This window comes from Chelonoidis abingdonii, chromosome 11 (genome assembly GCF_003597395.2).
Source record: "Chelonoidis abingdonii isolate Lonesome George chromosome 11, CheloAbing_2.0, whole genome shotgun sequence".
Lineage (NCBI taxonomy): Eukaryota > Metazoa > Chordata > Testudines > Testudinidae > Chelonoidis > Chelonoidis abingdonii.
The window spans coordinates 6,838,810-6,909,839 of record NC_133779.1 but is presented as its reverse complement, the minus strand read 5'-3'; the positions used below and the strand labels follow the sequence as shown (position 1 = coordinate 6,909,839).

At 49.0% G+C, this 71,030-nt stretch overlaps 2 protein-coding genes across 5 annotated transcripts in view; one reads left to right on the top strand and one right to left on the bottom strand.

Moving 5' to 3' along the window:
- Nucleotides 1-19,619: 19,619 nt before the first annotated feature.
- Nucleotides 19,620-55,936, top strand: LOC116835312 (galectin-4-like). Of its 3 annotated transcripts, none has more exons than XM_032798072.1 (10): nucleotides 19,620-19,714; nucleotides 24,038-24,126; nucleotides 28,144-28,342; nucleotides 31,600-31,719; nucleotides 34,196-34,243; nucleotides 43,907-43,936; nucleotides 45,932-45,961; nucleotides 46,571-46,659; nucleotides 47,213-47,378; nucleotides 55,330-55,936. In XM_032798072.1, the coding sequence occupies exons 1-10, from the start codon at nucleotides 19,685-19,687 to the stop codon at nucleotides 55,471-55,473; spliced, it is 945 nt and encodes a 314-aa protein (XP_032653963.1). In that variant the 5' UTR covers nucleotides 19,620-19,684; the 3' UTR covers nucleotides 55,474-55,936. The 3 variants fall into 3 exon arrangements, with proteins under 3 accessions (XP_032653963.1, XP_032653962.1, XP_032653964.1); XM_032798071.1 differs by having other exon boundaries at nucleotides 43,907-43,951; XM_032798073.1 differs by lacking the exon at nucleotides 43,907-43,936.
- Nucleotides 55,937-69,659: 13,723 nt separating this feature from the next.
- The window catches only part of TRAPPC6A (trafficking protein particle complex subunit 6A), a 6,769-nt gene continuing 5,398 nt past the window's right edge, over nucleotides 69,660-71,030 (bottom strand). For both annotated transcript variants that reach the window (XM_032798083.2, XM_075071452.1), the window contains exon 6: nucleotides 69,660-69,823. In XM_032798083.2, coding sequence (XP_032653974.1) covers nucleotides 69,792-69,823 — 32 coding nt within the window. In that variant the 3' untranslated portion in view covers nucleotides 69,660-69,791. The remainder of the gene's footprint in view (nucleotides 69,824-71,030) is intronic.

Here is a 71,030-nt window from a genome sequence, read left to right as displayed (position 1 = left end):
ATGCAGGCATTGTAATGGGTGCAGAAAAGCGAATATACAACCCCTGGGTGGTAACGGGTGGGGGCAGAGGTGTTCTGCAGGAAAGAGTCCCCCTTAGAGAAGAAAGGTTTGTGGGAAGAGTGGAAAATCCAGCTGAGATATTTGTTTTGTCAGTGTTGGTACTTCTAGTGTCCTCAGGCCTGTGGGCAGTGGGACCAGGCCTCTGCTAGGCCCCAGATTCGACTGTGTGGAAGGAGCATGTCATGCTGGAGACAGCGATAGTGGGACTGTATAAGGCTTGGGGTGCTGGGTGCCAGGCTGGGTCCTCTCTCAGAGGGAGCTCACTGCCTTGGAGAAGTCACAGGGGCTCTCAGAGACGAGAGCGGTCCTCGGGCCCTGGTTTAGCACTGGGTATCAGGGTGATACAAATTGATGATAGCGATAACAGCCAGACTGTTGGCACAGCCGCTGCCCATGACTGGATACTTTTTGAAAAGTAGCAGAGACCTTGATTCCCCAGCTACAAAGATGATCCCTCCCAGCAAGTAGCCACAGAGCCTGCTCCCTGCAGTTCAGACAGATGTGTAGTCACATCTACTGTGTGAACGGTAACAACCTGCTCAGCGCTCAACAGTGTCAGTGTTAAATGTTGAACAAATGAGGAGAGGAGGAGCTGCACATGCCCTGCCGCTGCCTGGAGCAAAACATCTCATCCCAGCTGGGTGAGATTGCAAAACATACATGAGGAAAGGCAACCGGCGCATGCCAAGACACCTCAGCCACTTGTCCACACCAGCTCCCAGCCAAAGGCACTGGCTGTGATGATCACAGCATACAAACCGAAAAGTTAGATTTAAAAAACCCATCCAACACTCTTTCTGGAAGGTTACAGAGTAGAACTACTTTTATTCTTAGACTCCAGAATGACTACACACAGCAACCAAAACCAGAGAGGACAAAAGCAGGCTGCTCCCTCAGGCAGAGAGCCACAACTTACCCGCCTTGTTCGATGCTCGCTCTTCCTAGGCCGACCCTGACTGCACATTTCCCTACAAGTCCCCAGTATGCAAGCAGGACTAAGAAACCCATTCAGATTTAAAGTAACAGGCTGTGATTTTTTTTATGCCGTTGTCTCTACACCACACTAGCCAGTTAGAGTGCCCCATCTGAGTGAAGAGCACAGGTTCATGCAGCTGGATTAGATACACATAGCAGCAAAGTGCTGAGATGGGAACAATGGTAGTGCTGGTGGCGGAATTCCCAGCAGCAGCCTCTGCCCAGGTCACTGGCAGCATATGGAGATATTAGAGACATATAGAATCTACATATATTTTGCTAATATACCAGTATCTGTAATATACTAGTTGTCAAGCTGTCTGGAATGGCTCATGAACATGGATGCCAACCTCAGGGCAGACTGGTACAAACCACGACACAAACTCCAAACTGGTTGGGTGTTCTTATAATTAGATTTCACCAACCAAATATCAAGTGTGAACTACTTAAGCGCTATAACAGCCTTAACTTGGAGCCACAGACAGTCCCCTTGGGCATTCTGATCTATCTTGGTATCCAGGCAAGGGTGATAGATGGTCCCTTACACCAAAAATCACAACAACATTCAGGTCACTCCCAATCCCAAAGGACCAGTCACTTACCCCAGGTCAAGCGTACCTTAGATCTCAGGCCAACGGTTGTCACTAATCCTATATTAAATGAACTAAAGATTTATTAACTAGGAAAAATAAATGAGAGTTATTTACAAGGTTAAAGCGGTGGGTAAACACACACACACATGAGTTACAGGCTGAAGTTCCAAAAGGTGATAGTAGCTGCTATCTATGCAAGCTCTATAGGTCTTTTAGAGCTAATCCAAAGCTTGGGGACTCCTTGCTTTTGCTTAGAAATATTGCCCTCTTTGCATTATAAGCAGCTTAGTGATACAGTTCCTTCTGGTCAGGCATTTATATTCCCTTCAAACTGATGGAGCAAGTGTTGGTGCCTGTCTCCTCTTCGTAGTGAGGTGCGTGTGGGAGGGCAGTCAACAAAGTCTTTGTCCTTTGACGTTTCACAAAGGCTCATTTGGTTTCAGTTGGTCTTCTGCTGTGCAGGATTAGCACTTTACACTAATTAATGCTTCTTTCCTGTTTGGTGAGTTCCACGGTTACAGAGGATTACAATGCAAACCCGCAGTATAACTTTATATCATGGGCTACAGCTGCTATAAGTGAGACCAATACCTGCAGCATCCTACAAGCATTTCCTAAAACCTAAGCACTAAAGACATGTATATAACACTAATATCTATTTTAACAATACTTATACACAGGTGAGCCAGACTGGTTTCCAGCTACTCAGTTGCAAGGGTTGAGCGCAGCCTAGGCACCTTGGCATGATCTGGCACCTTGTCTGCCAGCTTCACATGGTATAATTATTATCCATGTGAGCTATTTGTTATCATTCCCTTCCTCTCTCACTCTCCCATCCCTCCTCCCATTTTCTAGGCCTCTTGGCCTTCAATTAATTTTATTTGCTAAGCTTTTAGCGAGCATTCCCATATTTTTCGTTGTATTTACCATGTTTTAGTTGGTAAAGAGAGTCTTGGAGCATTGGCAAGGGTACTAGGTAGCTTGTAAATTCATTTATCAACACTGCATAACGTGTTGGATAGAAAGCACCAGTAAGGGATGGGTGTGTCTGACTCCAGCAATTAGAAGGTGCACAATGGACTCGATGACCTCTCGAGGTCCCTTCCAGTCCTAGAGTCTATGAGTCTATGAATCTATGAATGGCAAACCCAAGAGGAGCAGGGGGAGGCAGGGCTGGGTGAGCTGATAGGGGCAAGGGTGGACGAAGAGGAGTAGCGGTAGGTGGAGAGAGCTGTGAGGTGTAGGCCAGGTAGGCTCAGAGGGGCTGGGGAAGGCTCGTTGATTGTTTTGGGCAGTTATAGTATTTGAGAAACAGCTTGGAATCATGTTTATAAAGACTGAGGTGTAACGCTGCAGATCCAGAAGGGAGCAGAGTTAAAATTGTGCTTGTACCCACCTCTGCAGAATGTTGGGTGCTTAACCGTGCATCCTTGACATTGCTGGAACAGACTATTTATCATTTAATTTCTTAGACATATTAAAACATTAAAAAAGGAGAGAGGGGACCATAATAAGGAACTTCAGTTTCCAGGACTCAGAGGTCTGAAGGTGTGGCAGAAGGAACATGTGATTTCCAGAGCTGGGAACACCACCCCAATACCAAATCCATTTCAAGGGTCTCATCTTCAAAGCCCTGCCAGGGATTTGCCCATGCTAGTTGGAGTACTGCTTTGCCATGGATGACCATGGTCTCCAATGACAGCTGCATGCCAGTGAAACAATGGGACTGCCATCCTCATGAGTGAGGCTCAGGACAAAGAGTTTGCTCAGCCACTGATCCCAGAATGACTGCAACATTCAGCGCCTACAAAACAACACGCAGAACCCACTCCTACGCTAACAGCACCTGACAACACCAAATAATTCCTGCGTCCACAGCGGCCAAAGAGAAGAACAGATCTGAGTGTGCTCACACAGCACTGAGATAGCGCCACAGTGCCAGCGAAACAGACAGACTGCAAGGTGTGAAACAATTGTGGTCAGATGCACAAAGGAACTTTGCCACTTAACTGTCTCTCTAGGGGCTGGAGCACGCATGGAAAAAAAACAGTGGGTGCTCAGCCCCCAGCGAAAGCCCCCCCATCAGCTCCTCCCTCTCCCCCCCCAGCGCCTCCTGACTGCCACAGATCAGCTGTTCAGTGGTAGGCAGGAGGTGTTGGGATGGGTGGGGGGCAGAACGGGGTAGGAAGAGTCAGAGTGGGGGCAGAGCGGGGACAGAGCAGGAGTCAAGCACCCCCTAGCAACTCAGAAAGATGACACCTCTGCTACTGACAAAACCACTGCTCACTTGCTGCCTAACCCCGAAGGTCCCTGAGTTCTCACTGGTGGGCAGGCACTGAACCTCTCAAGCCCTGACATGGCTGCACTGCCAACAAGCTGCTTGAAGCCCTAGCACAAGCCAAAGCCCCTGTGGGATTGTCAAACAAGCCATTCTCACGCTTATCTTCCTTGGGTCCCAGTCGGGTAGGTGAGCTCTGAGAATGGCTCCTGGACGAGGGACCACACAAAAGACAACCAAGGAGGAGCAGGCCAGGAATTTTTCAGACTTTGGCTTGTGTGTGTGCTTGTCCCTAGAATACCCAATAGCCCAGGGATTAAGGCACTCACCTGGGAGATGACAGTCTGATCACAGATGAGTCCTTTAACCCCCAGGCCCTCGCTCCATCTCGCCTGTGGGAGCTTTGTATAAAGAAATATTCATTGGAATAGAGATTTGACTGTGAGTCTCCCACATCCCAACTGAGTGCCTCAATCACCAGGCTTTTTACGCAGCCCCTCTCCTGCACCCCAAAAGTTCCCGACTCGTGAGACCCAGTCCAGTAGATATGCTCTGACAACATCTCCTGGATCAGGCCCCACTGGAGAGAGATGTGGAACAACGCCTTGTACAAGAACCCTTTGGGGTGTAGGCATGAACTAGGGTGCTGAGGAGCTTGTTAGCTGGGAGGAGACAACAGGACTTAGGCTGCTTTACCTAAGGGAATCTCAGCCATCTGCAGGGTTGGATGGCTGCTGAGTGGTGGTCTTGAGAATGTCAGTGGTAAGCCTAAATGTTGGATTTAGGTGCCCAAATACCTTAGTGGCTCAAGCCGTCGTGCCAAACTCAGAGCTGAAGATTCCACTAGGCAGGAAGACTTGCCTACGTGAAGAATTATTCCAGAATAGCTGTTTCCTGATTAACTCCTCCTCTGTGGACATTCTTGTTTCAGCATAAGTGGAAGTGGATTAAACTAATTTGTAGGAAAGCACTCTTATGTTGGAATAAGAACATCCACATTAAGACTTAATCAGGAATAGACTCATAAACTTTAAGGTCAGAAGGGGCCATTATGATCATCTAGTCTGACCTCCTGCACAATGCAGGCCACAGAATCTCACCCACCCACTCCTGTAACAAACCCCTAACCTATGTCTGAGTTGCTGAAGTCTTCAAATTGTGGTTTAAAGACCTCAAGGTCCAGAGAATCCTTCAGCAAGTGACCTGTGCCTCATGCTGCAGAGGCAGGCGAAAAACCTCCAGGGCCTCTGCCAATCTTCCCTGGAGGAAAATTCCTTCCCAACCCCAAATATGGCGATCAGTTAACCCCTGAGCATGTGGGCAAGACTCACCAGCCAGCACCCAGAAAAGAATTCTCTGTAGTAACTCAGATCTCGCCCCATCTAACATCCCATCACAGACCATTGGGCGTATTTACCTGCTAATAATCAAAGATCAATTAATTGCCAAAATTAGGCTATCCCATCATACCATCCCCTCCATAAACTTATCAAGCTTAGTCTTTAAGCCAGATATGTCTTTTGCCTCCACTAGTCCTTGGAAGGCTGTTCCAGAACTTCACTCGTCTAATTGAAGTCTAAACATCCTAATGTCCAGTTTATATCCATTTGTTCTTGTGTCCACATTGGTACTGAGCTTAAACAATTCCTCTCCCTCCATGATATTTAATCCCTCTGACATATTTATAGAGAGCAATCAACATCCCCCTCAACATTCTTGGGTAGGCTAAACAAGCCAACCTCTTTGAGTCTCCTTTCATAAGACAGATTTTCCATTCCTCAGATCATCCTAGTAGCCTTAGCTATTCCTCTTTAAATTCACATCGTATCTGAATCTGAATTAATTCCCACTAAGACAAGACCTGAATCCCTTTGTGGATCTAGCCTTTAGGGCACAGTGCTTTCTACTGTGAATAGCTCCACTAACTTCACTGGGACTACTCACGTTAGTGAGCACAACAGACAGTAGCGGGCGTTTGCAGGATCAGCTCCTTAGCAGGGGCACAAGCACAGCACAGCCTTTCCAGGGTGCACATTACAAATTTGGCAAAAGCATCTATTCTGCATGCTCTACAAGTGATTTGCATAAGCCAATAATTCAGTCAAATCAAAGCTGATTTCCTCCAGGACAAGGCTGGACACTCCCCCCATTGGCGTTGCCTCTGCTGGGAAAATGAGGTGTTAGAAAACGTGTTAACGAACACCTTGTCATCGTGGGATTGATGGACGGCTACACAAGGAACGCATTGCTCAACTCCACTAAGCACCAGGCATAGACAAAGAAAGCGGCATTTAAAAACATGTGAGCTGGTCTTAGGTCCATTAACACATTTGTACAGATGACTCTTTGTCTACACTAGGTGTGCTAAGTAGTGACAGTGTGTTAATTAAAACTTTTTCTGAGGGCTTGTCTACATGCAATCGAAATAACTTAAATCAATTTGAATTCACATCTTTAGTCATTTCATTGCAGGTCTGGCCTTGTCTTTGCTAGGAAGAAAGAAGTGAAGGGCCAACCCTGGGGTTGATCCCTGCCTGCTAACACTAGTTAAAATACAAGTTGTCATGGTGTGGATTTGGATTGCCTGCATATGCTGCAGGATCTCCTGGCGTGAATTGGACTTCACTGTACACAGGATTTACAGTCTGGTTCAATGGCTCTCAGCACCCCCATTATACAAATTGTTCCAGCACTCCTGACTGCCTGTAATGATTTATGAAAATGATGTGCTGGTCTGGCTATTGCGAGGTTACTGCCTATATGTATCGATAGGTTTCAGAGTGGTAGCCATGTTAGTCTGTATCAGCAAAAACAATGAGTCCTTGTGGCACCTTAAGAGACTAACAAATTTATTTGGGCATAAGTTTTCGTGGGCTACAAGGGGGGCTGTAGGTGACGGCAAGTGGCGTTCTGTTACTTCCTTTGTTGGTCCTGTCTTGTGACTTTTGGGTACCCTTCTGGCTCTGTCAATCTGTTTCTTCACTTCACCCGGTGGGTACAGTAGTTTTAAGAAAGCTTGATAGAGATCCTGTATGTGTTTGTCTCTGCCTGAGGGATTGGAGCAAATGCGGTTGTATCTTAGAGCTTGGCTGTAGACAATGAATCATGTGATGTGGTCTGGATGAAATCTGGAGTCATGTAGATAAGTATAGTAGTCAATAGGTTTCTGGTATGGGATGGTGTTTATGTGACCATTGCTTATTAGCACTGCAGTGTCTAGGAAGTGGATCTCTTATGTGGACTGATCCAGGCTGAGACTGATGGTGGGGTGGAAATTGTTGAAATCCTGGTGGAATACCTCAAAGGCCTCCTTCCCATGGATCCAAATGATGAAGATGTCATCACAAGTAGAGTAGGGCTGTTAGAGGACAAGAGCTGAGGAAGCATTGTTCTAAGTCAGCCATAAAAATATTCGCATACTGTGGGGCCATGCGGGTACCCATAGCAGTGCCACTGACTTGAAGGTATAAATTGTCCCCAAATCTGAAATAGTTGTGGGTGAGGACAAAGTCACAAAGTTCAGCCACCAGTTTTGCCGTGACATTATCAGGGATTCTATTCCTGATGGCTTGTAGTCCATCTTTTTGTGGAACGTTGGTGTAGAGAGCTTGTACATCCATAGTGGCTAGGATGGTGTTTTCTGGAAAATCACTAAAGAAAGTAACAGAATGCCAGTAGCCATCACCTACAACCCCCAACTAAAACCTCTCCAGCACATCATCAATGATCTACAATGTATCCTGCAGGACGATTCCTCACTCTCACAGACCTTGGGAGACAGGCCAGTCCTCAGTTACAGACAGCTCCCCAACCTGAAGCAAATACTCACCAGTAACCACACACCACACAACAAAAACACCAACTCAGGAACCAAAACCTGGTGCCAACTCTGTCTGCATATCTATTCAAGGGACAGTACCATAGGACCTATCCACATCAGCCACACTATCAGGGGCTCATTCGCTTGCACATCTACAAATGTGATATATGCCATTCTGTGACAGCAATGCCCCTCTGCCACGTACATTGGCCAGACTGGACAGTCTCTACACAAAAGAATAAATGGACACAAATCTGACATCATGAATTATAACATTCAAAAACTATGGAACACTTCAATCTCCCTGGACACTCAATTACAGACTTAAAAGTGGAAATTCTTCAACAAAAAAACTTCAAAAACAGGCTCCAATGAGAAACTGCAGAACTAGAATTAATCTGCAAACTGGACACCATCAAATTAGGCCTGAATAAAGACTGGGGCCTGGTCTACACTGGGGGAGTAGAGGTTGATGTAAGATATGCAACTTCAGCTACAGGAACAGCATAGCTGAAGTTGATGTATCTTATTTTGACTTACGTCCCGTCCTCACGGCATGGGATCGACGGCCGCGGCTCCCCTGATGACTCTGCTTCCGCCTCTTGCCCTGGTGGAGTTCCAGAGTGCATTTGGGGATCGATCGCTACCTGCCGATCTGGCGGGTAGTGTGGACATACCCTGGGAGTGGAAGGTCACTACAAAAACTAATTTCACCCTGCTGATACTCACATCTTCTTGTCAACTGTTTGAAATGGGCCATCTTGTTTACATTGGCCTCATTAGCACTGCAAAAGTGATTTCTACCCCTTCTTGTCAGCTGTTGAGAATAGCCCACTTCCACCTTAATTGAATTGCCTTTTGAGCACTGACCCCGCACTTGGTAAGGCAACTCCCATTTTTTCATATGCTGTGTATTTATACCTCCCTACTGTATGCTCCACTCCATGCACCCGTAGGTATTGAGTTTACAGGGATGACTCATGGGGTTATCAGGAATTGCATCCAGGAAGCGGGCAGTGGATCTGATTGTCACTTCAGACAATGCAATGGGGAGAAAATGCAAGAGCCATTTGCTTTGATGCTCTGGGGCACCTCCAGCTAGGCTTGCCAGGCAGGTGTCCCCAGGAATGAATCAGTTGCTGTGAAGTGGGGGTGGAAGAAGAAAACAAAAGGCTCATGGAGGTTTAAAGAGACTCTCCTCTCAAGGAGAGATGTGGGTTTGTGGGGCTGAGAACTCAGAGCCTAACAAATTAGGACCCAAGGGAAATTAGACTTAGGGGGCCCCCATCAGGGCTCTAGGTAAGATAGATGGGTGTGTAGAACTTTTGTTGTTTTAAAACCATTTTTCTCTTATGTTATGCTTTGTCCCTATTGTTAAGATTAAACAGTACTTTGGTTTGAGAAAGCCGTCCGGTCACTGTATGCTCCACTGGTCAGAAGCTCCCAAAGGGAGGATCGCTGGCACTGAACCCACACAGTCCTGCTGGGTAAACATGGTTGACAGGGCACTGTAGCCTGGTCTGAGAGTGGGAGATGCGCATAATTTCTCCCAAGAGGTAATCTGGGGGGTAAGTGCACTGTGAGAGACCAAAGAGAGACAGAGGTTCAACCAGCCCTGGCTAGTGCTACCTGGGTTTTAAAATATCTGAGTTTTAAAACACATCATTTTCCTAGTGAAGATGAGGTCCTAAAGGGGGTGTTTCAGTTGAGTTCAGCTCACTCAGCAGAGTTAACACCACTGAAAAGACCAACATTTTTGCCCAGGTGGACAGGGCCTAGAACATCCTTGATGCTCAAAAGGGAGGACAAGCTTGCCTCCTAAGCATTGTTATCTTTAATGCTCTCTGATTGTTCCTGACAGCTTTGTTTATGTTCTGGATCTGCTCTCAGGAAGTCAGCTTCTCTAGGGCTACACCCAGCTATTTGAGATGACTGGTCCTGCAAGTTCTGAGGAAACAAGCCTCTTAAATGTAATTGTCATTCTCGTGGCTGACTGGAGAGACAGTTCCCTAAACCTGTGAGTGAGCCCTATGATCTTGTTCTCTGGTCTAGTGCATAGCAGACCAACGAGCTCTAACTGCAGAATTTAAAAATTCATAGGCACAGAGGAAACAATTACAGACTTGAAAGCCTGATCCTGTGGTGGCCAAGTGCTCAGTTTTTGACCTGAAAGTCCAGTTGGAAAGGGGACCTGACAGATCTACAGACCAGGCACTCAAAATGTGGTTACTGCAGGCAGGGAAGGCATTGGGTCATCACCTGTTCCAGCCTCTACTCAGCCAGGACTGCCTCCTACCTGCGTCGGGGGGCTGCGGCTCCCAGCAGGCAAGTCCCTCCTGACCCAGGAGTCGAGGTGGAAGGAGAAAAGCCATGAGCGATGGAGGGGGAAAGCGGGTGGAAGGGGGCAAAGCCTCAGGGACAGAGGCAGAGCAGGGACAGGGTATCGGGGGAGTGTCTAGTGTTTCCAGAGTGTCCAGTTTTTAAATAATTACCAAGTTGGCAAACCCAGTCCCGCCCCTTAGAAGTCAATGGGAATTTTGTCACTGGCTTCAGTGGGTGCAGGACCGAGGCTGTAGAGACAAGTGCATTTTAGCATTAAATTCTGCCTAACTGTACAGGAGAGGAGGGCAACGGCAGCATCCAAAGACAGGGACATGAATTACCTCCGCTGTTCTGAAAGCATCAATTTATACTATGTGAGGATGATGCTAAAAACCCTCCCCTTGCGTGTTTCAAAGTGGGGAGCCAGCCTCCCTGTGCTGCGGTGTGTCATGTGCACAGGGACAGGCATGTAAAGATTGAGGAGGACCTGCCCTGTGGCATCTGTAACAGGGAGTCCCTCGAATGAAGAGAGAAGGGAGGGGGGCCCACATGATACTGGATAACGATTTCAAAACTGCTTATGTGACTGAGGAGCGTAAATCCCATTGACTTCCAGTGAGACTTAGGGCCTATCTACACTAAATTTAGTGGCAGACCTATATAATTATAGTGGAACAGTTATGTCAGTACTAGAAGGCTGCACACATTGGTACATCTGTAGGCCAAATGGACTGCACTCACCAGGGCTTGTTGCATTCCACCCTTTCCTCGCCACAAGCTCCATATGTGTCAACCTCCCGTTTGTCTTTCTTCTAGGCAGTGGGGCTGGAACTATTTTTTATAGTGGGGGTTCTGAGCAGGGCCACCCAGAGGATTCAGGGGGCCTGGGGTCTTTTGCGGCAGAGGGCACGCGCTGCCAAATTGCCGCCAAAGACCTGGCACTTTGGCGGTGGGTCCTGGGGCGGAAGGACCCCCCTGCTGCTGAATTGCCACCAGAGATCCACCCCAGGACCCGCCGCCGAAGTGCAGGAAGAACCCCCCGCCATGGATCTTTGGGGCATTCGGCGGCGGGTCCCGGAGCAGAAGGACCCCCCACTGCCAAATTGCCAACGATGACCCAGAGTAGAAGCAGCTCTGGGGACCTGGGCCTTGCAAGAGTTTTCTGGGGCCCCCGAAGTGAGTGAAGGACCCTGCTCCAGGGGCCCCGAAAAACTCTCGTGGGGGCCCCTGCGGGGCCCAGGGCCTGGGGCAAATTGCCCCTCTTGCCCCCCCCCTCCCGGTGGCCTTGGTTCTGAGAGCCATTGAACCAAACTGTAACCCTGGAATATAAGGGAAACCACTTCAAGCCAGGGGGTACTGCACCCCCTACACTCCTAGTTCCAGCACCTCTCATTCTAGGGACTCCCTGAGCCCCCCAGGCCCCACTCTTATGGCAGGAGCTCTGTGTGTCCCCATCCCTCATCCCCATTCCAGGGTCTCCACCTCCCCACCATGCCAGGGGCTCTGTGTGTCCCCATTCCTCATCCCCCATCCTAGGGTCCCCCCTTCTTCCCTTCCCCACCACAGGCTCTATGTGTCCCCCATATCCTCCTATACCATCATCCCCCATTCTCACCCCCTCCATTGGCCCCTCCTTCTCCCTCTCTGGGGACAGGGGCTCCCTGTGTCCCCTCATTCCCCCCCTTACTCTCCATGGCCCCCATTCCTCTTTTTGGTTCCATTCCAGGGGCTCACATGTCCAAACTCCTGCCAGGGGTTCTGTGTGCTGCCCATTCCCCCATACCGGTGTCCCCATTCTCCTCTTGTTATCATTATTTATCAGGTGTATTTTGTTAGCACCTAGGAGTCCGAATCATGGACCAGGACCCCACTCTCCTAGGCTTCTGCAGAGGGACTCAGTGTAACTCCTCTTCCCCTCTCTACCCATGCTGCTAGGGTCCCCCAGTCTCCCTCCTTGCCTCTTTGGAAGTGCACTAGTTATTCCAGAATAAAAACACTTTTATTTCCGACTAGCAGGGTGGCCAACCTGTGGGTCTGGAGCCACATGTGGCTGTTCAGAAGTTAATATGTGGCTCCTCGTATAGGCACTGATTCTGGGGCTAGAGCTACAGGCGCCAACTTTCCAGTGTGCTGGGGAGTGCTCACTGTTCAACCCCTGGCTCTTCCACAGGCCCTGTCCCCACTCCACTTTTCCTGATCCCTTCCCTGAGCCTGCTGTGCCCTCACTCCTCCCCCTCCCTCCCCGAGCCTCCTGCATGCCACGAAACAGCTGATCGGGAAGTGTGGGGATGTTCTGACTGGTGGGGCTGCTGGTGGGTGGGAGACGCTGGGAACGGGTGGTGGGAACTGATGGGGGGCTGCTGACACATTACTGTGGCTCTTTGGCAAAGCACATTGGTAATTCTGGTTCCTTTCTCAGGCTCAGGTTGGCCACTCCTGCTGACTAGTGTCCACATGGGAGCTACTCCAGAAGAGCTTATTCTGAAATACCTGGGCCAGTCAACTTCCCTGCTCTAATCATGCTGGCATGGTTCTGTCGATACATTTTCCCACCTAGACAAGCCTTTAGGCTAAGTCACTTTTGGAAATGGGCCATAGGCTCCTAAATCATTTAGGAGATTTTGAAGATGTTACCCACAGCCTGACAGTGCTCACTTTGATGGCCTGTTCAAGTAACATTAGCAAAACTGACCCCCAAACTGAGTAAACATACAGGAGGAGATGTGGCCTTTCCCATGGCACCCCTGCCCTCCAGCCTCTCCTGAACTAGAAGAATGTTTGACACAAATCTGTAGCTGGTGACGATATAAGTGCTTCAAAGATAATCTGAAAAGCAATCTCCAGTGGGCTGGCATCAGTCCCAAAGAACTTGAGCAAATGGCTCAGAACAGGACTCAATGGCGGCCTCTGACAAGATCAGTATGTGACAAGTTTGAGTGAGATCAACAAAATTATTTCCAGGCTGCATGTGAAAGGCACCACAGAACTGCATCGTCAAACATCCTAGATTCAGATCTCCCATGCCTTCAGTGGGGCCGACTCTGTGTATCAGGATTCAGACTGCGGAGTCGTATGCGTAGCCTTAGATGAGAACTGCAACAATATTGTCATCGTCATCAGCGAGAGAGAGGCTGGGGATGGGTATGTGGACCTGGTAGTGTGGGCCACTTCTGAGGGCCCTAAACACTATGGTGACCCCTTCTTTCTCCACCGTGTAATAACAGAGCTAATTTTGACTCCATTAGGAGTCTTGTTATGTGCTGCAGAGCTGAGATCACTGATTCCTAGGTCTAAGCGCTAGACCTACTTTGGGCAAGTGGTTCTGAGTGTGCCAGCACTGTGGCCCCCCTCCTAACAGCTGAAATTACTGAGAGCGGTGTTAAGTGTTTGTGTGTGCGTGTGGAGGAGCGGGCTGAAGACATATTGGGGAGTGGCCAGCAGGATGGCTGGTGGAGAAGAGCGGCTGGCAGTGAAGACTGCAGCAGAACCCTATGGAGAGGCTTGGCAATCGGCTGCTGACCTGAGCAGTGAAGCAAGTAAGCTGTCCCTCCCATACCTCCCCCCCACTTCCACCCAGGCTGGGAGGTAAACTCTGCAGATGAACTTCTGAACTCCGGGGGCTGCACTGACCAAGGACAGAAGCTGTGGGTGGGGGTGACTGTTGGGTTGCTGGACTTAAGACTCTGAGGGGAAAAGGACATTGCCAAACTTACCTTGGGGTGGGTCTTTTGCTCATGGTTTGTGTTATGAATCCTGTTTGTGGTGTTTCCCCATCATAAGGCCACAATGTTTTCTTCCTTTATTAAAAGGCTTTTGCTACACTCAGACTCTGTGCTTGCGAGAGGGGAAGTTTTGCCCCTTAGAGGTGCTTGGGGGGTGGTAGGTAATTGTCCCAGGTCACTGGGTGGGGGCTTAAGCCGGTTTTGCATTGTGTTATTGACACGGAACCCCTAGATACTGAACCCGGCCCTTGTTGCTGCCAACTCTGATGGGCAGAAGGGTTACACATACCTCCGTTTTTTTCAGCGGGGGGGGAGGTTACCTTTAAGATGGTTTCTGAAGCAAGCACCTAATCACTCCTGGTTTAAGGTGGAATGAAACTGATGCTTGGTGAGGGAATAGGGGGCAGAGGGGTGCACTAGCAATTCCCACCAGTAGTGGATCCAAGCTCTCCCCCCAACTTTCTGCAGCCTGGAGGGGCTGTTCTTCAGGTGGCTGAGTGAAGCTAACTCAGTGCACATCCAGATGCTTCCTGAGGGAGAGTGAGTGAATCTGGAGTGGAAGGGTAATGGTGCTTGCCCTTCCTGCTCTCAGCCGGTGCCCACGGGGTGAGCAGGCTGCCACAGGCCCTGCTAGTGCAGCCACAGAGCAGACGGAGAGCTCATCACAGTCAGAAATGCAAGCTGGATTTCCAGCCAAAAACTGCTGGGCTCAGCCTGAGAGCATTCCCAACCGAGAAGATTCATAAACTGCAAGGCCAGAAGGGATCATTGTGTTCTTCTAGTCTGCCCTATATAGCACAGGCCAGAGAGCTGTCCAAATTAATTCCTAGGGCAGATTTTTTAGAAGAAACATCCAAGCTTGGTTGAAATTGCCTATGATGGAGAATCCATCATAACCCTGGGATTTGTTGCAATGGTTAATTATTCTCACTATTAAATGTTCACACCTTATTTCCAGTCTGAAGTTGTCTTCCTTCAGCTTCCAGCCACTGGATAATTTTATACCTTTCTCTGCTAGACTGAAGAGCCTATTATTAAATATTTGTTCCCCTGGTAGGTACTTACAGACTGTGATCAAGTCACCCCTTACCCATCTCTTTGGTAAACTAAATAGGTTGAGCACCTTGAGTCTATCACCATAAGACAGATTTTCTAATCATTTAATCATTTTTGTTCCTCTTCTCTGAACCCTCTCCTGTTTATCAACATCCCTTGTGAATTGTGGGCACCAGAACTAGACACAGGATCCCAGCAACGGTCGCACCAGTGCCAAATACAGAGGTAAAATCGCCTCTCTGCTCCTATTAGAGAGTCCCCTGTTTATTAAGCCAAGAATCGCATTAGCCCTTTTGGCCACAGCATTGCACTGGGAGCTCACGTTCTCCACCACGACCCCCAAATCTTTTTTCAGAATTGCTGCTTCCCAGGATAGAGTCCCCTATTCTGTACATGTGGCCTGCATTCTTTGCTCCTAGTTCTATACATTTGCTTTTAGCTGTATTAAACTGTACCCCAGACACGGCCCAGGGATCAACACTGCTGTGAATCAGATTCATGATAAGCTGCCCATTCAAACACTGCCACCCACGAGCCACCTAGCGCTCACTGGCACTGGGCCTGAGTATGTTGTTGTTCAGTAGAAGATGGGTGTGGGCGGCTTAGGAGAGGTATGTCACGCTCCCGGAGATGCACATCTGCTGTGTGTAGCTCTTGATCCCTTGCCAACAGGTTCACAGTGCAGAAGGGACACGTGAAGGAGACATGTCTCCTCCAAAGTCTTGTGATGGGGCCTGAGGACAAAGGTTACCCAAGCTACAGGAGGTCATGGGATTGTAGCACACCTCACCCCATACCTCCCTCCTACCACTGATCCCTGCTTGGGTGTGCCAGCACCTGGGAATTCCTGTTACTTAGCTGGAATTCCTGCATCCTTTGCTCTTGTTTAGTTCTAATTAAAGACATGTCTTTGTTACCTCTTCTTTCCGCCCCCTCCCCATCTCTCTCTAATCCAATACTGGGGAGTTCCCTAGGACACTTTCCTCTCATGTCCTGGCCTCCTGCTCGGCCATGCTATGTGCTAGAGGTAACAAGGTGATGGAGGGATGGGAGGGGGGAACTGTCTGGGGAAGAGGTATCCGAAGCATAGAGTAAGATTTGGATACTTTGTCCACTACAGGGCTCCCAGGGGTGACCACTGAAACAGGCTTGCAGTGAAGAGATGCACGGTTGCTAAGCCTTCTGTACCCAGCACTGGGCATGAACCCAGCCAGAAACCACCTGGAACAACAGTTCCCAAACTTCAACAACTCATGAACCCCTTTCACGAAAATATCAAATCTTGCAAAGCCCCTCCTAAAAATGAATATTTCCAGGGATTTTCTCCCTTACCTGCAGGGCCGGCGCTTCCATTTAGGATTTCGGGGGTGGCATTTTGCTGCTCTCGGCGGCAATTCGGCGGCAGGGGGTCCTTCCGCGCTCTGGGTCTTCAGCGGCAATTCTGCGGCGGGTCCTTCACTCGCTCTGGGACCCGCCGCTGAAGTGCCCTGAAGACCAGGAGTGCGGAAGGACCCGCCTGCCGCAGAATTGCCGCCGCCAACCGGGAGCACGGAAGGACCCCCGCCTAGGGTGCCAAAAACCCTGGTGCTGCTCCTGCTTACCTGAGTGTAAATGACAGAAGCGATGATCTTGGAACTAATTTATTTATTTATGACATGATTACACACTATTATTACATTATCAATTTTATTGCATTATAAAAAATGCCAACACTCTTCCAAGCTTTGAAGCTCATATCACTTTGATTAAGCCTCCTACCGTTTCATCAAGGAGTGCCAGACATGAAACAGCAGGAAGATATTCTAGAAGCCAACTCAAATAAAGATTTCCTCCCACAAGGATTTGAGTTGTCCAGGCAAACAATGCATGACTACAACAATGTTTAAACTTCCTAGAATATCAGGGTGGGAAGGGACCTCAGGAGATTATCTAGTCCGACCCCCTGCTTAAAAAGCAGGACTAATCCCCAGTTAAATCATCCAAGAGGATTTTGCTCCATGTCCCTAAATGCCTCCCCTGCTCCAGGATTGAACTCACAACCCTGGGCTTAGCAGGCTAATGCTCAAAACACTCAGCTAACCCCCCTACTAACTTTTTCTGTCAGGAAGTTCTGGTCATGGGGTTGGAGCTCCCAGCCCCTGCACCCCACAGGGCTCAGGCTGCCAGTCCCGGCCCCTGGGGTCCCTAGGGATGACTCTGTCTGCTATTACAGAATTTTTTTCTGAGAACCCGTTGGTACATTTCATGAACCCTCAAGGGTTCATGAACCCCAGTTTGGGAACCACTGCCCTGGAATAGTACTGCTGATATCAGGGCCAGATGGCCCCACTTTCCCCACACAACTCATCTTGGCAACTCCAGTGGCTCAGTCAGCGGAGTGGGGGTGGGGGAGCACCCTGCACATCAGTAGATCCCCAGAGTCATTTTATTCCAGGTCTCACAAGGGAGGGGGACACACTGACCTGACTCCACTATTCCCTCCACCTGAGGTCAAAGCACAGTCCCTACCCTGCTAGGGCGCTTGCTATACCAGCAGCCTGCCACCCAGAGCAGGGCCAGCTCACGTATCCAGCTGGGTCTTGGTAACACAAGAGAGGTTAGGGCATTGCTTGCGATGGATTTATTCACAATAACCAATCTGAGCAACAAGTTTGGGACCCTGCCCCAGGCTTCTGGGAGACGATCTCAAGCAGAACATATAATACCTGGCCCATGTCTGCAGCTGATGGTCAGATGATAGCTCCCTGAGAAACATGAATCACAGATTGACAGCTGTCCAGGGTGCTGCATGGCTGAGCTGGAGGGGTCACAAAGGTGAGGTGCAGTGCTGTACTGTCCTCGGCTACGGGCTGGCGGAAAAATCCTGCAGAGGGAACCTGTGTGGGTTTGGGGAAGAAGTAGGAGGAAAGGGGAGAAAGGAGGATGAAAATCCATAGAGAAGGGGGAGAAGAGACAAGACAGGGAAACTTGCAGGGAGGAGGGACGTGAGAGGAGAGCCGGGGGGAGGGGGGCGACTGTTAGAGGGGAACTTGGTGGGAGTGGGAGTCTGGTGAGGAGAACTCCTAGGGAAGGTGGAGATATTTGGGAGGACAATGTTTAGTTTTTCCAGAAGCCCCAGCTCCTGGAGTCCCATTAACACCTGAGAATCTCAGCTTTCATTCCAAAGAATAAAAGTTTTAGCTCTCCTGTTTGCCGATGTAACTTGAAACCATGATGCCCAAGGCTCAGAAATCAGAACCCTAATGAATTATAGATCGCATCTCCTGATTTTAAGCCCATCTGATGGTCCTTGGGCCTGACTGCCGAAGATCAGATGCTGGGGCTGGCGGTGCTGTTGTGCTGAGAGGTGCTCAGATGGCGATGAGCCATGAGCCCCCTGGCAATGCACTAGTGGAGAATAGGCAGCAGCAAATGACCTGGGGGCAGCCTGGCCCCAAGCAAGCTGCTCAGAGGGGCAGTGTGATCATTTGCACCCACTGCAGACCTCCCCAACAGTCCCAGGTTTCATAAACCTGTCCTCCTGAGACCTCCTGCCCAAACCCATGTCCTGGCTGAAGTAGAACATTCCTGTATTCAGTGGCCCCTGCAGCTGTATGCACATTGCAGCCAGAAGGTACCATTGGCAGGGCAGAGTCGGACAATCTCAGTGCCCTAGGGCATGCTTAGTTGCATTGCTGAGCTCAAGGATATTCTGGAAGAACCCATTCCGTAATGTTCAAGGTCACCAGGGGAACCATACGTTGCACAGGGCTGGCAGGGGCCAGCGTGGGGCACTCGGGTGGGAGGAGTGACACTGCCTCTGGGTGGGCTAGGCTGGAAAGCTGGGGCAGAGTGTGGCATGGACTCAGCGGGTAAGATCCTGGGGCCAGCGGCTGCAGCAGGGATGGCTACACAGAGATTGGCAACTCCACAGGTATCTTCCCAGTTTCCCCTGTGCTGGGGTCAGTGGCCACCCTGCCTAGAAAGCACTTGACTTTTAGTGGGTGACTCCGTTGCATCCTGCATTAGCCACTTGCTTCTAAGGGCACACCTCCCAACATATCATGTGTTCGTTGCTAGCTAGGGGACCATGGGGTCAGCGCACAAGACTTCTCTGCTGCAGAGACGGTCTCAGAAAGTCCTGAAACCCAGCCTGGGGATTATAGCCATGGGTGAGAATCTGTGCACATCCAGAGCCAGGCTGAACCCCAGCATCAGGCTAAAGGAAGAGGCAGGCCAGGCCAAAGGCATTAATCCTTTCCCTCCTTCCAATCTCGTTCCCCAAACAAGCCCTGTCCGGGTGAGCAGGCCCTAAGGTCCCCAGGCTACTGCCAGGGTTGTGTCAAGATACCACAGTCATGTTTCTGCACACTGGAGTCACGCCGTCCAGAGAGCTCACAGCGGTGTCCGTGGGTCAGGGTTAGCTGACTAGGTCTGGATTCCACAGACACAAAAGACACTGGTGTCTTTAAAAGCGGAAAGTCTCTTACCCAGCTCAAAAGCAGCCGAGTAAATGGCTGAGAGCCTGGGGGAAACTAACAACAGCTGCACTTGAAAGGGGAACTGGTGGCAGAGACACGAAGCAGGGAGTGCTCTGCACTCTCACCAATGCTCCTGCACCCTCACCCCATGGCAGGTGCACGTTACTTCCCCTTCCTGGCCAGCTCCTCACATTATCGGCACCAACTGCAGCTCTGGAACGGCAATGCCAGTGTCCCTGCCACAGGGAACCATACCTTAATGGGTTAATCAAAGCAGGCTCGTGGCAGGAAAGAGACAACCCGCCCACATTCTGTGCCTGCAGCTCGGAAACGAAACTTAAAGAGTTATAGGGAGACGGCTAGGGCTACCACAAGCAGTGGCTTTGGGCAAGGTCAGCATGGCTTTCCAGCAGCCTATTCTGAATCCGGTGAGTGAGGCTAAGCGGAAACTGGAGATGCACACTGCCTTCTCTGCAGGAGACATCTGTCAGGGCTAGGGTGACCAGATAGCAAGTGTGAAAAATCGGGATGGATGTGGGAGGGGGAATAGGGTCGGGGGTGGGAAATAGGGCCCTATATAAGACAAAGGCCCTAATATCGGGATGGTCCAGATAATATCTGGACATATTTCTGGACATATTATCTGGACATAATATCAGGATGGTCCAGATAACATTGGGACATATTTCTATCAGGTGGATAGAAAGCTAGCTATATTGTCGGGCTCAGGGGGTAGTGATCAATGACTCAATGTCTAGTTGGCAGCTGGTATCGAGTGGAGTGCCCCAGGGGTCGGTCCTGGGGCCGGTTTTGTTCAATACCTTTATTAATGATCTGGATGATGGGATGGATTGCACCCTCAGCAAGTTCGCAGATGATACTAAGCTGGGGGGAGAGGTAGATACACTGGAGGGCAGGAATAGGGTCCAGAGTGACCTATTGTTTGTTTTGTGAAGCACAGCGACATGTCCTCTGAGGCAGACAAGCATCTGCTCCGGTGGGCTTGCGTGTGTTAGGGGTTCTTTCCCTGGCGGATGCTTTCTTTCCATTCTAATCTGGTGAGGTGCTACCTTTAGTGATGCTCCTCTTGCTTCCCTCTCCCCAGTTTTTCCAAATCCCTTGTTTCGGAGATTCTCTGTAATTTTTGGTGATTGAGGTTCTTGCCTTGGGATGCCTCTGAATTTGGTTTGGAGTAGAAAGCCCTCATGGCAGATGGCGCGTCGTCTTGGTTTGCACTGTTCTAGGCTCCACTTCTGATTCGGTGATTGAGAAAATCTTAGCTTTGACCTTCTTGAATCGACTGCGCTTCTGTCTGTGGCAGCAGCGCTGTAGTGCTGGGTGGATCTAGAAGCCATGCTGTCCTTCTTGCAGCTCCTTGCCGCCCCCGCCCCCCCACCAGTGACTGTCCATCAGCCGCTAGTTGTCTGTAGGATAGAGATCTGACTGTGACCCAGCAAGGAGAGGAGATCAGGAATCTGTGGGAAATGGTTCCCTTAGAGAACAGTTTGGAACCTAGAAGAGGCAGTGGGGTCGGGTGTCTCCTTCTGTTCACTGCAGCAGGGAGCGTTGTATGGGAGAGGATGAGGTCTCAGGGGACATGGGTCCACATCCACATTCACCAGTTCTACCTCTTCCTTTTTGCATGGGGCTGCTGACCCTGGGCCAGCTGGGTCTGGTGCGGTAGCCAAAGGCAGGGCTTTGTGTAGCGGTTTCTATTTGCTGGCCCGCTCTTCTGGAACTGATTTCTTTGACCATCGTTAGTGATGTGTGAAAGATATTTAGTAGAGAATTACAGACATGACGGATTATATATTGAAGATTATTGTTACCTTTGTAGCGAAGGATTGCCTGTGAGATTTGTAACAGTGTTCTGGATGTGAATAAATGAACCTTTCAGAGCCTCTGTCAGCCCTGGCACGCACAGCATGGTCCAGTGACATTTCTTCACCGATGCCCTGTGGTGCTGCTGGGGCTGGGCTGCACCTCGAGACAGGATCCCTCCTTCCAGGGTTCTGTCTGCTGCTGTGGATTAGTCTGAGCATTTTGATTGTCAGTTTGTGATATGGAATATCACGGTCAAAAGAGTGAGGAATCCTTGGTGGCCTGTGTCCAGCTCGCTCCTGAGCTCTGACCATAGGACTCGGCCAGCGGGCATCTCTGCACATGTGCTGTTGCCCGTGCGAAGGTGCTGTCTGTTTGTGCCTGGGCTGTATGGCTGGGGACCGACCCCCGGCCGGCTCTAAAACATTGTGTTGAAGCACCTTATCGGACTTTTAGCAGCTCCTGTCTTAACCATTGATCATGAGCGTCACTGGCGTTCTTTATGCTGAAGAGCCTCATTATAGCCGCGTGATGTGAGGTAACTGGGTATGGTCACCTCACCCTTCCGAGTGAGACGTTGGGCCTGAGGAACTGGCGCCCCCCTCCCGTCTCCCCACCGATAGGCACCTGAGCTGCTGTTAACTTTGAGCGCGAGAGTGCCATGAAAAAGGGGTCACTGACTGTAACTACGTCTACTGTGCCGCTGGGGCTGGCACCCCTCTTCCCCATGCCTATTTCCCTGGGGCGCCGAGACTGAGCCCCTGCAGCAATGAGGGAGCAGGCTTGGGGCTAATGCAAGGCTGCCCAGTGATGCTGGAATCTGCATGACTGAGAAGTGGTTTTACACAGAGTCTCCCAAGTAATGTTAGTCTTTTAGGTCTGCCCCGGATTCATTGTTTTTAAGAACAGCTGGACAATCAGAGATTTTGTAATTGCAGCGTGCGGCCTGTATGAGTTATCAATACGTGATTTTTAATACATGGAATTCCTGGTCGGAAGGGAGAAGGGATCACGTTACTTAGTATCCACGATCATATTGGGATTCTTACACCCATTGGAGATATGGATTCTTCGGATCGCTGAGATGTACGCAGTACGAAGAACTTGAGCCTAAAGGCTTCAGAAACATAGGGAAGTCAAGAACCCAAAAGTATTTTTTCGTTTAAATTACTTTCCATTTCAGTGTGCCACAGCTCATGGAGTGCTGTCTTGTAGGTTACTCTGTCGTGGCTTGATATATACATAGTTATGTTAATCTGTGGTTCAAAATTTGCGCATTATGAGTAGTGGTGTCGTGGTTATATAAGATATATGGGCCTGGGATGTGTGTTGCTGGCTTTATATGTTGTTGTGCTCTCCCACAAAGAAAAAATAAGCGCCTGTTGGACTGCGTCACCCCAAGGGGCTGTGTGTGTGGTGTTATCAGAATGCTGGCCGTGTGTTGCGAGTGGGGGGGTGTGCCGAGGCAGCGGAGGGTGTGTGGGTGCGTGTGGGTGACTGGGTGATGGCCTGCCCGCGGTGGTTTTGTGTGAGGGGATTGGTGGGAGGCCGGCCAGTGTGTTGCACCAGGATGGGAGGCTGTGAAAAGTGGCTGGCCTCTGGACGCGTGAAGGTCAGTGGGGTCAAAGGAGAACGAAGGGTATTGAGAGGAAGGCATTGGGACTCCAGTCAGCCGGCTTAAAGTCAATGTGTTCGCGCAGGATAAACCTTACGATATTGGAAAAAGCCAAAATCCGAAAACGTAAGCATTACTGAATGCCCGTTCTGCGTCCTGGGCGCCGGTTTTGGTTTGTCAATACCCTTTATAGATGATTCTGGATTATGGGATGGAAATTGACCCTCAAGCAAGTGTTCGCAGATAGACTAGCTGGGGAGAGGTAGATTCACTGGGAGGGCCTAGGATAGGTCCAGACTGACCTAACATTGAAGAGATTGGGCCAAAAGAAATGCTTACCTGAGTAAATTCCCACCAAGGACAAGTGCAGTGAAGTCCCATGCAACTGACTATAGGCTGGGGACCCAAGACTGTTAAGCAGCAGTTCGTGCCAGAAAAAGGACCTGGGGACTTACAGTGGATGAGAAGCTGGATATGAGTCACAGTGTAGGTGTGCGCTGGTTGCCAAGAAGGCCGACGGCATATGGCTGTTTAGAAGGGGGGAAAAGCCCCCATTTTGCTAGCTGATTGAGGGAAGTGAGTATTCCCTCTATTTGGCACTGATGAGGCCACATCTGAGTATGGTGTTCCAGTTTTGGTCCCCCTCACTACAGAAGGGATGTGGACAAATTGGAGAGAGCCAGCGGAGGGCAACAAAAATGATTAGGGTCTCCGGCACATGACTGACAGGAGCAGCTGAGGAACTGGGTATTATCTACAGAACCGAAAGCGAGGGAATTGATGTCAGCCTTCACTACCTGAAGTGGGGTTCCAAAAAGGATGGAGCTCGGCTGTTCTCAGAGGTGGCAGATGACAGAACAAGGAGTAATGGTCTCAAATTGCAGTGTGGGAGGTCAAGGTTGGATATTAGGAAACACTATTTCACTAGGAGGGTGGTGAAGCACTAGAATGGGTTACCCAGGGAGGTGGTGGAATCTCCATCCTTACAGATTTTGAAGGCCTAGCTTGACAAAGCCCTGGCTGGGATGATTTAGTTGGTGTTGGTCCTGCTTTGAGCAGGGGGTTGGACTAGATGACCTCCTGAGGTCCCTTCCAACCCTGATATTCTATGATCTCGTCACTCAGTCAAGGCCCCAACAGAGAGACTCCCCAGCCACAATGGCCTGATACTGAGAGACACAGCAGAATGCCTGCCGTAGGGCTCTGTGAAAATTACTACCCCCCCACTGGCCAGTGCAGGGCTTGTGCAGCTGGAGGCATGGGACTAGTGTACGATTCCTCTACTGCCCTTAAAACTGTGGGTGGTCTCTTCCAGAGTGTCCCCTTTTCTGGACCCATCTTTGGAGGCCTGAGTGAAGGGAAGATGGTGTTAATCCAAGGAATAGTCCAAACCTTCGTGAAAAGGTTAGTGCTATTTTCCCCATCCTGGTCCGTGTCTCACCCACTTCCCCCACCAACACTCCATCTGGGCGCAGCTCAACCATGCCCCTGTGCTATCAGCACAAAACAGCTCTCCACCACCCCTCCCTCCTCACTCACCAAATCCCCCTCACCTCCTTCACCGCCCCACTAACTCTGAGCTGTCCTTACTGTCATCCTCCACGAGCACGGCTTCTCCACCAGGCTCCTCCTGGCTGCTGTCATGGCTCATCCCCTCCACTGGCCCTTCTCTCTCCCCGATCTCCTCTCTCTTCCTGGCTCCTTTCCCTCCTGCTTAGCTGCACATGGCATGACTCTATTCCCCATGCTAAACCTCCTCCCCTGAATCACCTGCCTCTCAACAAACTCCTCAGCTCTCACTCTTCCACCATGGTTTCTGCTCCCACTGCCCCAGCTCTCTGCAAAGGACTATGGGTCACTGTGAAATGCAGCTTCCAGAGCAAGGCTGCGGCTGAGAGGGTGAAGGTGTTCCTTGGAGGTATGAACAGGGGAAGAGGAAATAAGGAGGTGCTGTCATCTCTATATGGCAGTGATGAGACCCTCACTGGGGATCAAGACCAGCTTGGTGTCCACACTTCAAACTGGATGACTCAGTTTCAGGACTTTAAGGCCAGACGGGACCATTACATCTAGTCTGAGCTCATGTGTAGTACAGGCCATCGCATTTCACCCAGTTACCCCTGCATTGAGCCCAATCATTTGCATTTGCTAAAGCACCTTCCTGAAAGGCAGCCAGTCATGGTCTGAAGACATCAAGAGATGAGAATCCATCACTTCCCGGAAGTTTGTGCCGACGGTTATTCAGCCATTTGACTGTAATTTCTAATTTTACATTAGTCTGGCTTCAGCTTCCATCCACTGGTTCTTGTTCGGCCTTTCTCCACTAGGTCAAAGAGCCCTCTAGTAGCCAGTATTTTCTTGTTGTGAAGGTGCTTGTGCAACGCCAACAGACCCTGGTTGTTGCCGTGCAGGAGTGAACTGGGGCCCTCTGTAGTTTAATGCATGAGCCTCCATTGCATGAGCCAAAAGCCCACTGGCTGTTAGCTAAGGCTGCAGAGTAAACTCATTAATCGCTCGCTCACTAAGTGGTCTTGGTGCCACTAGATATGACAGACCACCACACCCAGGAGGGGTGTGGGTTACAGCTGTGCACTGTCACCAAGTCATCTTTTGTGATCAGACAGATCGAGCTCCTTAAGTCTTTTCTTGCTAGGCATTTTCTCCAGCCATTAAATCATTTTTGTGCCTCTTTTCTGCATTTTCTCCAATTTACACCTTTCTCTTTACCATGTGGCAACCAGAACAAGGCACTGTTTCTGGTATCCCTCTCACCAGTGCCAAATGTTGACAGAATTGGAAGGTTCAGAAAAGAGTGACAAGAACAATCCAAGGACAAGCTGCCGCACAGGGCAGGACTAAAGGAGCTCAGTTTGCTTTCTCTGAGAGAAACTAAATAAACAGGTGACTTGATCACGGTGCATAGATGGCAAAAGTCTCATTAATTTCACAAAGGCAGAACAAGGTGCAGTGGCTGCAAGGTGAAGTGAGACAAATCCAGGCTAGAAATAAGGAAGTAATTTTTAATAGTTTTAATAGTGATGGGAATTAACCATTGGAACAATTACTATGCGCGCGCGCACACACACACACACACACACAAGCCCTCCTTTGCCCCCCNCCCAGACCCTGATCCCCCTCCTGCAACCCAATCCCCTATGCCAAATCTGAGCCCCCTCTCATCCCCAAACTACCTCCTGGAGCCTGCACCCATTCCTACATCACAACTCTCTGCCCCGAGCCTCCTCCCTCACTCCAAACACTTGGCCCCAGCCCCACCCCCCATTGAGGCAGGGCTGTCCCCATTCCTACATCACAACTCTCTGCCCCGAGCCTCCTCCCTCACTCCAAACCCTTGGCCCCAGCCCCTCCCCCCATTGAGGCAGGGCTGTCCCCATGGGCTCCATGCCCCTTTCCCCCACAGGCCTTATTCCCCCTCCCCCCTGGGCAGAGCTGCCCCATGACTCCCATCCTTCCTCCCTCGCCTCACCTGAGGCAGTGCCTCTCCTACTGCCCCATCCACCCTGCCCCCTCCACAATGTGGTGCCATCCGCACCCTCAGTTGCTCCCCCCTGTGACTCTTTCTTCTGCACATTTCCCTGAAGAAAGTCCCCTTCCATTGCCCCCATTGTCCCTCTGCCCTACCCTCATAGCCCTATCCCAAGCCTACCTGCTCCTTATGGCCCCTTCTCTACCCCATCCCCATAGCCCCATGCTCCCTCTGTCCCACCATAGTCCCATCCCCCACAATGGTGGGCAGCCCCCCTGTCCCTTACCATTTGTGCAGGCAGCCCCTCATTTCCCCTTTCTGGTGTGGACATCTGGTATGTCAAGAGCAGCCTTCATATCCCGACACCTGGCTCTGGAAGCCCCTTCCCTGGCCCCTGGCATAGGAAGCCCCCATGCTCCCTCCCTGCCACCCTAGCACAGTCAGTGCCTATTCTCCCCTTCTGGCGCAGTTAGCCCCCATTCACCCTGTGATGGGTTGCCCCCAGGGTGCCACCTGGAACTGGGGTACCACTGAGTCCCCAAACCACCAGCCTGGGCTCCCTTTTACATGGCACTACAAAGCCTTCCAGCCTGCACTTTCACCATCATAAACACAGGTAGGGACACACCCAGCTGCAGTTACATGCAGGCTCTCTGACCAACCCCTGCATGGGAAAGCTACTTCCAGCTCCTTAGGCACCCCCCACACCCCCAGAGTATAAACCCCAAATTATATCATCTTGTGCTGCACAGGGAACTCATACAATTCACCCCCTTCCTCACTGTGGAGAGAAATATGCAAAAGCCTTTTGCTCCTGAGTTATGATTTACACATACTGGTTTAGATAAAGGAAAAATAAAGGTATTAGCTACAAAAGATAGATTTTAAGTGATAGCAAACAGATCAAAGCAGATTACCTAGCAAATAAATAAATTAAAAAAAAAGCAAACTAAACAATATACTAAATAGATTGGATATGAATTAGCAGATTTTCACCCTAAGAGATGATACAAGCAGGCTGCAGATTCTTAAGGGGCAAGCTGCACTTGCTTTACAGCTTGAAATCCTCAGGTGTTTCATTCACAGGCTAAAAATCCCATTAGCCTGGGTCCAGCACTTCCTCCAGTTCACCCTTTGTTCCTCAAGTGTTTCCAGGAGTCTTCTTGTGTGGGGAGTGAAGAACACCTGATGATGTCACTCCCTGCCTTATATGGCTTTTGCATATGGAGGGAATCCTTTGTTCCCAAAGCTCGGTGCCCAGACCAGTCTATGGAAAAACATTGACATTCCAAGATGGAGTCTAGAGACATGTGGTCTCATCACATGTCCTTGTAGAGTCATAGCAGCCATTACACTGAGGCTGTCTGTAGTTCTCAGGAAGGCTCTGCAAGTGGCAGAAAAGCTTCCCCTAAGGCCTGTTGTTTTTCCCTAATGTCTCCTTGCCCTGAATAGACCCTTTCCCACCCACTATCTCCACTGAAAACATCTTGTCTACCCAGGTATAACTACATTTGAAATACAGATACATAGTCAATATTCATCACTTCAGATACAAAAGTGATACATGCACAAATAGGAGAATCATATTCAGCAAATCATAACTTTTTCAATGACACTTCACATGACTTGGGGGAGGGATAGCTCAGTGGTCTGAGCATTGGCCTACTAAACCAAGGACTGTAAGTTCAATCCTGTAGGAGGGAACTGGGGTAAAAATCTGTCTGGGAATTAGTCCTGCTTTAACCAGGGGGTTGGACTAGATGATCTCCTGAGGTCCCTTCCAACCCTAATATTCTGTGATTATCTTGCATAAAATACATTATGATTATGTCATAATCATATCATACTCATATCACTGTGAAGAACGTGGGGTGTAGTGTCACTCCCCCTCCTGGCACAGGCAGCCCAGCTCACATCATCTCATTCTGTTTCAGTTTTGGGGTGAACCTGCGGTGTGGGAAAGGGGACATCGCCTTCCATTTTAATCCGCGTTTCAACGAGGGCCGCCTGATGGTTGTATGCAACACTGAGCAGAACGGCTGCTGGGGGGCGGAGGAAAGGACCTATCACATGCCCTTCCAGCCAGGCAACTACTTCGAAGTGATCATCAACGTCAGGAGCCACTGCTATCAGGTGAGCAGGGGCGGCTCTAGGCATTCTGCCGCCCCAAGCACGGCAGGCAGGCTGCCTTCGGCGGCTTGCCTGCGAAGGATCCGCTGGTCCCATGGCACGCCTGCGGAAGGTCCGCCGAAGCCGCGGGACCAGCGGACCCTCAGCAGGTAAGCCGCCGAGGGCAGCCTGCCTGCCGCCCTCGCGGCTCCGGCAGAGCGCCCCCCGCGGTTTGCTGCCCCAAGCACACGCTTGGCGTGCTGGGGCCTGGAGCCGCCCCTCCAGGTGAGCACATGGCCCTTGCAGGACGGCAGCCGGGGTGGATACTCTGTGGCTGGCAGCTGCAAGGCACTGCACCACAGCCCATCAAAGGACACTAGCTTCACAGGGGTGATGGAGGGGAAGCTGGTCCCCTTGCTGGGACAGGACACGTCAGTGAGTACCAGTCTGTGGCCTTGAGAGGAGGCCAGTACAGACCAGTCTGTGCTTCTGGGGTGCCAGTACATGCAGGGGAGACAGGTTTGTATAATTTTGGTGGTGCCTTAGGCTCTGGGAGGGAGTTTGGGTTGGGGGCTGGGCTGGGGCACAGAGTTGGGGTGCAGGAGGGAGTGTGGGGAGTAGGCTCTGGAAGGGAGTTAGGGTGTGGGTGTGGGCTGGGGCAGGGGGTTAGGGTACAGGAGGAGATGCGGGGGTTGAGCTCTGGGAGGGAGTTTGGGTGCAGGGTCTGGGTTGGGGCAGGGTTGAGGTGCAGAAGGGGGTGCAGGGGGTGGGCTCTGGGAGGGAGTTTGGGTGCAGAGGGTGTGGGGTCTGGGCTGGGGTTTGGGTTGCGGGAGCACTTACCTTGGGCAGCTCCCGGAAGCGACCTGCACCCCCCTGTAGCAGCAGCTACTAGGCTGGGACCTGGAAGGGTCTCCATGTGCCGCTGCCCACAGGCACTGCCCCCGCAACTCCCATTGGCTGCAGTTCAGGGTGGAGGGAGCACACAGACCCACACCCCCCACCAGCAGCTGCAGGGATGTGTCGGCCGCTTCCGGAAGCGGAGTGGGTGGGTGGGCAGGAAGCCACATTAGCTCCATTGTGTGGCTGGTGGTGGGGGCCCTGAGCCCTTTTAAATTGCCGAGGGGCGGCAGGCGGGGCCAGGGGGGACACTCGTGGAGAAGCTATGTCCCCATGCCACAGCCACGGAGAGTGAGAGCTCCTCCAGTCCCAGCGCTACAGTGGGGGGCTGGGTGCTGGGGCTCCCCCTGCTACACCACGGCTTCTGCTGGGACGGGTGGGTAGCACTGGGGCTCCAGTGCTTGAGGGATGGGTTTTGCACACCCATGAGGGCCGAAGCTATGTCCAGCTAAACGTTAAGTGCAGACCTGGCTTCAGTGCTCAGGGGAGCTGAGGCAGCAGCACCATGGGGAGCCTTTCACACACTGATTCCCAAGCTAAGAGCAGCCCAGAGCCTTCATAAAGGAGAACTCGTGACATGTCATGGGACATGTGCCAAGAGAATTGCTGTAGGCAAATTAGCTGTAGAGGAAGCGTGGGGATAGATAGAATTACTGCTGATATCATAACGCCCCTACCTGATTTACCCGAGTTGTTGATCCGAGCCTGTTTGCAGCCTATATAACCATAACAATGAAATACAAAAAAATTATTAATCTCTTAGTTAAGTAACAACATAATTTTTTCAAATATAGCCTGTGCACAAGAGGCCTAGTAATGTTAACTATATGGAAAGTTTGAAGTTTCATCTATCCAGGAGGTTATCGAGATCATTCTGGACAAAGAAAAGACTGTAAAAGCAGCAGAGAATCCTGTGGCACCTTATAGACTAACAGACGTTTTGGAGTGTGAGCTTTCGTGGGTGAATACCCACTTTGTCAGACGTGAATACCCACTGCATCTGACAAAGTGGGTATTCACCTGCGAAAGCTCACGCTCCAAAATGTCTGTTAGTCTATAAGGTGCCACAGGATTCTCTGCTGCTTTTACAGATCCAGACTAACACGGTGACCCCTCTGATAAAAGAAAAGACTGACACTGGGTGCTAAATTTCTTAAAGGATCCAGTTTTTAATTATTTTTAACTCATAAACTAATTAATGGATGTACTTGTAAATCTTCAGACAATCCATCCAGTACCCAGTGAGTGAGTGCTGTCCATTTGAGGAGGACGTGTTGTATTTTTCATATAAAATAAAGAGGTTGAATCCCTGATTAAGTGCAAAATGCAATTCAGGCTGAACTGTGGAATCAGGACCAGCAATTCCATGACAAGGCACTCTTGAACTGACACTGGGGATTGCACAGGTTAATCTAAATCAGTTTCTAAACCAGTTCAATTGATACAATTGATACAACTAGTTCAATTGATACAATTTCCTTGTGTAGACAAAACCTAAATCCATGGCCTCATTCTCCTTTTGCACTAGTGTAATCTCTGTAGCCTCCTTGGCATTACTTCCAGTTTACAAGGAGGTGGCAGAAAGCAGCGTCAAGCTCTGAGTCAGCAGAGTTACCTCAGATTGCCCTGGTGTCACTGGCAACAGAATCTGGCTCAGTGTTGGCAATGAATATTTCTGCTCATGTCAAACAGGGATGCACAGAACCTGGTTAACTTCCATGCAGAGACTGCAGTCACTCGGACGCTCTTCCTCTGACAGGCCCAGACACCAGTGGACAGGAGAGTTCAGCTTTTATGGTGCTGGACATTTTTTCAGCCAAACTAAAGGTCAATGACTAGACTTTGCTGAAACTTTCCAAAACATTTCCCCTTGTGCTGGGTGTAGCAGGGGAGACTTCAGCTGCAGAAGAGACATTCGCCAGTGGGCTGAGTGCAGCCAAGGAGGTTTCAGCCCCAGAGGCGACATTTTCAGGAATCTGTGAGCAAGTGAGAGCAGGGAAGTCCCGCATTCTTGCAATATTGGGTGTTTTTCTTAAAGCCCCTGCTCCTGGAGTCATGTGATTACATCAGAAGCTCAGCTTTCATTAAAAAAAAAAAAGAAGCAAATTTTCACCTCCCATGGCTGTGGAGAAAAGTTTGAAACTGTGATCCTGAAAGACTGGAAACCCAGAGGCAAATAGACAGAATCCATAATTCTTTATATTTAAGACAATCTCATGATTTGATGGGACGTGACTCATAATTTGTGAACACTGCGGTTGGTGATATTGCAGCCCTGAGGTGATCTTAACTAGAGCAAAGGCTCCCCCCCACTGCAGATACCTTCATCTTCTCACTCCTCCTAGCACAGTCCTCACCCATCCCTCCCTCTGCTCTTTCGCTAGGTCTCTGTGAATGGTCAGCACTTCCTGGAGTACAGACACCGCCTTCCCCTTCATACTGTCCAGATTCTGGAGATCAAAGGGGACGTGACTGTGAATAGCATTAACTTCACAAGCCCCAGCGTGAGTATCTGCTCCGGTCTTGTTAGCACCAGTTCCACTGCTCAGGCTGGAAGCCCAGTGGCAAGGGATGTTGTGTTAACAGACCTCTCAGCTGTCCTGGATTTATGAGACTTATGAGGAGAGGCTGAGGGAACTGGGGTTATTTAGTTTGCAGAAGAGAAGAGTGAGGAGGGATTTGATAGCAGCCTTCAACTACCTGAAAGGAGGTTCCAAAGAGGATGGAGCTCAGCTGTTCTCAGTGGCAGATGACAGAACAAGGAGCAATGGTCTCAAGTTGCAGTGGGGGAGGTCTAGGTTAGATATTAGGAAACACTATTTCACTAGGAGGGTGGTGAAGCACTGGAGTGGGTTACCTAGGGAAGTGATGGAATCTCTATTCTTAGAGGTTTTTAAGGCCTAGCTTGACAAAGCCCTGGCTGGGATGATTTAGTTGTTGTTGATCCTGCTTTGAGAAGGGGGTTGGACTCGATGACCTCCTGAGGTCTGTTCTAACCCTAATCTTCTATGATTCTATGGTTTATCTTAATGTATTTCTTTGGGTTTACGAGCCGCAAGGGCAGGCAGCCCCTGCTTATAGAATTCACTCCAGCAGTGTAAGTACAGGTCTTCCATTCCCATGTTCTGCTAACTTAGGAGGGAATGTGTATCTAAAGAGCAGATGCTCAGATCATCCTAGAAAAGTGAGCTGGAAAAGCTCTAGGAGACATCAGGGGCCAAAATGGTTGTCTCTGGCCATGGTAGCCTGCACAGTACCTGACATGTCCCCCTGCTGCATCACCATGGGAGTATTGGACTGGGTCCAACTGTCCCCCTGCATATGAGACATTCAAACTGTCCGAGTCCTGTTGGGCTGAGACGACTTCTTCTCCTGGGCAAGGGCTACGAGACCAAAGAAGCCAGAAAAGTAAGTGAGGAGAGTTTTGTCTTCCTCCACCTGTGGCACTGCCTCTGTGTAGGCTTCAGGCTCCTTAGGGCAGGGTCCTGCTTTATACCTGAACTAAGCACACTTTTGGGTGCTCTACAAATGCCCCAGTCACCTGGATGGGAGGCGTCTTGCTGCTGAGACCCCTGCATCCTATCAGAATGGAGCAGCCACACAGCTCACCAGAGTGACACCCCAAGACCTCGCTTCTCAACATCCTTTCTGAAGGGTAGACACCTGAAGGTCCAGTTCTCTGCAGGAATCATTTGTCTCGGCCCCTCATTTTGGGGCTTTGTCCCACGTCTGGGCCTTGGTGGGGCGAGAGATTCAGTTTCTGCTTTGTCACAAAGCAAAGGGGCTGTTTAATTCTGATGACGTTATGCAAGCAGGGGAGGCCAGGTCTACACTGCGACTTTAAATCGGTTTAATGGCCGATATACCGATTAACCGCTGTATCCGTTTCACACGACGTCGTCATTAATATCGAGTGAGAATCGCTCCTTAAATTGATTCGACTCCTCCCAAGACGAGAGGAGATAGCGCTAATTCGATAGTGATTAACTCGGATTAGGGTTCATGTGGACGGAAAATCGCGTTATGCCTCGGGCGGGATCCCAGAGTCAGCACTGACCCGGGCTGACAGCAGTCTTAACTCGAGGGCAGCGGCAGGTAAAACAGGAAAAGCGCCCAGCGAACTTTTTTGAATACATTTCCTGCTTGCCCAGCGTGGATGCTCTGATCAGACGGGCTGGCGATGCAGTTTGAAATCGAAAAAGAGCTGCCAGGCAATAGACCTACGGGAGATACTAGGTCGTTGATCGCTGTTATGGGGAGACAATCGTATCCAGCTCCGCTTACAGACAACGAAAATTGCCAAAGCTTTGAATAAAAAAACTCCAGGATACACAGCGCTTGTGTTGAGCAAGCGTAACGGGAAAGCCGAGGACTCAAATGGTACGCTCATGAAGGGAGGAGGGGTACTGAGGACGCCAGCTATCCCACAGCCCAGCAGGCCAGATTCTCTAAATTATTTGCATTCTTGGCTAGCTCCCATTGTCTGTAGGTTCAACACGTGTCCTGCGTGGTCAGGGAACCGTTCCTTCAGTTTATTCCCCCACCACCACTGTGAAAAAAAAAGGAAAGATTGCTGTGCTATGGCGTTTGGCTGCAATGCAACTCCGCGAAAAAGGTGCCAAAGGGTTGTCTGCTGCCTCACAAAGGGAGGTGAGGCTGTACCCAGCACCACCCGGCAGTGTTTCTGCCCCATCAGGCACTGTGCTCTCAACACGGAAGTGGGAACTATTGGATAGCTGAGGAAACAGCTACCCACAGTGCACCGCTCCTGAAATCGATGTGCTTTGGACCATGGACGCAAACAATCGATTTCGGGATCCCACTGTGGACGCGCTAAACCGATTTTATTAGATCTGTTTTGTAATATCGGTTTAAGCTAATTCGAAATAATCGTGCAGTGTAGACGTACCCGAAGTTTTAGCTGCTGAAGCTCAGATCACAGGTGCTGTGCTTACCTGGCCTCCTTCTTTATCCTTGCAGGTCTCCAATATGTTTGCCCAGCCAGTCTTCGGGGTTCCAGCTCCCAGTGTGAGTATTTTGCTGCAGATGAAACACATGGATCATACAGAGACCCTGGGATGGGAGAGGGCAGGATAAGGAGGGAGACCCAGTAGGATAACAATACCTGGCATATATATACAGAAGTGCCAGCTGAGGCTGCAGAGGTGTGGGGTACACATACTATGCTTCAAGGACTCCTGTGTGGAGAGGGCCATGAAGAGAAGCCTGCATGGCTCCAAATCCCAGATCTGAAGACTCTCAATGCCCCGGGTGGTGCAGTAGCTGGTGGCCTGTGGCTCGAGCAGTCATGGGCTTGCAGAATGTGGGAGAGGGCACGCAGATTTAAACTAGGGAGCAATTTGTGAAATCCAAGTTCAGCAAATCAATGGGAGCAGATGGAGTTATCAGAGGGGCCTGTGTGAAAGAGCGGAGACACTGCCCAGGATTTACAGGCACTGTAACCATATAAAGAGCGGCTGCTTCTGAGGTTGGACAGCTGCCAACATGGAACTCTCTCTTATTTGCACCTGCCTACTGCTATATGCCGCTGAGCTTAGTCCCACATTTCCTTGTGTCCCACACAAACTTGATGTTTCATTTCAGCTGACTGAGGGCATAAAAATTATACAGTTAATGCAGTCACATTCTTTTAGTCTTCTTCACTCTTAAGACTTTGTCAGACATATCTCATAATACTTTTTATACAAAAATTTGACTTGTGGAACTCATTGCCACATGATATCACAGGACACTTAGAAAAAGATGGGACACTTCAATGGATGATGAGACCATTCAGGATTAAATTCTGGTTGGACTGAAGTCTGTGGCAAAAATCCCATTGCTTAAATGGAACCAGAATTTCACCCCAACATTGCGTTAGAGAGAATAAAAAATATGAGACACAAGCCCTCCTGCTTTGGGGCATAAACTAACCACTAACTGGTAGTGTATGGATACAGACTAGATTGCCACTAGGTCTGCTGTGGCATGGCAGTCCCTGTATTCCTACAGGTATGTTCCTATCTGGGTCCTGGCGGCTGGGAATTTTAGGGCTGCTGTACTTCAGACAGAAGCAAAGGAACTGCAGAGCTGTGAGCCTCCTCCTTGTACAAGGGAGAATGACTGAGGCGCTAATATTCTTTGTATGTCACAATTCTGTATCAGACCCTGTAGAGCTGTGGATCTGCCCTGTAAAGAAATAGAAACAGATGAACAAGAAGAGAACAGTTCTATCTGGGATTTGGATATCTATGATCAATGGCATGAAACCAGCCTGCCTTCCATGAGGGAAAATAATCTGTCTGTGGCATACTAAAGTTGTCAGGGTTCCCTCCCCACTCTGAACTCTGGGGTAAAGATGTGGGGCCCCACATGAAAGACCCCCTAAGCTTATTTCTACCAGCTTAGGTTAAAAACTTCCCCAAGGCACAAATCCTTTCCTTGTCCGTGGACGGTATTGCTGCCACCACCAAGTGATTCAGGAAGAGGACCACTTGGAGTTCCTATTTCCTCAAAATATTCCCCCAAGCCTCTTTGACCCCTTTCCTGGGGAGGCTTGAGAATAATATACCAACCAATAGATTAACAAAGTGAGCACAGACCAGATCCTTGGGTTTTCAGGACACTAAAAACCAATCAGGTTCTTAAAAGAACTTTAATATAAAGAAAAAAAGTAAAAGACGCACCTCTGTAAAAATCAGGATGGAAAGTAATTTTACAGGATAATAAAAAGATTTAAAACACAGAGGATTCCCCTCTAGGCTCAACTTCAAAGTTACAAAAACAGGAATAAACCTCCCTCTTAGCATAGGGAAAATTCACAAGCTAAAACAAAAGATAACCTAACGCATTTCCTTGCTATTACTTACAATTTCTGTAATTTTAGATGTATCATTTCAGTAGGAGCTGGGGGTTAGTTAAACAGAAATTAAAAGGTACAGTGACTAAAGTGAAATCTGTGCAAGCTGCGTGGGTGCTTTTTAAAGAGACCATAATAGAAGCCCAACTTCAGTGTATACCCCAAATTACAAAACACAGTAAAAGAACTTAAAAAGAGCAAAAAGAGGCCAAATTAAGTGTAAAAATGTAATAAGAAAAGCCAAAGAGGAGTTTGAAGAACGGCTAGCCAAAAACTCAAAAGGTAATAACAAAATGTTTTTTTAAGTATATCAGAAGCAGAAGCCTGCTAAACAACCAGTGGGGCCCCTGGATGATCGAGACAGAACAAAAGGAGAGCTTAAAGACGACAAAGTCATTGCGGAGAAACTAAATGGATTCTTTGCTTTCAGTCTTCACGGCTGAGGATGTTAGGGAGATTCCAAACCTGAGCATCCTTTGTAGGTGACAAATCTGAGGAATTGTCACAGATTGAAGTGTCACTAGAGGAGATTTTTGGAATTAATTGATAAACTTAACAGTAACAAGTCACCGGGACCAGATGGCATTCACCCAAGAGTTCTGAAAGAACTCAAATGTGAAAAGTTGCGGAACTATTAACTATGGTTTGTAACCTGTCCTTTAAATCAGCTTCTGTACCCAATGACTGGAAAGATAGCTAATGTAACGCCAATATTTAAAAAGGGCTCTAGAGGTGATCCTGGCAATTACAGACCAGTAAGTCTAACGTCAGTTGGGCAAATTAGTTGAAACAATAGTAAAGAATAAAATTGTCAGACACATAGAGAGAACATAAATTGTTGGGCAAAAGTCAACATGGTTTCTGTAAAGGGAAATCGTGTCTTACTAATCTATTAGAGTTCTTTGAAGGGTCAACAAAAACATGTGGACAAGGGGGATCCAGTGGACATAGTGTACTTAGATTTCCAGAAAGCCTTTGACAAGGTCCCTCACCAAAGGCTCTTACATAAATTAAGTTGTCATGGGATAAGAGGGAAGGTCCTTTCATGGATTGAGAACTGGTTAAAAGACAGGGAACAAAGGGTAGGAATAAATGGTAAATTTTCAGAATGGAGAGGGGTAACTAGTGGTGTTCCCAAGGGTCAGTCCTAGGACCAATCCTATTCAACTTATTCATAAATGATCTGGAGAAAGGGTAAACAGTGAGGTGGCAAAGTTTGCAGATGATACTAAACTGCTCAAGATAGTTAAGACCAAAGCAGACTGTGAAGAACTTCAAAAAGATCTCACAAAACTAAGTGATTGGGCAACAAAATGGCAAATGAAATTTAATGTGGATAAATGTAAAGTAATGCACATTGGAAAAAATAACCCAACTATACATACAATATGATGGGGGCTAATTTAGCTACAACAAATCAGGAAAAAGATCTTGGAGTCATCGTGGATAGTTCTCTGAAGATGTCCATGCAGTGTGCAGTGGCAGTCAAAAAAAGCAAACAGGATGTTAGGAATCATTAAAAAAGGGATAGAGAATAAGACAGAGAGTATCTTATTGCCCTTATATAAATCCATGGTACGCCCACATCTTGAATACTGTGTACAGATGTGGTCTCCTCATCTCAAAAAAAGATATACTGGCATTAAAAAAAGGTTCAGAGAAGGGCAACTAAAATGATTAGGGGTTTGGAAGGGTCCCATATGAGGAGAGATTAAAGAGGCTAGGACTTTTCAGCTTGGAAAAGAGGAGACTAAGGGGGATATGATAGAGGTATATAAAATCATGAGTGATGTGGAGAAAGTGAATAAGGAAAAGTTATTTACTTGTTCCCATAATACAAGAACTAGGGGCCACCAAATGAAATTAATGGGCAGCAGGTTTAAAACAAATAAAAGAAGTTCTTCTTCACACAGCGCACAGTCAACTTTGGAACTCCTTGCCTGAGGAGGTTGTGAAGGCTAGGACTATAACAGCGTTTAAAAGAGAACTGGATAAATTCATGGAGGTTAAGTCCATTAATGGCTATTAGTCAGGATGGGTAAGGAATGGTGTTTGTCAGAGGGTGGAGATGGATGGCAGGAGAGAGATCACTTGATCGTTACCTGTTAGGTTCACTCCCTCTGGGGCACCTGGCATTGGCCACTCTCGGTAGACAGGATACTGGGCTGGATGCACCTTTGGTCCAGTAACATAGCTAGTGGGGTGCAGGGGAAGCAGCTGCTTCTCCTCAGCACATTTTCTGGGGTTACTGGTGCTGAACTCCTGCAGGCAAGAGGGGGGCAGGGGCTGGTCCCTGTGGTGGTGCGGGGTGGCGCCGGTCATAGGAAGCGGAAAGCAGCAGCGCTAGCAACTGCAGCAGCCGGGCTGGTACTGGGAGCAGCATGGAGCAGCTGCGGGCTCCTCCTCTGCAGCACTGCCTGCCGCGGGGCTGGGGCTCTCCCAGGGCTCTGCCCTGCATGCGCCCAGCACTCCTGGGACTGCTCCTGCCTCCCTGGGCTGGCCCCAGATCCCCTCCCCTGGGATGCTGCAGTCCTGCTGCAGCTTGCGCCCCTCTGCCTCTTCCGTGGGGCAGGCAGCCTCAGGGGGCTGAGGCCATGCCACCCCTCCCCAACTTCCCCCTCCAGCAGCCCCAGCACCGCTCTGCTGGGCCTGTTCTGCTCAGCCCCACCGGGTCCTGCCGTGCCTCATGCAACCAGCCCCTACCGTGAGGCGACCCAGCCCAGGGGCACTGAGGGAGCTGTAGCAAAGCCCCACCCGGAGCTGGTGCAGGAGATGACCCTGGCTATCAGCCCAGGCTCCGGCATCAGCCTGCAGCGGGGAGTGGAGCCACCCCCTGCCGGCTCCGCTCTGCCCAGCCCCACTCTTAAAGGGACACAGACTCCACCGCGGCTCGGCCCGGCCCAGCCCGAGGCACGTGGGGGTGTTACCTCACCCCTCACCTGGGGGGCTCGGCCAGGTGGGTGCTCGGCACCATAGCAGCGCAGAGGGGAGGCTGGCGTGGAGTGGACCTCATGAGGGCGAGGTAGAGGGCAGAGCAGCCAGAGGAGGATCCAAGGGCAGGAGGGCGCCTTTTTTGTGTTTGCTCCCCCTGCTCTTAGAATCTGGCTACGCCACTGCTTTGGGCTGACCCAGTACGGCTGTTCTCAAGTTCTTAGTCTCTCTCTTTGTCCCAAGAGGGAACGACAAACAAAGAGAGCACAAACAAAACCTCCCCACGGCAGATTTGAAAGTATCTTCTTTCCTTATTGGTCCTTTTGGTCAGATGCCAACCAGGTTATTTGAGCTTCTTAACCCCTTACAGGTAAAGGAGGGATTTTACGCTACCCTTAGCTGTATGTTTATGACAAAAGTCCATTGGGAAAAATGAGCCAGCTGACCTGGTGGCTCCCATGGGCGTTGGCTAAAATACCTGCTAGGAGATGAAGGAAATTAGATACTCACTGAGGGGCAAAGTCTTGTTGGGATTTGCACCTAGTCATGTGACAGAGAAGTTTTCACAGTCACAGTGATTGGCTGCTCCTCAAAGAGGAGAGAGAGGCTAAAATGCCCAGCAAAGGGAAGAGGCATTGAACACGTGTCCTTTGGTGCATCCGGCTGGTGAATAAGGCAGGCTGAGGGGGATCAGAGAGGAGTCACTTGTTTTTCCCATTAGAAACACAGGACCTGTCACTGTGATGCCTGGAACATGAGTGAAATATTGGCTGCATTAGAGCCAAGAGAATGAAAATGGAGCATTTGAGAGAAGAAAGGGGTTTTGATCAGACTGTTTAATACTCGGTGCCTCTGCTTTGGTTGACATACACATAACTCCGGGTATGTCTACACTACTCACCGGATCGACGGGTAGTGATCGATCTATCGGGGATCGATTTATCGCGTCCAGTGTAGATGCAATAAAATTGATCCCCAATTGCTCTGCCATTGACTCTGGAACTCCATCGGGGCAAGAGATGGAAGTAGAGTCGACGGGGGAGTGGCAGCGGTCGACTCACCGCCGTCCTCACGGCCAGGAAAATCTACCTAAAATACGCCGACTTCAGCCACGCTATTCACGTAGCTGAAATTGCGTATCTTAGGTCGACCCCCCCCCCCCCCCAGTGTAGACCCTAGCTTCCAATTGCTTATGAGTACTTTGGAAAAAGGATGCAACTTAAGCGTTCGACATGCTCACTCCTTCAGTTAATGTGTCACTGGATACATGCTGGGCTGAATGTGACTTGATTCACTGAATTTTGTCCCTATTTGTTTATGATCCTCTTGAGATTTTTATTCTCTAATTTATTAAATGAGTCACTGAGTAATCCTTGGCCTGCAGCTCATCCGTGAGCTGTTTGTTTCATTCGATATTCAGGATTCATCAGTCACATGCTCTTGTTTCTGTTCACTGGCTGGATGAATGTAATCCCTAGAATTAGGGTTGTGCTGTGATCACTTGTAAATGCAAATACAGAATTTGCTTTTGTAAATATTCTCTAGCATACACTTCAAATATGCTGTTTCCATAAGTGTCCTGGAGCTCTTGCCCACTTCTGTTCTTGTTCTGGGTAAATCAACAAGTCAATGGCTGGAGGAAGAAGCTGCAAGCAAGTTTGTGGTGTCTGTTGAGGATACTAAGGCTCAGTCTACACTAGCATTTTTGTCGGTAAAAATTTTGTGGGTCAGGGGTGTGAAAAAAAACACACGCCTGACCAGAAGTGAAAGCAACTTAAAGGTCTTACCAGTATTGCAGGATGGCTGGGGTCCGGGGCAAGATGGGGGAGGGCAGCTCTGGGCTCCCAGAAGGGACGGGGCCTCAGGAAGAAGGGGCGGGGCTGGGACTAGACTCCCCCACCCAGCCTTTCAGTGCTACTCGGCCCACGCTGCCTGGGGCTCCAGCGGCAATTTAAAGGGCCCAGGGCTCCAGCCGCTGGTGCAGTAGCAGTAGCAGCAGTGGCAGCTGGGAGCCCCAGGCCTTTTAAACTGCCGCTGGAGCCCCGGGGTAGCAGTGGCCAGGAGCTCCAGGGCTCTGGTGGTGATTTAAAGGGCCTGGGGCTCCCAGCTGCTGCTGGGAGCACGGACCCTTTTAAATGGCTGGGCCCCAGAGCAGCTTCCCTTTTGTGCCCTCCCCACCATCAGCGACTCTGCCAGTATGGTCAGCTGTGTTCTGGCAGCCACTTTCTTATTGGTATGCTGGACCGGACCGGGCTGGCTTACTTTCATCTCTGCCCTGACCCACAAAAGTTTCACTGACAGAAGTGCCGGCAGAAGAGCTTTCTCTCACCTGCATAGAGCTGCTACACAGGAGACCTTACAGCAGTGCAGCAGTGCAGCCGTAGGGTCCATAGCGTAGACACAACCTGAGCTGTTTTGGTTAGTTAGGCTCTGTCTACAGCAGAGAGGGTGTGTCCTGTTGGGAAAATCACTTCTTGCCCCCTCACCAGTGTACCCCAAGTGATGTTTCTCCCACTATACAAGTTGCTCTGATGTGAAATCGGATAAGTGTCTATTGGTGTGAGTGCCATTGGTTGAGTGGCAGGGTGCATCCATCCCATGCTGGAGAGATATGGCCATTGCCCATGATCCTTCTTGAAATTTTGGATCTAATTTTTGGTTTTAAGACTCAGACTATGAGTCAGCAATTCGGCAAAAGTAACTATCTCCCAACGTAAATATTTCCTGTACCCTGTACTCAGTGTAACTGGAAACCCTAAATACAATGATGCTTCCTTAATACTACAAACAATGGCCTGTTACTTACAGTAGAGCTAGAAGAAGGACCACCACATCATCCAGGCATCTCATGGTCTTGGGTGTCCGACAGGTCGTCTAAGCTAAAACTCACAGGTGCTGACTCCATTGGTGCTCCAGGGCTGAAGCACTCACGGAAAAAAATTAGTGGGTGCTTAGCACCCACTGGCAGCCAGCTACCCGCTCCCCCTCAGCATCTCCCATCTGCCACTGGCCCTGCTAATCAACTCCTCCCTTCCCTTCCAACGCCTCCTGCACTCCACAGAACAGGAGCGTGCAGGAGGCGCTGGGAGGGAGGGGGTGGAGCGGGGATGGGGCGTGCTTGGAGGAGGGAGTGGGAAGAGGCAGGGCAGGGGTGGAGTGGAAGCAGGAAGAGATGAGGTAGGGATAGAGGCTTGGGGGAAGGGGTGGCATGGGGGAGGGCCTGAGGCGGGGGGCGAGCACCCCCTGGATAGAAAGGAAGTCAGCGCCGATGCTAAAACTTGTCTAAATCCTCCCTTTATGTTCTGTGCACACCTGCTAGCTGCACTTGCTTACATCAGTCAAAGTTCTACTTGTCTCAGACACATCCTCTTGCAGCAGTTACAAGCCTTAATATAATATATGGAGATATACCTATCTCATAGAACCGGAAGGGACCCTGAAGGGTCATTCAGTCCAGCCCCCTGCCCTCACTAGCAGGTTTTAGTTCTAGTGGGTTTCTCCAGCTTAAACTAACACAAAAGCAACCCTTTTTAACCTCATAAAAACAATCTGAATTTGCCTGACAACGGCACAGCTAATTATAATTAGTTTCACCTAACTAACTAGTTATTTTTCTATTAAGTGCCATCTTGCATTACCTATATTCCTTCAGTCCTCCCAGTCATATCCCACAGTGCACTGGTCATTTCAGAAATGGCCTGTCTGGTCTCCCTTCTGTCCTACATTGCTTGGGGTTCCATTTGGCTGGAGCCCCATTGGTTCAAACAGCGCTGCATGCTCCATGGATTTCACATGTGAACCATTTCTGGAGCTAGCTACTTCTGTGTGCTATGCCTCTACCCCGCCCAGCCCTGCTTTAACCATTAGACATTATTGCCTTTTTCTACTAACAATGTTGACTGCATCTGCTGGGGATAAGTACATCTCATGTTTCAGAGCCAAGGTTGATCTGATTATGTGCAGGCATTAGGATGGTCCATGTGGAGCATTTTCCACTTGGCTAAGTGGATAGCTGAGGATCTTTTCCTTGCTCCGTAGCAACGGCTAGGGGCAGGATGTCAGACTAGATGGCCCAATAGTTCAATCCAAGATGATAAGCTGCTATATAGATCCAAATATATCAAAGAGAATCAAGCAGGGAGTGATTTAGGTGACACTAGGGACATGTCCATAGGGGAATATTCATTAAGGGAGCCTCCAGGATGGTTCATTATTTGTGTAAAGATCTGGGCAAGTTCTTGTTTTCCAAGAACATTTTACTTAACCTGTATCAAATTCTGGTTAGGCTGAATTCCATTTCAGCCCTGAGGGAGGACAGCTGAAGGGAAGACAGACTCTGCATTTCTGCAGAGCAAAGTTGAGACGATTCACAGTTTCACAAATTTTTAAGGCCATAAGGGACCATTAGGAGTATTATCTAGTCTGATCCCCTGCATAGCACAGACTAGAGAATCCAACCCAGGAAGAACACTGGGTGGAGCAGAATAGGATAAAGGAATGAAGGGAAAAGAAAGATAAGGAAATGTTCTTCGATCTATCGCCAGTTGTTACTTGGGGGATGGAAGTGCAGGAGGCAGTATGCTCAGAGGAAGATAAAATGCATTGTGAAAGAGCAAAGAAACACAAAATGAGAGATGCTGAGAACCTCTGACTCTATTGGGTCAAAATCAAGAGTGGTGGGATCTCAGAAATTAAAGATGGAAATTTGGTTCTGGAGAAGAAACAGCTGGAAACATCAGCCTCACGGCTGCAGAGACAGCTGATCAAATAAGTGTCCCAGGTTCTCTCGAGTGTGTTCATGGAGCAGGGCACACACGCAGGTAAAGGTGAGCGTGGGAATAAAATGACCAACTGAAGAGCCTGAGAGACTAAATTGTGAAATCTGTCTTCTGTCTTTGCAGAGGAAGAAAATGAAGAACTTCCCAAGACAGGTATCAGTTGCCTCGGTATGGGGCACAGCCCAAAGCAGCGTGGCTGCAACCTGATTCCCTGCTCTCTAGTGAAACACGGAGAGCAGCCCTCTCCAGGGGAGTTTGAACGTCAGTGGGAGGGCAGTGAGTTCTCTTACGGGGAGCCAGCTATCCAAAGACCCAGCAGTGCCCCCTGATTCTCAGTGGGTGTCTGGGGGAAGCAATGCCTGGCTGGAGCAAATCCAGCAAATGTGTGTCTCAGGGGACACCTACACTGGCGCTGGTGGTGTACTTTCTGGTTTAGGTAGACCTACGCAGGCTAAAAACAGCAGTGTAGCCATGGTGGCACAGGTGGTGTTATGCGGTAGCCCGGGGTCTCAGATAAGATTGTACTTGGGTAGTGAGCTCATGCTGACCCCCGCATTGCTGCAGCTACCTGACTATTTTTAGCAAGCTAACGTGAGCACAGTTAGCCTGTGTGCATCTATCCAAGCTGGAAATTACCACCTCCAGCTGCAGTGTAGCCAGTCTGCCCACTCTGCCAGTGTGTGAAAGGGAGAATTCCATGGAGGGCAGAAGAACGGGATTTTTAAGAGGTTGCACATTGAAGCTAACTGGGGCAGGGGAAATAATGTTCTGGTTAGTAAGTGGCTGGAAGGCTGCACTGTCCGTCATTCCCCTGGCAGAAGACAGATTGCCACTAGTGGCACTGGGGTTCTACCACAGCCGAGGGGTGTCCTGAACCTCTTTTACAAGTAACAAAAGCAAGATACCATTGAATCTGTTCCATCTCCCCTTGACCTTCAGGTCTGCTCTTTCCCTTTTATTGTTCATGCCAAACCCACGGTCCAACATCTCGCTCCATTCCAAACCTCTTGAAAAAAGAACATCTCCTCCCAAAGCTCCCAGCAGTGCAATGAGTTTGATGGGTCTTAGTTCAGTTCCTGGTGGCAGGTGCCCTGTCACCACTGTCCCTTGACAGAGAGTCAAAGACTCAGATGGGCCACAGATGCTGAACGCCTCTCTTCACAGAGATGGCCCCGCTCTGGCAGAGGTGGAGCACACACTTGGAGGGGGAAGTGTGTGTTGGCTGCCTGGGATGCCCCTGTCCTGGAGGCACCATGATTCCCAGCAGATCTGGGGGCAGTTGCAGTCCCTGGGGAGCAGGACAAGCTGGGCTTTCCTAGGGTTTCTTTTTTATCCATCTTCTTCTTTGCATTTGATCTCTCATAAATGTGCCTGTAAATTGCTACTTGTTTCCTTGCTTTTTGGCTGCTTCAAGGCATTATTGGTGGCAGGTTTTATGGGTTGTTCTTAGTCAAAGCTGCTAAAGAGGCTTGGGGAGCTCCTGTCAGAGGTGAGTTCAGGGCCCAGGGGAAGCTGTGCTCAGGAGAGGACCTAGCGTGCAGGCTGGATGCAGAGCGCATAGGAGAGAAGTGTGCCTGACTGTAAAATTCACCAGCTGAATGCTACTGAGAGCATTTCTGGGAACGGTGACAATGCTGAGAGCTGGGCTGGGGTTCACACAAGGGCCCAGAGGCACATTCTGGGAGCCAGCTGTGGCCAGCTCCATGGAGATGGCAGCTGGCATTCTCAGCTGCCTGAAGTGGTCCTCCTGGGTCACTGGTCTGCCTCCCCCAACTCCCATGCCCACTGGCAGCAGGAATGCCCGGGATGCTCAGGACAAGAGTGCTGGTTTTTTTATTGTAGGGCTGCTCATGAGTCCTGAGCAGCTGACACTGACTCCCTTCTGGGGAGAAAAGGGCTCTGAGGCCTTTATTTTAAGGGGAAACCCACACGGCATTCCCTGTGCCCTGCAGAGAGGTAGGAGGAAACACAGACCGGGTAGGTTTGCTCCCAGTGCCCTTGCCAACAGCCTGTCAAAGAACAGGGGAGGCCTGGTACAGTCCCCACACCAGAGAGGTGCTGGCACTCTCCAGCCAGCATAGACTGGGGGGTGTTACACAGTGATGTCTGAGGGACTGTTCTGACTGCCTTCGTGTCTTCTCTCCTCAGCACAACATTCCTATGACTGTGACCAACCCTGTGAGTACCCAGCCAAACAGCGAGAAGGAACTAGTGAGAGCCAGGGCAGGGGCAGGATTTTCTGGCTTATCTGAGCAGAAGCCGTGTTCCCCCCACCCACCCCCCGCCAAAATCGCTCCTGCCTCAGTCCAGAGCCTCAGCCCCCATCTCAGTTGCTCATGACGATATGACCTAAAGGCCACTGTGCTTCCCAGCAAGTGCTGCTGACCTGGCCTGCACAGAAGTGGCACCAGAGGAACAGGGCCTGGGCAAGCACATGTGGACTGAGCCAACTGTTCCATACGTAAGGCAGGAGCAGGAGCACAGCCACAGGGTGGGGGCAGCTCCTTGCTCAGCCCTCTGCCCCAGGGCAGTGGTGTAGGGGCTGCACCTAGCTGAGCCACTGGTCGGGACACCACCAATCCTTGACCAACAGAGCCAGTGACAACCCCCCTCCAGCGGTGCTGGCCTTCCGAGGCCTGGCAGGAATGGAGGTGCCCCCTCCCCCAGAACCACGCCATCCCCTTCCCCAGGCCTGTCAGCCTTTAACCTCAATCTGGGGTTATGACAGCCTCCCTTAGTGCTGTGGGGAAGGACTGTGGCCTGTAAGATTTTGGGCTCTATTTTCAGGTTGTCCCATTCCAAGCAGCCATCCCAGGGACTATCTCTCAGGCCCGCAAGATCACCATTGTGGGGAATGTGCCTTTCCATGCAAACAGGTGGGTTTCTGATGCAGCCTGGAGGGGAACGTGGGGGCCTTGGGCAGATGTGCATGGGCTGGTTTGCACCCACCATCACACAAACACAGCTGGTAGGGATGGGGTGGGCAGGAGACTCACCAAGCAACAATGCTTTAGAAATGGAGAGGGAAGGGGGGGGGTTGCGGCACTCAGCACCTGATAAACAAAACCCTTTGTCTTCATTTGTGATGCAAACACTAAGCACCAGGCCCAGCTGGATGCAATCACCCTTCCTAAGATTCCTTCTCCACAAGCAGAGTGGTCTGGGCACAAGATGCTCAAGGCAGATGAGAAAGTCTGGGCTGGGATAGGAATTGCCAGGAGCTGAGCACAGGAACTCCTGGTCAAAATTGTGTGGGCTCCAGTGCCCAGAGGGGAGGGGGCAGGGGTGTTGACGGTGGCCCTGGCTACAGGACACGGGTCTGTCCCACTCTCCAGTGTGCACCATCCTGGTACATTTTTCCATGCACCTCCTGGTACATTTCTCCTTGTCGTGAAAAGCTCTGAACAAGCCCTTTCTCCCTCCTCATAGCTTTCACATCAATCTGAAAAACAGCATGACCGGCAACATCGCCCTGCACATCAACCCACGGCTGAGGGAGAGGGCGCTGGTTCGGAACACCCAAACGCACGGCACGTGGGGCTCAGAGGAGAGGCAGCTCTCCACCCTGCCTTTCGCGCCAGGCCAGGCTTTCCAGGTGAGTCTCAAAGGCAGCTGTTTGAGGCACGCATTGGAACATGTTCTCAGCTTCATGCTGCAGCTGGGGTGCTGTGCAGTAGGGAATCGGGCCCAGTGGGAATCCACAGAGCAGCAGACCCCTGTGGAATGAAATCCTTCAGAGACATTTCATGCTGAGACTGCATCATGACCAACAAAATATTTTCCCATCTTCCTTTCCCCTTTGGGGGCCTTGCCACTGGTGGAGTGAGAGAATTTAAGGTTCACCCATATTAGAGTTGTCCAGACACAGAAACACACAAGGTCAGTTGTTTATTTTTTAACGGGCAAGTGCCTACTAATTAGAGATTGGCTCAGCCTGGAGCTTGAGGTGTTCTATCCCTGTCAAAACTGATGTTAGAATTAACTAGTAGAATGCCAGATTTTTATATTTTTTGTGTGGGGAATCTTGTTAATTTCTTGGCCCCAATGAAAACCTGTGGCAGTGAGCCCTACAGTCTAATCCTGCCTAATGTGAAAATGTATTTCCTTAAATTTCATGGAACATCCCCCTATTCTTGTGTTAAGAGACAGGGATAAGCTCTTGTGCTCTGGCTCTGGATCATTCACTCTTATAGCACTACTTATAATTAAGGTTGTGTGACACTTTCCATTATAAGACCCTGTTTTCAGTTGCTTATAACTTAGCCTGGAATTCAGGGTGAAATTTCCCAGGCCAGGTATCAGTTTCAGACTGAATTGTTTGGTAAGTTTCAGTAGAAACAGTTCAGTCATTTCCAAGAATGAAGCTAGGAAGAAAGAGGTTGTTTTGCTCATGCTCAAGAATTCTTGCAACCACTTTGCTGGCAAGACTCATAAAGGGGACTTAGGCGCTGCACTGCTGAGCCCAGCTTTTAGGTTCCCTGCTGTCCAGCAGAATCCACAGCCTCAAGCTGGGCATTCAGGCTCCCCATACAGTGCAAGGGGAAAGTTAGGTGCCTAAGAATGGGATCCACGAAAGCCAGCAGGCTGAGTGGCAGCTGCCTGAACCAGCCATGTCGGTGTCTCTCTCTGACCCAGATTTAGGCGTCTGTCTGTGGTCGGGATTCTCTGCTGTGACTCTCTCCTGGAGTTAGGCACCTACGCTGGATCAGCTCCTTCTTGGGGGCAGAAAAATTAGGGGGAGAAGGGGTGTTGACACCACCACCTTCTGTATTCCCTGGCCAGTAGAGCACTCACGCAGGATGTGAGAGATACAGAGTCTGTCTGATTTGAACCCAAATCTCCTACTTCCCAGCTACTGGACGACAGAGGACAGGTCACACTCAAATACTCCTGCTGAAGCTATTCCACCTTGTATAAAATACTTAACTAATCGTTGGAGCACATCTCCTTAAACCCCTGGCCTATATAGGGTGATCAGACAGCAAGTGTGAAAAATCGAGAAGGGGGTGGGGGTAATAGGTGCCTTTAGGAAAAAAAGCCCCCAAATATCAGGACTATCCCTATAAAATAGGGACATCTGGTCACCCTAGGCCTATAGGGGAAGGCAGAAGGGCAATGCCACCTCTTTGCATCGGACCCAATCCAGTACATATGATCTAAGGCAGCTTCTTAGCTTGGCCTCAGATATGGCCCCGCAGGTGAGATAGTTGGGTACTGTCTAGTTTGTGTATCCCATTGGATTTAGGCATTAGCCGGGTGCCAGGTGTCAGGCCTTGGCTGCCTGTGCACACACCTACTCACAGGGATTTAGGTACCTAGGAGACTACCAGGAGAAACAGAGGCACCCAGAGGATTCAGGGGCCTAAAGGCTTTGGCAGCAGCTGAGCAGGAGTTTTGAGGCTCTAAATTTTGGACTTAGGTGCCTAAACTGGGAGTTAGGTGCCTAAATCCCTTTGTGGCTGTAGCCCCTGTGCTTTAGAAATTTGGCAGGGGAGGAGGAAATGTTTCTTTCCCTTGTGTCAGAGACATGCCTTTTGCTGTCCCTGCGAAACTCCACCCACATACGGCCAAGTTACACACCAATGCAAACTGCACTTTGCACTTGCTCAGTAGAGGTTTGTTAGAGGCTGCAAGTGTTATTCTCTGAAGAGACTGTCTGCACAGAGCATACTCCAGCCCAGGACTGTAGGGCCATGGGCTTTTCCTGCAATTGCTCCTCCTGGGGGTTGCTGTCCTGTCAGGTTCCAGAGTGGAGAGCAGGGAGACTGTCTCACCTGTGTTCTCAGTGCTCCCCCTGCTGGATCCCGGCAGTGAAGTGGAGGAGGAAGCAGCCTGGCTAATGCAGAGGGATAAAGAGTAGACGCAGGGGTGATTCATAGTATAGTGATTCTTCCGTTCTAGTCCGTGTGGATTAGGCCTCAGCTGGAGTATTGTGTCCAGTTCTGGGTGCCACATTTCAGGAAAGATGTGGACAAATTGGAGGAAGTCCAGAGAAACGCAACAAAATTGATTAAAGGTCTAGAAAACATGACCTAGGAGGGAACAATGAAAAAACTGGGTTTGTTTAGTCTGGAGAAGAGACGACTGAGAGGGGACATGATAACAGTTTTCAAGTACATAAAAGGGTGTTACAAGGAGGAGGGGGAAAAATTGTTCTTCTTTACCTCTGAGGCTGGGACAAGAAGCAATGGGCTTAAATTGCAGCATGGAAGGTTTAGGTTGGACATTAGGAAAAACTTCCTGTCAGGGTGGTTAAGCACTGGAATAAATTACCTAGGGAGGTTGTGGAATCTCCAACACTGAAGATTTTTAAGAGCAGGTTGGACAAACACCTGTCAGAGATAGTCTAGATAATACTTAGTCCTGCCATGCATGCAGGGGACAGGACTAGATGACCTCTCGAGGTCCCTGTCTAGGAACGGGAAGAGTATCTTCGGATACAGACTGGCTAACCTAGTGAGGCCGACTTTTAAGTCCAAAACACAGAGACTTGGGTGAAAGGTCAGAATATTGGGGGAGGGGGGGACTACAAGACACAGACAGTCACAGCAGGGACAATGGAGAGAAGAGGGAATATAGAGGAGAAATCACATGAACATCTTAAATGTCTGTATACTAATGCAAGAAGTATGGGGAATAAACAGGAAGAACTAGAAATACTAGTGAATAATCACAATTGCAACATAATTGGCATCCCAGAGACTTGGTGGGATAATTCACATGACTGGAACATTGGTATAGAAGAGGACAGCTTGTTCAGCAATGACAGGCAGGGAAAAAAGGGAGGAGGCATTGCCTTGTGTATCAAAGATGTATACACTCTAACTGAGGTGGAGATAGAAGCGGGAGACAGACCTGTTGAAAGTCACTGGGTAAGGATAAAAAGGGGTAAAAAACAAGGGTGAAGTCACGGTACAGGCCTACCATAGACCACCTAACCAGGAAGATGAGGTGGATGAGGCTTTTTTTAAACAGCTAACAAAATCATGGAAAGCACAGGACTTGGTGGTGATGGGAAACTGCAACTCACCAGACATTTGTTGGGAAAATAAGACAGCAGGGCACAGACAATCCAACAAGTTCTTGAAATGCACTTTTTATTACAGAAGATGGAGAAAGTGACTAGGGGAGAGGCTGTTCTAGATTTGATCCTGACAAACAGGGAGGAACTGGTTGAGAGTTTGAAGGTGGAAGACAGATGGGTGAAAGTGATCATAAAATGATAAAGAGTTCATGATTCTAAGGAATGGTAGTAGGGAAAAAAGCAGAATAAAGACAACGGACTTCAAAAAGATAACTGGATAAATTCATGGTGGTTAAGTCCATAAATGGCTATTAGCCAGGATGGGTAAAGAATGGTGTCCCTAGCCTTTGTTCATCAGAGGATGGAGATGGATGGCTGGAGAGAGATCACTTGATCATTGCCTGTTAGATTCACTCCCTCTGGGGCACCTGGCATTGGCCACTGTCGGTAGACAGATACTGGGCTAGATGGACCTTTGGTGTGACCCGGTATGGCCGTTCTTATGTTCTTATGACTTTAGCAAACTCAGGGAGCAATTCTAAGGGAAAAAAGAGTTGGCACTTTTCTAAAGAGACATTATCAAGGGCACAAGAGCAATCTATCCTAATGCATAGGAAAGATAGGAAGTATGATAAGAGACCACCCTGGCTTAACCAGGAGATCTTCAATGACCTAAAACTCAAAAAAGAGTCCTACAAAAAATGTAAACTAGGTCAAATCACAAAGGATGGATATAAACAAACAAACAAAAACAAACACAAGTATATAGGGGCAGAATTGGAAAGGCCAAGGCACAAAATTAGATTAAACTACCTAGGGACATAAAGCGTAACAAGAAAACATTTTACAAAGACACAAGAAGCAAGAGGAAGACCAAGGACAGGGTAGGCCTATTGCTCAATGAGGATAGAAAGATAACAGAAAACACAGCAATGGCCAAAGTATTACATGCTTTTTTTGTTTCGGTATTCAACAAAAAAGTTAGCAGTGATTGGACAACTAACATAGTGAACATCAGTGTAAATGGAGTAGGATCTGAGGCTAAAATAGGGAAAGAACAAGTTAAGAATTACTTAGACAAGCTAGATGTCTTCAAGTCAGCAGGGCCTGACAAAATACTTCATAGAATACTTAAGGAACTGGCTGAAGAGATCTGAGCCATTAGCCATTATCTTTGAAAACTTGTGGAGGATGGGAGAGATCCCAGAGAACTGGAAAAGGGCAAATATAGTACTTAGCTCTAAAAAGGAGACTAAGAAAAACCCAGGGAATTACAGACCAGTCAGCTTAAGTTCCATACCCAGAAAAATAATGGAGCAAATAATCAAACCATCAATTTGTAAGAACCTAGAAGATAATAAGGTGATAAATAACAGTCAACATGCATTCGTCAAGAACAAATCATGACAAAGCAACCTCACATCCTTCTTTGACAGGGTGACAAGCCTTGAGAATGGGGGCAAGTGGTGGATGTGATAGATCTTGATTTTAGTAAGGTTTTTGATATTGTCTCACATGGCCTCATCAACAAACGAGAAATATAGGCTAGATGAACATATTATAAGGTGGGCGCACAACTGGTTTGAAAAGTGTACTTGGGGAGTACTGATCAGTGGTCCGCAATCAAGCTGGAAGGGCATATAAAGTGGGGTCCCACAGGATCTTACCTAGGTCTGATTCTATTCAATATCTTCATAAATGATTTGGATAATGGCATAGAGAGAACAGTTATAAAGTTTGCAGATGATAACAACCTGGGAGGGTTTGCAAGTGCTTTGGAGGAGAGGATTAGAATTCAAAATGCTCTTGACAATTTGGATGAATGGTCTGAAATAAATAGGATGAAATTCAATAAGGACAAATGCAAAGTACTGCACTTAGGAAGAAATAATCATTTGCTCAAATACAGAATGGGTACGTCTTAGGGTACGTCTGTACTACCTGCTGGATTGGCGGGTAGAGTTTGATGTATTGGGGATCAATTTATCGCGTCTCATCTGAACGCGATAAATCGATCGGCTAATCGATGCCCGTACTCCACCTCGGCAGGAGGAGTAAGCGGTGTCGATGGGGGAGCCACGCGAGTTGACTTGCAGATGTGAGGACGGCCAGGTAAGTCGAACTAAGATACTTTGACTTCAGCTACGCAAATAGCATAGCTGAAGTTGCGTATCTTAGTTCAAACCCCCCCGCTAGCGTAGCCCAGGCCTAAGAAGGAGTACTGCAGAAAAGGATCCAGGGGTGATAATGAATCACAAACTACATGAGAGTCAACAATGTAACACTGTTTCAAAATAAATAAATAAATAAATAAGCAAATATCATTCCGGGATGTATTAGCAGGAGTGTTGTAAGGAAGACATGAGAAGTAATTATTCCATACAGCACTGATGAAACTTCAGCTGGAGTATTGTGTCCAGTTCTGGGCACCACATTTCAGGAAAGATGTGGACAATTGGACAAAATCCAGAGAAGAGCAACAAAAATTATTAAAGGTCTAGAAAGCATGACCTAGGAGGGAAGATTGAAAAAAACAAGTGTGTTTAGTCTGGAGAAGACTGAGCGGGGACATGCTAATAGTCTTCAAGTACATAAAAAGTTGTTATAAAGAGAATGGTGATAAATTGTTCTCCTTAACCTCTGATGACAGGATAAGAAGCAATGGGCTTAAACTGCAACAAGGGAGATTTAGGTTGAACGTTAGGAAAAACTTCCTAACTGGCAGGGTAGTTAAACACTGGAGTAAATTGCCTAGGGAGGACGTGGAATCTCTGTCAACTAAAAGTTTTTAAGAACAAGTGAGACTAACACCTATCCAGGTCTAGTTCAGTGGTTCTCAACCTATTTACCATTGTGGGCCACATATGCTGCTCTCTATGCGTTATACGGGCTGCACCCACACAATAGATATATACGAACTGAAGAGAAAGCAGAGTACCTGTATGGCCCTGAGGATGTCACATGGGCCACAGCTGTATGCTGATTGGTCCGCAAGTGGCCTGCGGGCCATGGGTTGAAAACCATTAGTATAGATAATATTCAGTCCTGTCTCAGTGCAGGGGACTGGACTAGATACCTATTGAGGTCCCTTCCAGTCCTACATCGCTATGATTTTATGTAATTAAAGACCTTACCATGATGCTCACATACACAAGGCAGATGAATTAAGGTTGCTAGGCAATATTAATCCCTAACATCATCTAATTTTTGAGTGCTTGAATTTGCAACTTCAAAGTTCTTTTAATGTAGGTTTTAAAAGTGTGATTTTATATACTCTGATCTGCTCTCCCCGTTGGTCTCCCAAGCAGGTAAGCTTTCTCCCTGAAACAAATCTTTTAAAGATACTTCTGAGGAAGTGGAGGTTGAGTTGCATATTGCGTCCCCTACCAAAAGAGCTTGAAATAAACACTCTATGATCATGTAGCAAGGAGTGATCTTGGAGATAAGCCAGTGGCTGTTTCATTTCAGGAGCTCTGTTAGAAACTGTTACATTTGTGGTTTTGAGACATGCATTCACCTGGCATCAAACATGCAGGTCAGGAGAAGGTTTTCTTGGCTTCATAAGAACATAAGAATAGCCAGACTGGGTCAGACCAAAGGTCCATTTAGCCCAGTATCCTATCTACTGACAGTGGCCAATGCCAGGTGCCCCAGAGGGAGTGAACCTAACAGGTAACGATCAAGTGATCTCTCTCCTGCCACCCATCTCCACCCTCTGAAAACAAACAGAGGCTAGGGACACCATTCCTTACCCATCGTGGCTAATAGCCATTAATGACTTAATCTCCATTAATTTATCCAGTTCTTTTTTAAATGCTGTTATAGTCCTAGCCTTCACAACCTCCTCAGGCAAGGAGTTCCACAAGTTGACTGTGTGCTGCGTGAAGAACCTCCTTGTATTTGTTTTAAACCTGCTGCCTATTAATTTCACTTGGTGACCCCTAGTTCTTGTATTATGGGAATAAGTAAATAATTTTTCCTTATCCACTTTCTTCACATCACTCATAATTTTATATACCTCTATCATATCACCCCTTAGTCTCCTCTTTTCCAAGCTGAAAAGTCCTAGCCTCTTTAATCTCTCCTCATATGGGACCCTCTCCAAACCCCTAATAATTTTAGTTGCCCTTCTCTGAACCTTTTCTAGTAGCAGTATATCTTTTTTGAGATGAGGCGACCACATCTGTACGCAGTATTCGAGATGTGGGTGTACCATGGATTTATATAAGGGCAATAAGATATTCTCTGTCTTATTCTCTATCCCCTTTTTAATGATTCCTAACATCCTGTTTGCTTTTTTGACCACCTCTGCACACTGCGTGGATGCCTTCAGAGAACTATCCACAATGACTCCAAGATCTTTTTCCTGATTTGTTGTAGCTAAATTAGCCCTTTATCTTCTTGGCTAATGTGCTGCAGGATGAACGGATGGCTCCCCTGAGCCTTGTTATCAGTGTAACAGGTGTTCTTGTATCCTTGGGTGTCAGGGCACACAAATGTAAATCTTCTCTCTCTCCTCCAGATGGAGATAATGAACACGAGGAACTGCTACCAGGTCTCAGTGAACGGGCTGCGTGTATTTGACTATGTCCACCGCCTCCCTGCCAACCAGGTGGACCAGCTACAGATAGCGGGGGATGTGACACTCTCCTATGTGCAGTTCTGATGGCCCCTCCTGGGCCACCAAGTTCTCACTATTTGATTCAACCCACTGGGCTCAGTCTCATCCTCCACTCCAGAGCCCTCTCATCATCTTCATTCAACAGCTCCACTGCCAAGCCCGGAGATCTCAGGCACCAAATCGCACATCATACAGAAACGCTGAAGTCTCACTATGGGGGTTGGGGGAGGGAAGGACTTCTCTCATTGTCTCTTCTTTGTCTATATGCATTTCTGATACTATAGATTAAAGCAGTGGTTCTCAACCTTTCCAGACTACTGTACCCCTTTCAGGAGTTTGATGTGTCTTGTGCATCAGAAGTTTCACTTCGCTTAAAAACTACTTGCTTACAAATCAGAGAGAAAAACACAAGTGTCATAGCACACTATTACTGATAAAGTGCTTACTTCCTCGTAGTAATCATATAATTATAAAATAAATCAACTGGAATATAAATATTGTACTTACACTTCAGTGTGATACTTGAGCCTGTTTTTCACTCGTGAGCCTTGTCTGAAGGCTGAGCCCCAGGTGGCATGGCTAAAGCATGTAACTTTATGGGGGCCTCTGTGGCATGGGGCTTCAGGCAGTTGCCCTGCTTGCCACCCCCAATGCCAGCCCTGAACTTGCGAACTCCCCAAACCATCCAGTAACCTCTCCTGGGTGTCGTGACCTCCAGGTTGAGAAACACTGATCTAGATGATCTGGGTACCCCCTGGAAAGCCTTTGCGTACCCCCAGGGGTATGTGCACCCTGGCTGAGAACCACTGGATTAGAGTTCCAGGGCCTGATTCAAAGCTATCTGATGATGAGTTTGGAGAGAGTGGGGGGTTGTTTGAAAGCCTAACAAAAAACACCATATCACTCATGGGTGAACATGGTTCACGAAGCGATCACTCTATAGCTGACCTCTCAGTCCTCAGCCTCAAAGGAAACCTGCACAACACTTTCAAAAGACGAGCCTGGAACCTTAAATTCATAACTTTGCTAGACACTAAAAATCATGGACTTAACAGAGACACTGGATTTCTGGATTATTACAACAATCTGTAAACCCCAACCCTCCTCTCCACCAAGTCTCACCCGCCTCCAATGACTGGGGAGGTGCTAACAGGCTACTTCACCTTTGAAATATGTGTTATCTACTTATGCTGAACAATCTGTTCCATCTTGTATTTAGCTGTGACAAAGTGGGGGATTTTCTTTGCGTTTTGCATGAATACTATGGGAATCTGAGTTTCCCTGTGTGCTGCGTGTGTAATGAGGCAGTGAGAAAGAGAGAGTTTGTTGTTGAGGGGACTAGGTGTGACATTGCCTGGCAGTCAGGACCCCAGAAAACTGCCTGGAGATGGGGAACCCTAGTGACCTGGTGACCAAGTGGCCCTCCCCAGCTTGGCAGTAAGCTGGTTCTGGCCGCTGGAAGGACAAAGGGCTGAGGAGAGAGGACCCTGCTGACCTGACTTGCTGGTTCCAGCAAGGGGGAAACAAAGGACGGCGGAGAGGAGGCCCAGGAGACTTGTTTACCTGGGACTAAGACAAAGGACAGCGGAGGAGCTGTTGTGGGAGATGATATAGGATGGTCAGCTGGAGGAAGGGGACAGCTGGACTGTGGAGAGAGAGCAGCCAGAGCCCGCCTGGGTGCAGGAGAGACCTAGATGTACTGTGCTGAGGGTTGCTAGGCCTGAGGGCCCAGAGAGTTTCCTGTGCTGGGTTCAGATGCTCAATAAACTCTTCTGCTTTATGCTGAGAGCCACTGCAGGCTAGAGATTGGGGTTGCATTATTCCCTCTGGGCATGGAGGCCCTGGGGTCCAGAGCGAGTGGACTCCCTGAGGGGCCCAAAGCGAGAGACAGGTGTGCTGAAGGCTCAGAGAGGTTCCAGAAGGTGGAGGGGCCTACGGCTTAACCCCCAGGAGAGAGTGGACCCCCAAGAAAGGCTGTCGCACTGAAGGGGGTTCCTCCCAGGGACAGTATGGAGCCAAGAGAGAGTATGAGTCCTGTGAGTCCATGACAGTGACACTCTGAGTACTTTTCCCAAACCTGAAGAAGAGCTCTGTGTACAGTTGAAAACTTGTCTCTCACCAGCAGAAATTGGTCCAGTGAAAGATATTACCTCGCCCATCTTGTCTCTCTAATAAAATTAACACGGCACACATTCCATGGATTAAAAACTGGCTAACTGATAAGTCTCATCTTAGGGGAATCATCGAGTGGGTGTGCTTCTAATGGGGGTTGTCGCAAACAGATAGTTAAGGGATTAATGTCTCTATTACCTTGTAAAGGGTTAAAGAAGCTCAGTAACCTGCTGAACCTGACCAAAGGACCAATAAGGGGACAAGATACTTTCAGATCTTGGTGGGGGAAGTCTTTTGTTTGTGCTCTTGTTTTGGGGGTTGTTCACTCTTGGGACTAGAGGGACCAGACGTCAATCCAGGCTCTCCAAATCTTTACTGAATCATCTTTCATGTTCAACTGTAAGTAATAGCCAGGCAGGCATGTTAGTCTTATGTTTGTTTTCTCAACTTGTAAATGTTCCTTTTTGCTGAGAGGATTTACTTCTGTTTGCTGTAACTTTGACCTAAGGCTAGAGGGGTTCTCTGGGCTATATAAATCTGATTACCCTGTAAGTATTTCCATCCTGATTTTACAGAGATTAATTTTTACCTTTCTTTCTTTAATAAAAGTTTTCTTTTTAAGAACCTGATTGATTTTCTTGTTTAAGATCCAAGGGGATGAGCTGGACCACCAGGAACTAGTGTGGGAAAAGAGGGGGGTGGTTAATTCTCTTGTTTAAGATCCAAAGGATTGGATCTGTGTTCACACAGGAACTGTGAACAAAGCCTCTCAAGGTGCCCAGGGAGGGGAAGGTTTTGGGGGACAGGAAGTGACTCAGACACTGAAATTTCTGAATGGTGGCAGTGTTACAGAATCTAAGCAGTAATTAAGCTTAGAAGTGTCCATGCAGGTCCCCATCTGTACCCTACAGTTCAGAGTGGGAGAGGAACCTTGACATGGTGAGCAGTGGTGAGGGATTTTTTAGGAACCACAAGCCATAGGATTTTTTATTCTCCTTTCTAGCTGCTAGAAAGCAGCCTGAAGGCAGAAGGTGTTAAGTTTTTTATAACAAGGGTCTTTGTTAAGAGGACGGCTTCAAGCTGTGAGCAGCGCCAGCAAAAAGGAATTACAAGCTGAATTGTTTTCTTTCTTCTACCTCCGGGTATAAGCTAGTCAGAAAATCTCTGTTAACCAAGCAGCCCTGAGCTGAGTGCATCCAGTTCAGGAACGCAGAAGGGATGTACCAGCACAAGAAAGCAGAAAATGGAGTACCATGGAAGCCATAGCAAACTAGAGTACTAGCTAGGCTGATAGCAACAGAGGAAGAACGAACATAAAGAATGGATGGAACTAAAACAATTAGAAATTAATGCAGAATAGCCAGGTGAGAAAGCGGGCCCACGAGAGAGTATGGAGATGAAACAAAAAGAGATGGAGATGAGATAAAAAGAGATGGAGGAGAAAGAAAAGGGAGAGAAGAGAAGAGAAAGCAAAGAGGCCCACCGGAGGGCTCATGGAGCTCCAGAGGAGGCCACAAGCAGGCCTAAATTAGCAAAGGGCAAGCAGGATGTACGCAGCCAACCCTAACAACCCTCTCCAGGTACTGTTTCCCATCCCAGAAATAATCCCCACCTACAAGGCAGGTGAATACTGAGGCCTTGCTTAGAAAATTTGGAAAGACCCCTGGTGTGATGGATAGGGGCTGTCGTATGGGGAATGGGAGAGCAGGGATGCTTCAGGGCAGGACAGGATCTTTAAGCGTAACCTAGCAGTGCAGGGGGAACATGAACGATTATAAACTTTTCAAACCAAGGCCAGAATCAGAATGGGGCTAACACCTGAGCATGCCCGTCGGCGGTTCAGAGCCCTAAGGTGAAACCAGATGTGTCATTTACCCGACACGCCTACCACATTGGAAAGAATTGGGATGCCTGGATATCAGGAGCAAGTGCTAAACTCTCTGGAAGAGCTGTCCTTCCTAATGCAAATGGAGCAGTTCTTAGAGGGTGTTCCTGAGGAAATAGAAAGGTACATCCTAGATGGGAAGCCCAAAACTGTAACGAGGCAGGGGAGATTGGAGCCAGATGGGTGGAAGTGGCAGAAAAGAAAAAAACTACTAGCAAGGGAGCGAATATCAGAGGGGGCAAACCGAAAATAAACCCTATCACCGGGGCAACCCAAGACCCCACCTACAACCCAAGGAAAGCCCCAGACACCCTATTGTCCCACCTCACCAGTCTCCAGCAACCCACCTCGGCCCAGTGACCAGTCAGCTGGGCGATGTTTTAAATGTAATGAACTGGACATATAAAGGCCACTGCCCAAGAACCCCAACCAATTACAGTTCATTACACCACATCACACCAAAGATCCCCAGGCCCAGATGCCTCTCAAATACCCTCAGAGCGAAGGGAAACTTGAGAGTGGGGAAAGAAGGTTATCGCGTGGAGAGACACGGGGCACAAGTGTCAGCTATCCACCAATCCTTAGTGGACCCAAATTCATCAACCCAGAGGCCCAAGTGACAATTCACCCATTCATGTCAAAATCTGTAAACTTGCCTACAGCTGAGTTGCCTGTCCAGTACAAGGGCTGGTCAGGAATGTGGACTTTTGCAGTCTATGACAATTATCCCATCCCCATGCTACTGGGGAAGACTTGGCCAACCATGTGAAGCTGGCCAAGAGGGTGGGAATGGTCACACGCAGCCAGCCAAGCAAGCTTCCACACCCATCCCTGTTCCTGAGCTGTCCACAGGCCCGTCTGTGTTACCAGAGACCCAGACAGAGGTGGTGGAACTGGATCCCCTGCCAACGACTGCAACAGCCACAGTGCATCCAGTCCCAGAACCGGAACTGGAAAAGCAACCAGCACCAGAACTGTTGCCAGCACTGACTCCAGCGCTTGCAAACCCATCTACAACTCCAACGCCAGAGGGCACCAGCGGGCCTGAACTGGCAGAAGCAGCAGCAACCCTACCCAAGAGGCTCAGCCAGAGCCTGAAATATCACACAGTGCACCAGCGGAAAGCGGTTCACAATCAACGAAAACAACCCCATCACCTACAACGCTTCCAGAGGGACCAAGCCCAAGTCCACAGTTTAAGGAGCAACTGATGTCTCCAGCCTCAAGGGAACAGTTCCAGGCTGAGCAGAAAGCAGATGACAGCCTTCAGAAAGCTTGGGTGGCAGCACGAAGCACCCAACCGCCTCTCAGCTTTTCTAACCGATCCCGGTTTGTTGTAGAACAAGGACTTTTATACAAGGAGACTCTTTCTGGTGGACACCAGGAAGACTGGCATCCTCAAAAAACAGTTGCTAGTTCCAACTAAGTACCGGGGAAAGCTCTTGAGCTGAGCTCATGATCATCCCAGTGGCCATTCTGGGGTGACTAGAACCAAAGACCGTTTGGGGAAGTCCTTCCACTGTAAGGGAATTGGCAAGGATGTTGCTAATTATGTTCGGTCTTGTGAGGTGTGCCAACGAGTGGGAAAGCCCCTCTCCAGCCACTCCCCATAACTGAGGTCCCATTTCAGCGAGTAGCTGTGGATATTCTGGGTCCTTTCCCAAAAAAGACCCCCAGAGGAAAGCAGTACACACTGACTTTCATGGACTTTGCTACCCGATGGCCGGAAGCAGTAGCTCTAACCAACATCAGGGCTAAAACTGTGTGCCAGGTCTTAGCAGACATTTTTGCCAGGGTAGGTTGGCCCTCCGACATCCTTAAGAGATTTGGGAACTAATTTCCTGGCAGGGACCATGAAAAATCTGTGGGAAGCTCATGGGTTGAATCACTTGGTTGCCACCCCTTACCACCATCAAACCAATGGCCTGGTGGAGAGGTTTAATGGAACTTTGGGGGCCATGATATGCAGTGCAGGGTTTGTGGGAGGTGCTGGGCAGGTGTGGGGGCAGAGCTGTATGGGGCTATCGGCAGTGGGAGGTCTGTGGGCAGGGGGATGCTGGGCATATAGGTCTGTGGGGAGTCTTAGCACGGGCACTGGGCATAGGGGACTGCGCAGGGTGTCTCTGGGCAGGGGGGCACTGGGCATAGGGAGTCAGGGAGCACTGGGCAGGGGGTTGGTGTGGCGCCTGGCATGGACCTGTCCCCGAGGGGAAGGGGCAGGCTGGCAGCACAGGGCTGGGCAGGCCAATGTGTGTCTGGCACAGTGGTTCTCAACCTGCAGCCCACAATGGTAAATAGGTTGAGAACCACTGGTTTAGTGTCTGAGTGGCTGGAGGTACAACTGCAAGAGATGATATTGCATCTGATGTTCCATTTCTCAGTGCATAGCTGATTTAAAGACTTGGTATCAGTGACTTGTTCTCTTCACTAGTTACCACTCTCCCAGTCTCTGTGTCGTCTACCAGCTTTACTAGTGATGACTGTATGTTTTCTTCCAGGTCATAGATAAAAAACATAAATAGCATAGGGCCAGGAATCAATCTCTGCAGGACCAGACAGCAAGTGTGAAAAATCGGGAGAGAGGGTGGGGAGTAATAGAAGCGTATATAAGAAAAAGACCCAAAAATTGGGACTGTCCCTATAAAATTGGGGCATCTGGTCACCCTACAGGTAAGGCAATGCAGTACAGCTGACGTGTACATTTATAACGCTGTGTCCACTGACCCATAATGCGAGGTAACCAGAAAGATTTCTTGGTTAATTTTGGTAGTGGACTGACTTTTTACAGCTCTGCCTTCACAGATTGTTGATGGGCAATTCTGACAATAATTTTTTTTGGTAACAATTTAGGCTTAGCCCTACTGGAGACATACTGTATCCATTCATGTTTATATATATCAAACAGAGATCTTTTCTGTTGTTTTAAAAGGTGTTTCAGCACTTTAACATTGCCTGACACTACCCAGAACAATTTATGTTCAAGTGATGCTAAACTAAGAATTTGCATTTCAGTGCATTCCATGGCTAAGGCAGTTTTATTTTTTTAATTTCAGCTGTTTTTGTGATGTTCATAAGGTGAACCTTCAGTTCCACTTCCCCATTCCAGGCATAAATATTGGTATTTCCTAGTGGCCGAAGGATTTGATTTGTATTTTTATTGTACCATTGTAAGAGGATTTTTAGTTCCCTGATGGGGATTCACGATTGATTAGTTAGGGGAGGATTATTCTTGGCCAGGGGAGAGGTGGCAGTGGGCTTTCCCAGAATACTCTTAAATATCTGGGACATACAGGCCCCCAAGAACAGGGACTGCCAAAACTTATACTGAGGTTTCATGGATTTGCAAGTAGTAGTGGTTGACCAGCATCTTATGTTTTGAATTCCAGGGGTCCTTTTTTGTAAAAAGTTAAAGACATTATTAATCATGCAGAGGGTTTAATCTGTGAAACGTTACCCATTTTAAGTTTTTATTCTTTTTAATACCAATGGGCTGAGGCAGTCCACTATGGGATAGGGTTCTAACCATTTTGATTTCAGGGAGTGGTGCCTTTTTTTTAATTTAAGGTACATAACTTGATCCCTTGTTTTCCATTGGGCCACTCTGATATACTTTTGTACATGAATTTTTTTATTTCTTTGTTTAATAGCTTGATTGACCCTGTATTGAAGAGTGGTCTTATCTTCTTGCAGCTGCTCAAGCCACTGCAAATGTTTATGCTGTGTTACATTAGGGGTCTTTCCCCCAATCTTGTGTTGAGTGGACAGAATCAATCACAAGATGCATGGAGTGTCCAAATATAATTTGGAATGGCTGAATTTTGGTTTTTAATTTGTTGCTGCTGCGGAGAGCTGCTAAAATTAGAGGTAGCTTGTCTGGCCACTTTTTTGCGGTGTGGTTTACTACCTTCCGCAGTGCTTCCTTAAAGGTGCGGTTCATGCATTCTATCTGACCCGAGGATTGGGGTCGGTATGATATATGAAACTTTTGTTTGATTCCTAAGGCTTGCAACATCAATGTGAATTTTTTTCCCACAAAGACCCCCCCGTTATTGGAATCTATTATTTCAGGGGTACCATATTTACACACCACCTTATTAAAAACTTTTTAGCTACCACCTTGGTGCTGTTAGTATTAGTAGGAAATGCCTTTATCCAGCCTGGAAAAGAATCAATTATTACCAATGGGTATTGAAATTCTTTTTCTCTTTTAGGCAACTTGTCAATAAAATTAATCTGGCTTCTATGCCAGGGCCCGTGCCTTCGTTGGTGCATCATGGGTTGCCAGTGAGGGGGTCGTGCTTTATCCTGTGCACACCGCATGCAATTCCTTACCCATGTTTTAACATTAGTCTCCATGTTTTTTTATTTTGCAACTTGTTTTACCCTATTTAAGGTTTCCTTTACTTTTTCATACGTGAACTGATGGGCTCCATTAATTAGTTCTTGCCTCTATGCCTTTCCTGGAGTTCTGTGATTTATAGTATCATCCGTTGGTTCAGGGGCCTCGGTAGGGGAGCCTTTAGCTTGGCTTCTAGTTACAATTGCTATACTGTGTTGCCTGGCTATGTTATTCACCCGACTGTTCCAGACAGCTTCCTCGTTTGTTTCCTTGTTATGGGCTTTTATGTGTTTGATTTTCAGTTGATTGGGATTTTCTGTTACCCACTGATAAATCCACTTTTATTTATTTAGATGTGCAATATCTTTACCATCTGCCCAGTGGCGTAGCCAGGTTCTAAGAGCAGGGGAAGCACATATAAACCCCCCCGCTCCCCCAGCTCCTCCTCATGGGCCCACGAAAGTTTATGCTCAAATAAATGTGTTAGTCTCTAAGGTGCCACAAGTACTCAGGTTATTTCTAAATAGCTGTACACAGATCACATTCCCTTTATACATTTGGGAGCAGTTAAGTTCCAGTAGAAACCGCTTATCTTCTTTTAGCAAATTTGACTAAATTGTTTATAGTCAAATGATTTAAATCAGATTGTTTCTTTGCCTGGCTTATTTACAGACATTCCTTTGGAAAAGGGCCCATTTTCCCTTCAGAATGGGTGCAAAGAAACCAAGAATTTTCTTTCTATAATACTTTAAAAAAAAACATTTTTACAACGTTTAATTGCTTAATATCCTTCAGCCTCTGCAGTATTAACTTCTTACTTTAAAAAAAAAAAAAACTAGCTTATCTTCTAAAATGACACCTTAATCAACTTAGATTTTTACCATTCCCAGTACTGTTGCAGGGATTTAAATTCCCCATGTCTGCACTTACTCCTGCCACAATGCCTTCAGGGCTTCCAACCTTTTTCAATTTTTTTTTATCTGTTGCCTGCCTGCTTGTCTGGACCCAATCCTGTTTTCCTCGCTGAACTGTCCCTTTTTACGGACACAGGCTTTGTTCCACTACCAATTTAGCAAGGAGGGTGGGCTCCTTAACTATCCCCCACCCCTTCTGGTCCCTTTCCTTAAACATATTTTTTAAAACTGTGAAATTACCATGATATCGCTCACAAACAAACAAAAAAATACCACAGTGCCCAAACTCCTATATTTTTCAGTGTTTGGTTTAACAGAGCAAAATCTGTTGAAAAGGAGTAATTTCTTGAACAAAGTAGCATCTTTGGATTGCTTCCTTTCAAACATTTCCTACATAGGTGTTACTACTATTTGCCCTCACTCCTATATTCTTCAGAGTTGAGTCTCACATAGAAAATACCACCTGAACATTTCAGGGCTGCCCAGAGGATTCAGGGGGCCTGGGGTCTTCGGCAGTGGGGGGCCCCCACTGCTGAATTGCCACCAAAGACCCGGCACTTAGGTGGCGGGTCCTGGGGCGGAAGGACCCCCCGCCATGGGTCTTCAGGGCACTTTGGTGGCGGGTCCCGGAGTGGAAGGACCCCTGCCGCCAAATTGCCGCTGAAGACCTGGAGCAGAAGAAGCTCCAGGGCCCGGGCCCTGCAAGAGTTTTCCGGGGCCCCCGGAGCAAGTCAAGGACCCTGCTCCAGGGGCCCCAAAAAACTCTCATGGAGGCCCTGCGGGGCCCAAGGCAAATTGCCCTACCTGCCCCTCCCCACCCCCAGGCGGCCCTGGAACATTTTATGAATCTTTTACCTTTATAACTTTTCTGTGCCCATGCTCGTGCTGGGACTTACAAAACACAAAAGTCTCTACCCGCTAAAAAGAACTCTGCCTGACAGAGCAGAAAGGGGATCGCTAAGCCCCCTACCTTTTGGGTTCGATCCTGCTATGACTAAGGGTATATTTACCTATGCAATTTTCCCCAACACATGGGTAGGAGCGAGGACTCTAATCCTCCCCCTTATGGCCTGGCACCTCTATGACTGGGGGTTTATACACCAAATATAAAAACCCCTTCTAGGGATCAGAGCAAGAAACACTTAAGTTCTCCTCTTGTGCTCAGTCTTGCTACGGCTGAGGGTCTACACACCTAGGATTTTTCAGTTTGGAGCGAGGATCTCTAAGTCCCACTCCTACTCCCTGACCATACTACAATCAGGGGCATACCCACCTCCAATTATTTCCCCCCAGCAGTCTGTTTCTCAGCCCTGCTACGACCGAAGGTATGTATACCTTTTAATCACAAACATTCTCAATTCATAAAATACCAACAGTGAATACAATATTAACCACACCTGGTTCCCTCTTTACTGCCCAGTATCTTTGTGACCGAGGGTGTGCACACCTGAATGTATGCTATACCTTCTTAGCAGTACTGTCAATAATTACAGCACATATTCTTCTAAACTCTCAATTCTATTAGACTGGGCAACATCCAGATTAAGCCATTTTTCTCACCCCGTTGGATATTGCAGTTCTTAATGTACGGGTTTGTTCCTTAAACCTGGGCCAATCTCCGTTGTTGGAGTCTTTTCTTCTCAGTGTCTCGGTTGCTTGCAGCATAGGTGAGGGCAGGAGAAGGGCCCAGCCTGGGCGTCATGTTCAATTTATACCCTCAGTCCATGTGCTTGTAAAGCACAAGTCCAGGCATGTCTGGGGGCATTGCTGAGGCTTTGGCTACACTTGCAGCTGTACAGCGCTGGGAGTTACAGCTGTCTTCATACAGCTGTGTAGGGAAAGTGCTGCAGTGTGGCCACACTGACAGCTACCAGCGCTGCAGTGCGGCCACATTTGCAGCATTTGCAGCGCTGTTGGGAGTGGCCGAACAGGCATTCTGGGATACCTCCGAATACCTCTGGAGGCCAATTACAGCGCTTTTGGTGGCCACACTGGCGGAGCAGTGCTGCATCACCAGCGCTGCAATCGTTATACCCCAGGCAGAGCAGGAGTACAGGCAGCGCTGCAGCCAGGGAGATGCAGTGCTGGATGTGCCTTGCAAGTGTGGACGGTGAGTAGTTGCAGTGCTGTAAACCCACCACCAGCGCTGCAACTCTCCAGTGTAGCCAAGCCCTTAGTCTCCTGGCAAGATTGGGCAATTCCCCTGGTCTGGCCTCATGCAGGTGAGTCATTGTATTGTAGCTCCCTTGCTGGACAATGGCTGTTGATGGTTATTTGACACCCTTCCTGGGCATTGGTTACTTTCCTTGTTGCCTCTGGGGAGCTAATATCTGGCTGATTCCTCAACTTACAGAATGCTTTAGTGACAACACAATCTCATAACTTCATACACATTAATGATCTACATATACGGATAGAAAAAAGACTTTTTGCAGATCATAACCTCTCCCCGATACCTTATAAGGCCTGCTTTATATGTAAGATCACAATTATATGTAAATGAGGAATATGGGGTTACAGGACGCTCCCCTAAGGTACAGGATGTCACAGTTGTGCCCAGTCAAATGCCTTACAGAAGTCTAAGTGTACTACATCAACACTGCTATCTCTATCAATCAGACTCGTAATCTCACCAAAAAAAGGGTATCTAAATTAGGATTGGATCTTTACTTTGTACTTCCTGGTTTTCAGACGTTTGAGTGTAGCTGGACTCAGTGTTCTGGAAGGGCATGAATGAGCCACAGGCAACCTTAGCTCTGTATTAACCAAGTTTTCTGCGTGTGAACAGGAGCGGCAGAATGTTGTGGGGTATAATCCCTCACACGTGGGCTCTGGCCCCTTTTTCACACTTTGGAGCCGCGACAGGTATCTGCTGACTTCTTCGTTTCCTGCCATTATTTGGGAAGCTCTGACAGATGCCACTGGGCCACGCTAAAGATGCAAAAAAATATCCTAGTGGCCCAGTCCTGTGAGGGACTTAAATTGCTAGTAGTGATTCATTTTAGACCAATATTGCAATACATCCATGATATACAGAAAGCTCAAACTCTCAGATCACCTTTTTTGGATGCAAATGGCTCTTAGGAATGTGTGCCAAGCTGGGGCTTTCATCAGATCCCATGGCCTGGACTCTGATGGGTGGAGAAAGCAAGAGAAGGAGCCTGGGGGAGTGAGCATGGAGCTCAGAGACAGCAAAGGGGGCGCAGAGCAATGCCGTGCTCTGACCAGCTCTACACAGCACGTTTTATCAACAAGCCCTTCCTGTGGCTGCCCTGCATGGGCTCCTGACAATCTCTCTCTTCTGCTCCTCTGCCTCTTGTGTCTCTGTGGATTCATTGCGGTTCACACTCCGTACCTCACTGGAAGTGTGGCATCACCGAGGCTAGGGTGTGTCAGTGGAGGAATCAGGCAAGAGGCAGAACCTAGGACAGGGAATTACCTGGGGCTGTAGCCATGCTTGGCACCTGGCAAAGCTGCCCATGTCTGCCAGTGCCCACACACGGACCTCCACTGCTCAGGGCCTGCAGATGCTGACAAGCTGTCCCAGCAGAGAGCTCCAGAGAGAACACACGTCAGGTATTTCCCCTACAAGGAGCAGTGGCAGAGCCGAGGCCGCCACTGGCGTCTGACAAGGGTACCTGGGGCTGCCTTTCACTCTCGCTACAGTAGTCCTGCGGTCCCTGCAGGCCATACTCCATGTGAATTGGAGCCCTGATTGCTGGGCCTGGAGCAGAGGTACTGACTTATTTTCCCTCGGGAGCACTTCACCCCCAGTCTGCCCTGAGGTCCTGTCCCCACTCTGAGGCCCTGCCCTTGTTCTGACTCTTCTTCCCCCAGCTCTGCCTCTTCCCACCCCTGCTCTGCCCCTTTCCCCGAGGCCCCGCTCTCACCCCACCTCTTCCTGTCTCCACTCTGACCCCTTCCCCAAGGCCCCTGCCTGCCTGCTGCTCTCCGTCCTCCCCCAAGCTCCTCCCAAACAGCTGATCTGTGGCACCACCGAACAGCTCTGGTGGGTGCTGAGCACTCACTATTTTTCTGTGCCCCTCTCCCTCCCACAGGCTGCAAGCAGCAAGAATCAAAGGCCAGCAAGAACTCACAGGCTGGAAAAGCCAAACCCCTGATCGTGGAGCCACTCCCACTATCACAAAGGAACAAATGGTTCCACCTCCCATCTCTCCTCCAACAGCTGTGTTGTGAGCAAGACACGAGAAATCATTCTTCCACTCTACTCTGCGGTGGTTAGGCCTCAGCTGGAATATTGTCTTCAGTTCTCGGCACCGTATTTCAAGAAAAATGTGGAGAAATTGGAGAGGGTCCAGAGAAGAGCAACAAAAATGATTAAACGTCTTGAGAACATGACCCATGAAAGAAGGTTGAAAGAATTGGGTTTGTTTAGTTTGGAAAAGAGAAGACTGAGAGGGTACATGATAGCAGTTTCAGGTATCTGAAGGAGGAGAGAGAAAACTTGTTCACCTTAGCCTCTAAGGATAGAACAAGAAGCAATGGGCTTAAATTGCAGAAAGGGAGGTTTAGGTTGGACATTAGGAAAAGGTTCCTAACTGTCAGAGTGGTTAAACAATGGAATAAATTGCCTAGGGAGGTTGAGGAATCTCCATCTCTGGAGATATTTAAAAGTAGGTTAGATAAAGGTCTATCAGGGATGGTCTAGACAGTATTTGATCCTGCCATGAGAGCAGGGGACTGGACTCGATGACCTCTCGAGGTCCCTTCCAGTACTAGAGTCTATGAATCTATGAATCCCTGCTCACCCAGAGACCTGAGAATCACTCCCAAAGTCTCAGGTCACAGCCACCACTTTTCTGCTACTGCACCTTGGACAGGGAAGGATATTCTTCACAACCCAGCAGTTCGAGCTCATTCACTTCCGTGTGGCAGTAGTAGAACACCAGCATTAGGCTGCCAGGTCAGCCCCACACCTGACCGAAGCTGGCTGGTTACAAAGGAGATCAGCATAGACGAATGGAAATCAAAAACACTTTATTGCAAATCTATGACATCCTGGTACCCAGAAAGCAGAAACCAGCTCCACTGAAATGGGCTGCAGCTTGCTCCACTGTCTCTCTTCCACCCGTTCCCAGCCACCAGCACCAGGTCAGGATTTCTGAATCACCACTTGAAATTTACCTGGCAGAAAGAGAAAGCACTGAACGTGCAACACAGGCCCTTCATGAAGGGTAGGACACACAAAAAGGGAAATGCTGCCATGGCCATAGGCGCCGACACTGTGGGTGCTCCAAGGTTGGTGCACCCAGGGGGAAAATTTGGTGGGTGCTCTACACCCACTGGCAGCCAAGCTCCCCCACACCCAGGGCTGGTGCAACAATTTAGGCAAACTAGGCGGCGGCCTAGGGTGCCTAGTGGTTGGGGGCACCTAAAAGTCCCCTCAGGCGAGGAGGTGGAGTGGAGGTGAGCTGGGTGGGAGGGCGCGCGGGGAGGGCTGCTAGCAGTAATGGGGCGGGTGCACAGGGGAGCCGCTCCCCACCCCAGCTTCCCTCCACTCTGCCTCCTCCGCTCAGCACACAGCCCAGCTCTAAGTCTCCTCCAATCAGCGTCGCAAGCCTGGGCGGGGAGGAGAATTAGAGCAGCGCCAGCGTGCTCAGTGGAGGAGGCGGAGCCGAGGTGAGCTGGGGAGGGCTACACAGGCAGGGTTAGCTGCGGTGGCGGGGGGAGGAGAGGGGGGAAGTCTCCCCAGGCAGGGTTAGCTGCCGTGGCAGGGGGGCGGGGAAGGAAGTCTCCCTGGGCGGGGTTAATTGCCGTGGGGGGACGGGAGGAGGAGAGGGGTTAGCTGTCATGGTGGAGGGAGGTAGCTGCCGTTGGGGGAGAGGGGGGCTCCCTGGGTCAGGGGCTGAGTTAGCTGCCGTGGGGGGGGCGGGGTTAGCTGGGTGGGAGGGGCAAGGTGGAAGTTTCGCCTAGGGCACGAAACTTCCTTGCACTGGCCCTGCCCACGCCCCACCTCCTCTTCCTCTGAGCATGCTGCATCCCCGCTCCTCCGTCTACCTCCCTTTGCTTCCCGCCTGGCTGCTGCCAAACAGCCGTTTGGCCGCTCTGGGGTGGGGGGAGGAGCGGAAGGGGCTGGGGTGGGGATTTGGGGAAGAAGGGAGGGGGCGGAGTTGGGGCAGGGACTTTAGGGAAGAGGTTGGACTGGGGGCAGGACAGGGCCTCATGGAAGCGGTGGAGTCGGGGCGGGGTAGGGGGTAGATGAGGGTCTAGCTCCTACCGACGAGAGCAGAAGTCAGCGCCTATGACCATGGCAATGGCCATGGAAAGGGGCTGGTTGAGAGAGATCTCATGGTTGAGATACCTCTGCCCGGGAAATCACTGTCCTGGCTTC

What these genes read in the sequence shown, in the direction of transcription:
- LOC116835312 (XM_032798071.1), top strand. Translation starts at nt 19,685, where the DNA reads ATGGCTTTCCAGCAGCCTATTCTGAATCCG. An exon ending in AGCAGCCTATTCTGAATCCG is followed by an intron (nt 19,715 to 24,037) that starts GTGAGTGAGGCT and finishes GGTCTCTTCCAG; the next exon opens with AGTGTCCCCTTTTCTGGACC. An exon ending in GACAGGTATCAGTTGCCTCG is followed by an intron (nt 43,952 to 45,931) that starts GTATGGGGCACA and finishes TTCTCTCCTCAG; the next exon opens with CACAACATTCCTATGACTGT.